Source organism: Bemisia tabaci, chromosome 2 (assembly GCF_918797505.1).
Source record: "Bemisia tabaci chromosome 2, PGI_BMITA_v3".
NCBI classification, from domain to species: domain Eukaryota; kingdom Metazoa; phylum Arthropoda; class Insecta; order Hemiptera; family Aleyrodidae; genus Bemisia; species Bemisia tabaci.
In genome coordinates this window covers 46,723,151-46,780,914 of record NC_092794.1, presented here as the reverse complement: position 1 = coordinate 46,780,914, position 57,764 = coordinate 46,723,151, and the positions used below count along the sequence as shown (strand labels likewise).

At 38.3% G+C, this 57,764-nt stretch overlaps 1 protein-coding gene across 1 annotated transcript; it reads right to left on the bottom strand.

The window, feature by feature from the left end:
• Nucleotides 1-20,647: 20,647 nt before the first annotated feature.
• On the bottom strand, nucleotides 20,648-52,270 carry Hk (potassium voltage-gated channel subfamily A regulatory beta subunit hyperkinetic). The gene is made up of 11 exons (XM_019040233.2): nucleotides 51,872-52,270; nucleotides 44,496-44,807; nucleotides 39,756-39,958; nucleotides 34,771-34,978; nucleotides 32,950-33,077; nucleotides 31,077-31,283; nucleotides 29,648-29,745; nucleotides 28,709-28,765; nucleotides 26,184-26,375; nucleotides 23,933-24,178; nucleotides 20,648-22,833 (listed from the first exon to the last, which is right to left on the bottom strand). Exons 2-10 carry the CDS (start codon nucleotides 44,609-44,611, stop codon nucleotides 24,077-24,079), a joined length of 1,311 nt encoding a protein of 436 aa, XP_018895778.1. The 5' UTR covers nucleotides 44,612-44,807; nucleotides 51,872-52,270; the 3' UTR covers nucleotides 20,648-22,833; nucleotides 23,933-24,076.
• Nucleotides 52,271-57,764: the final 5,494 nt, after the last annotated feature.

Below are 57,764 nucleotides of genomic sequence, written 5' to 3'. Positions count from 1 at the left end.
TACTCCAGAAACTTGATGATTTTGCATTTCAAAAACACGTTAGCCACAGGTGCATCTCATTGCTCACAGCTTCTGCACTGCTGCGGTTGATTGCATCACCGAATTTTACGTAACAAGTCGGTGCAAAAATCAAAAATGCTGACCAGTGAATAAAGAGGAGCTTCTTGCATGAAAATCCCTTTTAATGAGGACACGCGGATTAGAATAACTGTGGCATGCTCAAGGATCATAACTTATAAATCCTCCAAAAGTATAATCAGGGCTTCGATCACTTTCTCTTCTGTGATGTGCTCTCGCTGAGGCAGGTTTTTGCAAAAAGATTCGCAATAATGACCCCATGTGGACTGCGCTGATCTCTTTCGTGAGCATTTCCTATGTTCCATTAGAATTTCATTAATGAGACAAATATTTGAAACATTAAATCAGAAACAGTCCGAAAATGGGAGAAGCGAAATAATTACATATTGTAATTTCCCATGATTTTTTATACAGTACTGTTCCACGTTTGAAAGGCCAAGTTTTGGAGCATGGAACACTATAGTCGCTTAATTGATCATGAGGAAGTGTTCAAGTAGTATTTTTATTTGGCCTCACTCATCTCACTTGATCCGTTTGACCAAAAGAGGCCCCGAGTCAAGTTTCAGCTGATTACAGTGGAAATTGTAAGCTTGAAATAAAATTTCTCAAAACGAAAATCGATTCACAGAGAAACTAGTAGGTAAATGATGAAAAAATTATCATTATTTTCCGCTCTAGCGGCGGAAAAAATGCGATAATGGTTCTTTAGACGTCTGCGGGGCTGAATCTTTTTTTGGGACCGTTCACGTATTATGTAAGCTGTTTGGCCGACTTTTTGACCCTCACCCCCTCCCCTTAGAATTACGTAAGCCTGGTTCCACCCTACCCCCTCCAAATTTTTCACAAAAAAAATTAAAAAAAAGAAATAACTCCAAAAACCTGACAGATTGTTCAAAAAAGTATTTATATTGCATTTCCTATCTCCTTCCTAAGTGGGATGTTTAAAAAATCCCAGGGCCTCTCCTTCCAGAATATTTTACTTGATACTTGAACCCGGCTTCTCTCACACTGAAAAAAATAATATACTGTTTTAGCACCTAGGATGTCACAAATGTGTGTGGTGATCCCAAGATGCTGCCTTTACTGCCCTGGCAGTTAACTTTAATTCCTATGAATGCAAATTCAACTACGTGGGCAATCAAGGTAGTATCTTAGGATCATCAGACATATTTTTGACATCCTAAGTGCTAAAACAGCATACCATTTTTTTCAGTGAGGCGTCCGTCTTCAATGTTTTTTAAAGTTAAATCTTAATTTTATGAGTAATTGCAAAAACATGGCAGTCCAAGAAAGTCAATCGAAGAGTGAGAGATTGGTGCAAGAGCTAGCGTTTGTCCCTCATCTTCAGTACCACCACTTGACCTCTTTCTCAAATCGTTTCTCGGTGACTTCTGCCGCGGCGCTCCTCACTCATTGTCACTATTACGTTTTTATGGTATTTCGCAGTGAGGTTTTGTGATTATCCTGAATAATGCACCGAGAGCAGTGTTTACCACATATCGCAGCCACTAATCATCAAACTCGAGTCACCAGTTTGGCCGCTTGGACCCGGCCCTTCGTTGTTGCCACCGCAAGTTACCTCAACGCACAATCGCCATCATCCTCTATACATTCCGATGATAAACTTGACATAATTTCTTGATTACGTTGTTTCAAAATTTCTGCTCTTTATTTTGTTCATCACAAGCAGAAAGTGACACTATAGCGCATTCTGCAGAAGTGGCAGTGGATCGTATTCGATAGTTGTTCGATGCACCGTTTGGTTCACAAAAATAGAACATTACCTCAAACAAAAATTTTTGGATTTAAGGTAGAAAAGCTGAGAAAGAGGGAATTCTTAAGAATTTCACTTTCATTGCTATGCGGTACTCACAAGAATCAAAAATCAATCACAAAAATCCGTTCCCACTAATACTTCGATTGACTTTTGTTTGGTGTTTGGTGGCTATGTTTACATGTTGAACCAATCGATATCGATACAATCTCAGCGATAAAACGCCTGTTTGATGTATCGAATACAATTCATGACGAGGTCAGACTACAGTTGTAACAGAGACACCTATGAGGTGGTACGAAAAAAAGTAATTTTCATGATATTTTGATGAAGAAACATGCTTTATGAGACATCCAATTCTCGGCCTATCTTGCGGTTCCTTTTTAGGGATCTCTATTACGCAGATTCTAAATTTTATTTCTAAGAATATCCTAACTTTCTAGTAGCACAGTGGGATGAAAATATTGACATAAAATTGTGACATAATATTTACCATATAATTGCAATAATTTTACATCACATAGGTCAATGAATGCCGATTTTTAACAATCAACAAGATAAGCTCTGTGTGTCAGAAAATAGGCAAGTTGCGATGCAATGAGCAATTGCACTTATTTCAAATTTTATTGTAATGTATCATAGAGAAAATTTCAATGAGAAGTGCCCCTTCAATCAGTTGATAGGCAACATATACAACATGCCAACGCAGTACTAGCAATTCTTTTACCATGTAATTGAGGCGTTGGGTGCAGAAAGGGCATTTCTTGGTTTGCGGTGTGTCAGAATCTTCACTGCTAATTTATATTTCAGAGAGGTAACTGTTGGATGAATTTTCTGAAATTTTTCGTTTTTAGAATTGTAAAATCATAAAGAAAATTCGCTAAGAGTTTCAACGAATTCTAGGCATTTGCTTTAATTATAATGGATGATCCGTTAGCAAAGATTCTAAGACATCGCAACCTAGAAATGCTCTCTCTGCACCCAGCGCTTTAATTGTTTGTTTGTTTGTTTCATACTTTTAAGGTGTTTTAGCAAAGCAGGGCCATTAACACCTAGAGCAGAGATTAGAAAGGACATAGAGAAAATAAATTAAATTTGGAGATTAGTCGTTGAAAAAGGGAGGGATTTGACGAGAAAATTTTGAAAGTATGATATTGATGGTATGCATTGTAATCTGTGCTACATGGGCTCTGCAATCGAAAATGAAAAAAGTTTTGAGCTTCAGATCATAACTTTGGCAACGGTGGAGAATGAGGCGGCTTGAGCGACCGCGGTCAGCTGTCCGTTCACAATATTTGAGTGGGTTCTTCTTCGATTAAGCGAGCTAATTTCTCGTTTCGAAACTTATAGTAATCACGACAGCTCTTCTTCAAAACTAATTAGATCTGGAAGGGTCTTCATGAAAAAGCATCAAATTAGATTTCACGTATTTTTGAGGGGCGCCGTGTGTTCTGATCACGAACTAACGAGGCTATGAGTGAAGACCTGTAATAAAATTGATGCAAAGAAAAAAACGACTGGCCTAAAAATCATACCCGAGAGCAAGCAAATTAAGAGCACACTCAGCTCGTATCAATTTTTTCTCATTTGAGGTGGTTTTGAAAGATGATAATATTTAGGGTACTCGTGTGAATGGTGGCAGCGATTTGACGTTCTACATTAACTCTGAAAATTGAAGGTGCGCAGTTAGAAAAAGTAAGCGAAATTTTGTGTTAATATGGGAAGAAGAACACAAAGTAACCTAAATGTGCGTTAATATATTTTGCTTAGTTCTTCTTTGAGTTACTGTCGCGAGTTTTTTTTGTGTGCATGTCACACTGAGTGGTTTTAAAATTTCCAAAGAAACACCTAAATCCGTAGAAACATTTCGCATAACATCAAAACTGCACAAGAAAAATTTACGCAAAAATTCTTCAAATTTCTCCCTGAGACTTTTCGTCTTTCCTTTTCCCTTTCCTTTTTTCTGTTACTTTCTTTATTCCAACTTGTCAATCGTTATAGGCCTCTAGCCGATGCTTGTGTACAATCAGACGCACCATCTCATTTATTTAATATTTTTTTTTATATGCCAGCGGATGGCTGATGCAATGCGACCTAAGAGTTAAAGTTTTCAGGCCACGGAACCTCTTTTTGGCTCCAGGAACCTTACTTGCCGGCAAGGTTGGCCTAGTGGTAAGCGAGTCTGACTCTAGATCAATAAGTCCCGGGTTCGAATCCCAGTGGTGGCGTCTAATTTTCACGGACTTGACGAGTAGATCTGCTGAAACAGATTCTCCTCGGCCCTAATCCCTGAAAATTGGAAAAGCCTAGAGCATGGAAATCCCACGATGTCTACGGATACTGAAAATTGTCTAAAGTTGGTTGAAGGTGCTAGACACGAAGCCATTAAACCAGCAGAGAAAGAGAGAGAGAAAAAAAACCCCTTACTTCGCGTTCACCATCTCAGCTATGACTACATGTATTTTCTTAAGCTTGCACAAGTCATTCCAAGTTATTTTACCAAGTATATTCACATAAATTTTAAAACAATATTGTTTAAATATCGGTTAAAAATTGCTGTCTTAACCGGGAAGGTACCCTCATTGCCGTAAAAATTAGCACTTTACGATATCTGCTGCTTCGATATTCAGAAAATTCATTAATCACCCAGAAAGGAAAGTAAAATCATAAAGACACATAGGATTAATAAAAATTCCAAGAGCTTTGATTTAAATGCACAACAAGGTATTCATTTGAACTTGCATGAGAGGAAATGAGGACACCAAGTCGTAATGACGCATAATTGTCATGCGCGATTTTTATCGACTGTGGGAACCGCATGGGTATCATTTTCGGTGTAATTTTATGCTTAATTGTATCATACAATGTACGGACCTACTATGTGCGCTATATGAACGTCATTGAATAAATGCTAATTTATAAGGCCCTTATATAATATGGAAATTTCAAATACGTGGTTTATTTGCGTTCAATGATGATCATCGAAGAGAATGAGAGACTAAATGAAGTAAAACGGATTGATACTACGTTTAGGTTGGTGTCATAACTTTTCCTGTGGCTGTGGGTTGGAAACATTTTGAAACTTTGCTGCCATTGACTTGTACCCTCAGAATGTTGGCTTCGGTTGTTAAAGCTAATTTAAAAACGGTAGCGCTAAAGCTACGGAATCGATTTCGACCGATTTTCCCGGTGCAATAATAGGAGTGCATTGCTGACCAATCAGATTTTATTGTTCTCTCGTCTGTACCATCATCTCGTTACTTTTCGGCCAACTGCCGTACAGTGCATCGAGTCAATAGGAAAGGTCGGACAAAATTTGAAAACTTCAAACGCTTATAACTCATGTATACAAAACCGTGAGGTTCTAAAGTGGTTTCATTGGTTTTCTAGTGAAATTTTCTTCTAGAAGCACACTTTAAACTTTAAAATGTGATAGAATAAACATCAAAATTTGCAGTTTTATTAAAAATTTCATGTCCGACCTCTCAGATTGACTCGATCCACTGTGTGCCGGAGGTAAACTAAACCTCTAGGGCCGTCCCTTTGATTCATGACTTTTCGCACTAAGTGAGCCGAATGTAGCATTACTGTTTTCTGCAAAGATGTTAAAGGTTGTATTTTTCTAGTATTTTCTTCATTTCTTCGATAATACTTTTTGTAAGTACACCGGTCGCGCCGATTTCAACAGGAATCACTACTGTCATCTTATTTATAAAAAATCATTTTAATAAAAGAAAAAAAAAACATGAGTATATTATTATTCAGTCTATAATTATTGATAGAAATCACTTATTCCACTCTGACTTTCCATGAACGTCGCTAATATTTGTAACCTGACATGGATATTCCATCTCTCCATAGACAGGAAGCCTTGAAGTATGTGCGTGCATTTGGTATCCAGCAGTGAAGACAGCACCCTACAGAAAAGCTGTATTGTATAACTCCTAAGCTGAGAGTGTATGCTCCAGGGCAAGCCGCTTGATGCAAAAGGCAGAGATTGCCGAATCATGAACTTCGATTTAACTCAAGAATATCCATGACTAAAGTGTGAAATCACGTACCTCCGCATTCATTGCGATAGTTTAAATTTCGACTCTCATTTATTATTTATTTTATTTTTTTTTTTTTTTTTTCTTTATTTTTTTTTTTACGAAAATGAGCAAGCGAACTTTGAAGCTTGAATTGTCCGCATGCAGAATGTTCTGCCAGCAAAGAGGGAAAATTAAGGCAGTTTTCAAGAAATTACATTAACTAGCTTTGCGATGAGAAAATCAAGTATGACAGGAAGTTTGCGAAATCGCTAACGAAGAGTACCGAAATTGCTCATTAAAGTCTTTATTTAACATTTGAATGTCTGCTTCAATTGAAAAAGGGCGTATTTTCCGAGCAGCATATCCCAGCACAGATAGCTTCTTTTTTTTCTACAGAAAACATGAAGATTTATCGAAGAAATCAATCTTTTTCATGTTTTCTTAAAACTTGACTTTTGACGGTCAATAAGCCGTTCAGTTCTACACAGAGCAATATTTTACGCAAAAGATTGGTTAATACAGGAAGTAAAACACAAAATAACCTTAATTTTCGGTTGAAAAGTTCAAGAGAATATGCCAGCTAGTTTTCTTGAAGAAATTTAATAAAAAACGAGTGGCGAATACCAACGTCGCATTCGGAGGAATGCTTTTATCCAGTCTCTCTATTATTTTCTGCGCTGAATTCACCGCAAACTGTACCAAATTCAACACGAAAAAATTGGTGTTGGTTTATGTTTCACATCCTATATTAACCAAGATCAACACAAGAACACAAAGATTTTTATAAGTGTCGTCATACATAATGAAAACATTGCGCTCATTCACACCAGTTCGCCTTCAATACGCCGGTATGCAATGTGAGCGGCTCAGGAGCAGTAATCTATCAAATTTTTCACGTTTTCTCGAAACTTTACTTTTTGAGGTTACGCCCTTCTCCAAATAACAGTTCAATGTTGATACTATCTTGCTACTTGGTTCGCCTTCAACATACGCGCCTTCAAAACGCCAGTATGCAATGTAAGCGGCTCAGGAGCAATAATCGATCAAATTTTTCCTGTTTCCTAGAAACTTTACTTTCAGAGGGTACGCCCTTCTTCAAATAAGCAGTTCAATATTGATACTCTCATGCTACTTGGTTCTCGTTAAAAGAGAGGAACAATTTCACGATCCTACAGCAAAACTTGATGGCGCTTAGCCGGTTTTGAATATTTCGATTGTCTCTGGCGCTGAAGATGGCAACATGGATAACCTAGCGGGAAGACCGTATTAGCTACTTAGAGGCTTGCGCCGATTATTTTCAGAACCCGCTTGAGATCTCGAAATCGGTTGCTCATCTAGTTTCACTGGGTTATTGCAGGCAGATGTCTCCTCTTATCGCTACAGATTGCATTGGGCCAAACAAATGATGTGACGACTAATTTGCTTCCCTTTGTTTCTTCTTCTTACCCGCATCATCTCTATTTATGTCCTTCTTTTATTTTGGTCCGTGGCGTCAGCGGGAGGCGCACGTGCTCGAGGACATCCAACGCTATCGAGTAGGCTTCGTTTTTAATTTGCTCCCTTCGCGCGATTGTCTCGGCCGGGGCGTTTGGCTCGAGACCTAAATACTTGCAATTCCAAATCAATGACAACGCTTGCTTTTGTTCCTCATAAATTGGTTCATCATCGTGACTCCCGTATCGCGTCCGATGATGCCACGATACAGTCACCGCGGATGATGATTGTAAACTAACGTCATTTTTAGGGCTGATGCAGGTTCTAGGAGTTGCTTACTGCTGAAACAGTCAGTGCTCCCTTTCCGGAACTAGCTCCGAACTCCGGAACTTTAGAGATTTTCCAGGATTTTTCCCGGAACTTTTGAAATTTTCAAAATGTTTCCGGATCTTTTGAATTTTCCGGAACTTTCTCGGAACATTTCAAAAAATTTAAAAGGAATCCCGGAACTTTTGCGGCTATGGAGTGGAGAATTTTGAACACAAGATGTTTGCATGAATCCGGTATTTACGCATGAAAAGGATCGGCTTCAGGAAAAGAACTGTTCCGGGAGATTTGGTGAAGAGTTTCCATCGTGCATGCATTTTTGCCGGAACCTTTTGGTAAATTTTCCAAATGATGACTTCCGAGAATCCTTATTGCATCTTCCTGGAAACATAGAGTGGATCAGGATAGGGCAACATCTTAAACCCTTTTAAAGGAATCCTGGAACTTTTGACGGCTATGGAGTGGGAGAAATTGGAACAAAAAAGTTCCGAATCCGGAAAATGAGGGAAGAGGCTTCCGGAAAGGAATGGTACCGATATGGTCCGTTTTAGGGCCCATCCTTGCTGAATTCCCTCGACACGAGGATTTTTTGCGCATTGAAGGTCTACATCTTACGAAATGCATCATGATTTGGTTATTTCCGTTTTTTGGGCCTATTACTGGCCTAAACATGGGTTTGCAGGCTGATTATGATAAAAATGCGGGTTTGCGGTAGAAAGCCGAGAAACTCGGTTTACTCGCCAAAGTCAGCCCTTCAGACCCATGTTTAAGCCGGTGTTCGACTCGGAAAGAGACTGGAATTGACCAAATCATGATGCATTCCTTAAAATATAGATTTCGATGAGTAGAAATCGTAGAGACGAGGAAATTCAGCCAGGGTGCCTTAAAACTGCCCTCATTGATATCCCTCCTCCTGCTAAAATACTGAATTCACTGTAAATTCTTGCCTGTAAGTAGATCGATTGCGCGTAAAGGCATCCTTGCAGAGCTGGAAAAATATAGACCTCCTCGAATGAATTTAGTGCATTCAACGATTTGTGTTGTTTTAGCCAAGCCGGCCAGTCTATTTTAGAGTATCTGTATAGCGAGAGTATGGACAGATCGCTTCATGGAGGGCTTAGGGCCCAAAAGTGCAGCCACCCTTCTAACCAACTTTCTAACGCACAAAATTTCACTGCCAGTCTGTAGATTCCAATTCTAACGAGGATGGCTAAGAAAGTACATAAATGAGCGTTCTTCCACAAAAATGAGTAAATTTATGCAAAAACTAAGTCAAATGCTTGCTTTATAAACGATGGTTTGTAACAATTTTATTAATAAATGGCTCTGGATAATTGAAATTCATGGAGTGATTTGTTGCATGGTTCAAATTTAATGATAAAGATAAGCACAAAAAACGCTTCAAAATTTTTTTTCATCCCTTCTGAAAAATTCTGTAGGGGTAGGAAAAGTGGTAGAACTGTCATACCACCGCACACTGACGTTCCAGGTTTGTCATTGTGCGGTGGTATAACTGTCATACCACTTTGCTGACCACATTGGATTTTAGTACATAGAGTACATTTGTATGTATGTATGATTTCAACTTTCTAATTTTAGTAATATCGATTATCACATATATCATTTTTGGGTCAGGTTTAGGAGGGGGGGGGGGGGTTCCAGCGAGTGGAGAACGGCAGTCAAGATGAAAATAAATATAAATAAAAAAAATCAAAATTGAAATTTCAAACATAAGCAAAATTTTTTTTAAATGAATATGAAAAAGGTCAAAATCCAAAAACTTTGTGACTACACAGAATTAGGGTGGAAGGAATGGGGGAAAAGAAGAAAAAGAAAAAGGGGTGTATATTTGAAGTTCCAGGGGAAACTTATTTTTTTGTGGGAGGGGGGGGGGCAGGAAAAAACTAAAGAATATTTGTGGTCAATAAAGAGTGGCATGTGAGGTATCATTTTCTGGGTCATTTTGGTAGTAGATTTAATGTATGAAGTCAGAACAGCCACCCCCCCCCCCTCCACAGTCAAAGATACTGCCCCGAATTCAATATATCTGACTTTGAAAGGCAGGAGGGTGCATTTTGTAAATTTTTACGTGATTAGGCAAGTGAGATATCAATTCTTATGAAATTTTGGTCCAAAATTCCATATAAGGATTCAGAATTTCATATAAGAAGTCATAATAGCCCCCCGGTCAACGAAAAAGCCCCAAATCAAAGATGGCGACTAAATTTGAAAGGCAGAAGGGTGCATTTTTTTTAAAAATTTTACGTTATTGGGCAAGTGAGGTATCAATTCTGATGTAAATTTGGTCGTCGATTTCAAATGTGAAGTCATAAAAGCCCTCCAATCCACAACAGTGCCCCAAATCCAAGATGGCGGCCGAATTTGAAAGACAGCAAGGTGTATTTTTTAAATTTTTACTTGATCAGACACCTGAAATATCAATTCTGATGTACCTTTTTTCGTAAATTTTATATGTAGTCATAAATGCCTCCTGGTCGAAGGGGGTACCCTAAATCCAAGATGGCGGCCAAATCTAAAAGGCAGGAGGGTGCATTTTTTGAAATTATAAGTGATTAGGCAAGTTAGGTATCAATTCCAATGTCACTTTGGTCACCCACATTATATATAAAGTCATAACACCCCCACCAACCAACCCCCCCCCCCCCCGGTCAAAGAGGGTGTCCCAAAAGCCAAGATGGCGGTCAAATTTGAAAGGCAGGAGGGTGTATTTTTTAAATTCTTACGTGATCAGGCATCTGATATCAATATCAGATATCAATTCTGATAAGATTTTTGTTGTGAATTTCATATATGAAGTCATAAAGGCCTCCTTTTCAAAGGGGGTACCCTAAATCCAAGATGGCTGCCAATTTTGAAAGGTAGGAGGGAGCATTTTTTGGATTTTATGTGATTAGACAAGTTAGATTTCAATTCTTATATCACTTTAGTCGCACATTTCAAGCATGCAGTCATAAAAAAACCCCGGTCAAAGAGGGTGCCCCAAATCCAAGATGGCGACTGAATTTGAGAGGTAGTAGCTTCACCCTTCACCCGAGAAATACGCTTAGGACAAGGAAATGTCGGTTCTCGAGTGACATTGGGATCAAAACTTGAAACGGGGAGAAAGATTTCCTCGAGAATGCACAGAAAATTGAGTTATCTACAAAATGCTGTGTGTGCGGTGGTATAACTGTCATACCACTTTATTTCAGCTCAGAAAATCGACCAAAATGAAAAATCAAGTAAAAACTGCAATGCACCTAGTAAATTACGGCTAGTTAGATTAGAGAATCACATTTATCTAAAAAATAACACCTATTTTTCACACACGACTCGAAGAAAAACAATGCGGATCCGACATAACCTAAAATACCGGGTTTTCATGACATACAATACGCTGTAGCCATGTCATTTTGTAAAAATGAATGGTCATACCATTTAGCAATGATAACCAGAGGTATATTGGACCCAATGATTCAGTAGTTGAGTCCGCTCATCACATTGGCAGCGCTGTAAAAATTAAAAACCGAAGTGGTATGACATGTATACCACCGTGCAACAAAGGTTTTAAAGGAAAATATAACGTGTGTTCTGTAAATATTAAGGTGGTTCCGTATCAAACTTAATGATTTCCAAAGCACACGAATTTCTACACAATTTCTTATAGCCTTTTATAATCGACGGCGAAAAAGCAACAGCCAGGCGATAAAGTGTAACGCCCGGCTATAGGAACTATAGCCCGGCTGCATAATTTTTTATAGCTTCGTATAGCCCGGCCGTATGATTTTCTCCGCATTCTACAGCCAGCTATATGATTTTCTGTAGCCTTCTTTAGCCGGCTATAAGAATTCCTATGGTATTTTGAAACGCAGCTCTTATGGCCAATTTTTACCAGGGTAACTGCGCTTTCCAGTGTAACACGGCAGTGATTGTTGTACGACAGTTACGGCAACAAAAATCGACAACGATGAGACGTAACGCATGACGATTATTATGTTGGCATCGCAATTATTGATAGCAAATTATTCCAGGCAAGTGAAGCCCAGATAGTGGACGGAATTAAGCGTAGACAAACCACTAAATTCATTGCGATATAATTGGTCTGCGGGTAGGTGGGTGGCTGGCAGGAGGCGCGGGAGCCAGGAGCCGGCAGTCATCGGTTTGTCCGTATTTCTCAAGAATTAGTATAATATCCAACGGAGACTAATTAAAAAAGCATAAGCTTCGCCTGTAACGTGTTATGCGTCGCAAAACGACCTTGATGCTCCACTATCAGTGCGCACGCCATCCTCAGATAATATCTCCGTTTACTTAACACACGGTCCGTTGTCGCGACAAACGCACTCCTTATACGCATCGAATATTCAGTGCTATGCCGGAGAAAAATGTATGTCGCATGCGAAGAGTCATATCAGGTATTTTGTCAAGCGCCTGGGTATAGAGTCCAATTTTTGCAATTTACTAAATGTTGTGTGTTTTACGACGAGCTCAGTTGGTGCAAATGAAGTGCATTGTGACCATGAGATTTATTATCTCTTGTTGTACCATATTCGTTATTCCGCAATGCGTAGTGTATCTGTCAAGAAGTGGACAACTGGAAACCTCAAACGCTTATAATCCAGTATACAACTGTGAGTTCTAAAGTGTTCATGTTTCTCGTAAATTTCTCTGAGCCACTTTAACTTAACGTGCAGATAACATTATTAAATTGCAGTTTTCAAAATTCATGTCTACAGCTTTCATATCAGCATTTGTCAGCCTGGGTATAGAGTCCAATTTTTGCAATTTACTAAATGTTGTGTGTTTTTACGACGAAGCCTCATGTTTCCAATATTTTGAGAGGAGGGATTCATCAGCCCCCCCCCCCCCCCCTCCCAAGGCCCTCTGTGTTTTCTTCCAGAATGCGCATAGGGTGCCCAATCAGAGGTTGGAGGGATGAGATTGAAGCAGAAATGTTGAGGTGCTAGATGCCCGCATCAGCGGTTGTGGTTCGACAGGGGGCAGTGGAGTTTAGACTTCGTAGAGCGCCAGAAAGTGCTATGGAGCTATTTACATGCATGGGTTTCTCTACTTTGGGGAACTCTACTTTGGAAGAAAAATAATATTTTCTCTCAAAACATTGTAAATGAAGGATCATGCAAGAAAGGACAACCCTCCTTTTCAGCTCCGGACATTGACCTTTTTAATGCAGAGCAAATGATGCAGGCACAAGTTTATAAACTTGAAGATGTTAAGCCTGCATTTAAATACAAGATAGAGGGCAAACACCTGAGGATATGGCCACCAGAAACGACTTATGAAACACGAGAAATATATTTTCGTAAAAAAAATCCAATTTTTTACCTTTGTTTTCGATTTTCTGCAAAAAACCACACTAAATAATATAAGCTGATGCATTGGACCCCTCATTTAGATTTATTTTTCTATATTTTTCCATGTGAGGTTACCCTTCTCCGTATAAATACACGTCCAATTTCAATCAAATAAAGCCAAAAATTAATAACGGACGCAATTGAATTGATAACCACACCATAATTTCAAATGTCTCCTCCCATTTTCTTCAAACGTATCATCCGTTGCCGCAGACAATTTTGAAGGCGTTTTAGAGGTGCTGTATTTGATTACGTTGATTTGATACGAGTTATATTACATTGGCTTCTGTTCTAAACATATTGGTCTTTGAGAGCAAGGACGCTTGTAGGTTTATTAATATTTTTTTACTTTAATTCAGTATTGATATTATAGTTCAAACAGCACATTCAGAATACAAAATTCATGTCCAGTATACTGAACCAATGAAAGTCTATCAAGCGACGACCCTCAGCCGCTCTGAAATCTCCTCCTCGCTTCGGTTCAGAATCAGTCCACAAAACGATTACGAGTGGAAAATTTTAAGAATATGCGCAGCACGTACCTGTTAATTGACAAAGTTTACAAATAAGCGCGGCAAGACTAAAAACTCGAAATTTGGCACTTTACAATTTATCAACCAAGTGCCACGAGATACAGAGTTGTCGAGCGTATTCCATTTCACTTTTTTTCTAGGATCATTTCATTGTTCATTTCATCCTTTCTTCCTGAATTTTTCTCCTGAACAATGAAATGTGCACTGACCTCGGGGAATCAGGGATTTAGATTCATATAACTGAGGTTTCTCTCTCTCATAGACACGATACATTGTTCATATTTCGACGTATGGATTTGTTTATTTCGTTTGCATTTTGAACAGGGAGAAATATGTCGTATTTTTTTAATAATGTATTTGTTTGCCTCTTCCACTGAAGATAATGAAAAGCGGGAAAATACTGCGCTGGAGAAAAAATATTCTCTTGGATCCAAAGTCCTGACTCTTGGATTTTTGCTTGAATCGCGAGCCAAGTTTCTTAATGTAAGCGGTTTTCATTTTGGTCCAAGCAAAAATCCGATTCAATCAAAAGTATGTTTCCTTGTCAATGTTTTTAATAGTCTGGATTCTGGATCCAAGAGACTTGTTTCCCAATGCACAATGTTCATATGTATATTGTTCAGATATTATGATCAAAGGGAGCTAAAAATGTGAAACTCCCGATCCCATTTCACGCTGCTCATCATTTCCGAACGATAAATATTTGATAGTGAGAGTCAATAACAAAAGCGGGTGAACTTTCTTCGTTATGTGATTACAGTAGGAGCTTCAGCGAGGCTGGCTGGCAACGCGGAGGAGGAGCAGACGTCGGAGAGAAGAAAGTGAAAAAAAAGCAACAAAAACAGGCGGGCAAGAGTGGCTCTGTTTGACGTTAGCCTCATTATTTGAGAATTCATTTAGTTACGAGATTACAGTAGCTAGCTTCGAGCTAATTACTCCTGTTTGCCCGGGCTTCTGTGTACTCAACCTATTACTGGACCTAGGAGGAATCCTCTTGGCAAGACGCGATCAGTGTTGCCGGTATTTGTAGAATCCGTCCTTTCTTTTGTCTTAAGTCAGCGGGCTGATTTGTGAAATCGATAGACAAAGCCATAGACAAAGACGAAAAAAGGGATATGGAGGGAACCTATTGGCAAGACGCGATCAGTGTTGCTGGTATTTGTAGAATCCGTCCAGTCTTTTGCCTTATAACAGCGGGCTGATTGTGAAATCGATAGACAAAGCCATAGACAAAGGCGACAAAAGGAATATGGAGGGAACCTATTGGCAAGACGCGATCAGTGTTGCCGGTATCTGTAGAATCCGTCCTTTCTTTTGCCTTGTGTCAGCGGGCTGATTGTTGAAATCGATAGACAAAGCCATAGACAAAGACGACAAAAGGGATATGGAGGGAACCTATTGGCAAGACGCGATCAGTGTTGCTGGTATTTGTAGAATCCGTCCTTCCTTTTGCCTTATACCAGCGGGCTGATTGATGAAATCGATAGACAAAGCCATAGACAAAGACGACAAAAGGGATGTGGAGGGATCCTATCGGTGGAAGCGGGTAGTTGCAATGGACAAAGAAGTTTGATAATAGACTAACTATCGGCAACCCAAGAGAGACCCTTTAGTTGGCCCTTCATTTTCCTCCTTGGTCTATACTCAAAATTACCCACATTTCCGCACTCTCCCTACATATCGACGGTGAAACTACCAGACCACGTATCTCGTTTGCGGTGTTTAAAAATCTCTACTCACATTTTATTTTTTTGATGGAGATCAAATCAGTATCATTCCTTACAATTTTCACAGATTTTTCTCCGCACAAAGAGGAACAATCACAGAAGTTTTCACGAATTGACGTTGAGTAGTTTTCTATTTAAAAAATAAAGTATGACAGGAAGTCTGCGACGCCGCAAACCGAGATACGTGGTTTGGTAGTTTCACCGTCGATATATGCTCTAGCCCTTAGGCACCGGTCTGTAGCAAATTTTCCGGAAAAACGGCAACGGCTGACGCGATGCTGCTAGTTTCCGTTTCCAGTGTTCCTCTGTTTCAGGCCAAGGTGCGGATTCCCGGGCCCAGACGCCAGCGCCACTGCTAACGCGACGACGACGACGCCGACACGACGACGCGATGTCCGCCTAGCACCGCCAAACTGGCGCTACACCTCGCCCGCAATCAATAAAACAATTCAACATAATCAGGAGCCAATTCTACCGAACCTATGCATAGATCTGTATTATCCATACTAATTAACTCCAGGTTTCATCTCTCTCATGACACACTTGCGTCATAACTCACTACTCAAGTAAACTTGCCATCTATACAGGGTGATCCAGAGGTCCCGTCCTATCTCTATCATCCCTTGAGTTCTTAGCTTTTTTCGAGGCGATTCCCTATGATGTGGGGGGGGGGGGGTTGCCAAAAATATTTTCTTATGATCAAGGAGCACTCAAGAAATTTCAAGTCTCTATCTTAATTTGATCAAAAGTTAAAGGGTTGATGCTTGAGACTGGTGGTGCGAGAATTATAGATCACCTTGTGTGTTACAGACAAACAGCAATTGCCGCGCCGGAAATTGGCTTGCAGTTTACGTGTCGTTTTGCGAATTTCAAAAATGCGCAACGACAATGTTAAGGTGATTCGATGGACGCCACATTTTGTGTCAGAACGGCATGCGATATATCGCGTCAATTGGTTCCATTTTTTCAGCTACTCGTCATTTTCCTCGAATTTTCAGATCGCAATTCTGTTGTCAAGAGACTAAAGCACTCGCTTACCAATTTTAACAAAGAAATTCAACGTAATAAAAGCGTGGTTTTTTTTAGAGAGAAAACATCGCATTCAATACTGATATCGAAACTGCACTCTAATGCGAGGTTTTCTCTCTAAAAAAACCACGCCTTTATTACGTTGAATTTCTCTGTTAAAATTGGTAAGTAGTTCTTTGGTCTCCTGACAACAGAATTGCGATCTCAAAATTCGAGAAAAATGACGAGTAGCTGAAAAAATGGAACCAATTGATGCTATATATCGCATGCCGTTCTGACACAAAATATATTGTCCATCGAATCACCTTAATTTTGTTGGTAATGGCCTTCAAAAGAATGATCTCGGTTTCGAACCCCTTCATTTTCTCGTGATACTCAACGATTTATCATGTAGTCAGTTTAGTAGCCTATGAGACACAAAACTAACTGATGTCACTAATTTCACCATACGCTCACGTGAGTGTGCCGGTTGTTAACATGCATTTACGAGGTGAAAATCCTATATTTCAACTTGAGGAGAAATCATTTGAAAACCTCCTGTTTTTCTCTATTTTATTAATTATTTATTTTATTTATATTGCTCTTTTTTGAATATAACTAGTGGCTTGCGTGTTGACGGCGATTGCTGATTGCCTGCAACAGTAATACACTCTCAAAAATATTAAACGGTCCAAAAAATATCAAAGCTTGTGATGCCAACAAAATTAACACAACGTAGCACAGATCACACTATAGTCATTGGTATCACCGTGGGCTTGGCATCGTTTCAGGCAGGTAAGACGAATTGGGTCAAAAATTGCACCGTCTGGAGAGAGATAGGGAGAAGGAAACAAACTTGTGTCCATGAAATGTTACGCGTCCTGTTTTAGTGTATTTTCCGAAGGAAATACACTATTTTTAAATGTTTTTTTCAAGACAGGATGTATGCTCATGTGTCCCATTATTGCTGTAGTGACGTTTGTCGTATTGAAACTAAAGCGCTGGGTGCAGCAATGTATGCAGTGTGCTGTAACTTTTACTGGGTATTTTTCATGATTTTACAATGCTGGAAATGTAAAATTTCAGAAAATTTACTCAGTAGTTTCCTCTCTAAAATAGTATAAAGTAGCAATGGAGATTGTGAAACACAAAAACCGAGAGGTGCTCTTTCTGCACCCAACGCTTCATCTTTCGTTCTTAATTTTACATCAAGAACCCTTTTTTTGTGTGTGTGTGTGTGTGGAAAATGGGCACAAATAAGAAAAATGCGATATTACAAAAATAATAATTGCTTTTATTTTAATAGTTATAATTTTTCATCTAGACGCTAACATGTTGATTACAGTAACTAAATAAAGAAGTAATTCAATTTTTAATTCTAAACGTAAGGCGTGATTTCCTTTTAAAAAAGAAAAAAAAAACATACAAATTTCTTGATTAATCTTCTCGTAACTTAATTTTTAAATTGTAAGTGAACGACTTAATTTTTCTCTTCTACCTATATTCAATGCTACTGATATAAAAAAAAATTAATTTTACAACCTAATAATTCTTGTGATCATTTTCATTGAAAAATTTACATGGTTTTAGTTAAACTGCACGCTCGCAGTATGGTTTACAATTCTATTAAAGCAAAACGTTCTGTTTTTTTTTAATTTTATTTTTTTTAAATTTTTGCAGAAATAGGTAAATGATTATATAGAATAAATGGTTATTGTTTGTATTTAAACTTTAAAGATGAATTGAAATAGGCGATATTTATTATTTTACAATTATAGTCACTGAACGAAACTTTCTTTAAAAAATTAAAGAATTAGAATTTACTGATTTACTACGGAGTGGAAAGACGTTTCATGAAAAAGCTACTCGTATAAATGATACAAATTTGATAAATTTAAATCCTCAACCGAGTTATGCGATTATCTTTCAACAATATGTAAAATGTTATTTAATATTCAACGAGTAAAGAAATATATTTTGGTACAAAAGTCTTATAGCTAGGGATTATAAGTCATTACAGAATCACGAGGATAGAAGAAAAACGAGCTAACAATTTAATTTATCACTTTCAGTAACACTACCGTTATCAACAGCAGAATTTGGTGTTAAAGATAGCTCCTAAATTTCGAACCACAGGCTGATCTCGAGGAGCAGTTCAGAGTGATCGATCTTGTAAATTTCACTTTCAATAATTTCACAGATTCTTACATAGAACATAGAAAGAAGGGTAGTGAATGAGCTCTAGGGTACTTCTGCTTCCTTTACACATAACCTACAAACTTATTAAAGACTAGGCACCAAAATTCAGCGTGGCTTTTGATCTTACCGATCACATATGAAGCTATGTTTTTTTGCTTTATGATATTTTTTTTTAAAAAAAAAAGATGATAAGGCTTACTGAAACGCCGGGTCGTATTCAAAGTTGTTTCGTAAACAGTGCTTTTCCGCTGAAAACGAGTAAAAAATAAGGAAGAAAACATTTTATGATTTCAACATCCTTTAAAGTAGAGAAAAACCTCTTTAAAATTTTCAAGATCTGCAAAATTGCTTCCCTTGAATTTTTTGTTTGTTGTCGAGGCAAAGAATGATGATTTCTTTAAGGATGTATTTTCAGGGTTGTGTTGTTCAATTTCACTCAATTCGTTAAACTTGCCCTTTTCATAGCTCTATATTGAGGCTTACCTTAAACCTCCTCCAAGCACAAATTAAAGCAAATAGAGGTCAGGACCCTCTTCAGGAAAGGAGCTATTTCCAAAATGACTATGAGCACGGCCCTCAACCTCAAAGTTTTGCTTGGTTTTTAATCTTAATCTTGATTTTAGTAATTCAGAAGAATTTCACACTCTCAAATATTTACACTAAAGAGAAAGGGTTGATTCTACTAGTCTGCCAGCAGCTATTTGTCACTTAAAAACAAAAGATACTAAGTGCGTGAACTTAGAAAAAAGAGGAACCTCGGTATCGAAGCGTCACTAAAGGCAGCAGAGCTTTAAAAGATGAATATGTCGAAGGCAAAACCATAGGCATTCGCCGAGACGTTAAAGGAAATGATAGAAAAAAGAAAAAAAAGAAAAAAAAGTATGTAAATATTCGAAATTGACTCTATCCCCGAGGAATCTTTTGGGAAAGCCATGGTATAATATGAAATACCTAGGCAGATAGGATATTTGTACAGTTTAAACATAATACAAAACGAGCATTCGATCAGGAAACACCACGAACAAGCAACATTGGAAACTTGCATCTATGGACACGTGGCAATGATTTCCCCATTCCTCATACGTTTCGGCTGGTTTAGGGGGTCTGGTTTAGAGCCCAGCCCAAGGCTCAAGGCCCGGAGGAGTCAGTTTAAAATTTTTGGTGAGAGTGGCTATTTGGCCATTATTGCATGTTTCCTGGAGATGTTTTTTGGTGAGGGTATAAACTTCCGGGATACTTCAAATACTTGAATAATAAGAGTCACATAGGTATCTAAATTATTTAGAAAGGGACATTTTGTTTGTATCTGTTTTAATTTCAGTTTTGTGAATGGTCCACTTCTATTGAAATTTTTAATCATGCTTTCTATTTATTTAAAAAAGCTAAAAAAATAAATTTGAATAAATAAATTAATGCCAAAAAAAATGAATGCTTGAATTGATTGGCATGACAAGAGCATTCCTTTAATATTTCATTATTCTACTTGCCACGGAAGTTGAGGCATTTAGGGAAAGGTTTGCGCAAATAGCCTTGAATAACCTCCATCAAATATTCACATTTTCCTCAGTATTCTACAAAATGCCTGATCTGTTATTAGCCTACGACACATTCATCTATTTATTTGTATAACCTTCAGTTAAATAGGTTCCTATAATCTCCGAGTATGAGTATTACAGGCTCGTATCGTATGTAATGATTGGAACAGTCCCAACATACATGAAATATATTATGATTACGAAGCCTAATGTAGTGCACACGAACATGTGAATAATTTTATTTATCGCATACATTTTGAGCGGTTTGACAAAATCAGATTTAATCAATCGTGGATACTACCTATTTACTTGAATATGGAATTGCAGAAAACTTGATACAAATAATATTAAACCTGAATTGATATTTGTAAAAATATTAAAGTAATTAATTAAACTATTGAATGTGAATAGCGTTGATAATACTTTACACTTGTCAAAAAACATTTCAAACTTTTCTGAATCGAATTGTTTTCACTAGTCAAATTCAACGTATTTGATTAAATATGGGTTATTCCAGACCATACGACCACTTTTGTCCCCTCGAAAACAGCTAAAAACCTTGCTCTGAAATCATCATATTCATGTAACGCTCCACAACGACCCCCATACCCCCCCATTACCCCCCCCCCCCCCGATTAAAAGTACTGAGACAGAAAGTTCTATTTCTTGTCATATAATTCAGTTCCGAGTTGAAAACATGGACACCCCTTCCCATTTGGAAATTCCTAGAAATGGACGGGTCTTCATTGCATCATCTCAACCCGATCCCCCATCCCCCCAACCGCGATTGGAGTAGAGTTAGTAGAAAAGACTTACAAGCTTTTTAAGGCCCGATCAGCCAATAACAGATTTGTTTCAGAGCTTTATCTTGTATCCGTTATCAAGAAATGAATAGACGAGTAGCCCAGAAAAACTTGACTTATGCGCAGTGACGGTGCGAGAATGATCGATTTTCGATATTTCCCGATTTAAAGCTGTGGAAAAGTATCGATAATTAAGGTGTTTGTTGCAAACACCCTGTGTATCGATCCTTGTCCATAGGTTTAAATGGCAGATCAATCGGTAAATCGCAAACCACGCTACGCCAGTACTGCGTATGAAAGAATCCAAGTTTATTATCATTTAAGTTCTCTAATTATGAAAAGTGATGAGCGGACGATATACTTATTAACGATTAGGAAAGTACGATAAAATCTATATAAAGGAGGAAAAAATTAGTAAATAATAAGTAAGTTAATTTGAATCAAATTTGATTCAGCATGAAACAACACAGCCTTTAAGAATTATTAAATTATTACAAAATAGGTGCTTTACCTCCATTATATTTCAACAAAGCTTTCAGCCCCATTCTAGATGAGACAGATCGATTGTGTATACACAACTTATTTACGATAATTACACCATACGTTCCAACTGCTTTATTGTGGAAATCTAAAAAAATCGTTTAAAAAAAATGAGACGACACGAGAGTGGATACATGACTGGCTACACAGTTAAATAGTTGATTCTTGATCAGTTCCACAGTAATCTATTACCTAAAATAATTTGAAAACTGTAGAAACTAAATTTTTAAACCTTAAAAAAAGATTGCAAATACATTTACTTTCACTTTCGCCTAAACATTTTGTGTATCTATTAGCAGCAGGCAGAACTCAGAGTAGGTAAGGTCATCCCTTCCTGAACCCTTGAAGCTTGTAATAAATTACACGTTTAGTCGTAATTTGTTGTTAATATTTGGGAACACTTAATTATCAACTTTTATGTAAGAAATAAATGTTGGCAAGTTATAAGGAACGTTCATTGAACACTGATGCAAGCTGATTAGATTATCCTTGATCGAGAATGCACCCGATTAAAATTGGAAGTTTTTACTTTTTGCAAATGGGTTGACGTTTGGTGTGTCTGTAATGTGTCTTAAGTCTCAGATGAATATTTCTAATATTTTTTAGCATTTTTCCTAGATCAGAGAGCCGGCAGATTCTCTAAAGCATCAAAAAAAGATGCAGGCAGATTTTCAGTTACCGGAGGATATTAATTATTATATCCTTGTTTCAAATTTCATGGCGAATACAATTTTTACTTTTTTGTAAACTGAAAAATCGACGCACTGAGTAACGTGGTCCAGGCAGTTAGCATTAAATACACCCTAGCTAATGAATTTTATGGACACATCCCCTCGCCTGTGTTAAGGCCTATTAAATTTTTTCGCATTCATACACATACAAATTATCCTCCAATTCCAAACTCACTTCATAGGATGAGATATATGGATGGTCAAAGCCGGAATGCGTATCTCCCTTGCAACCTCCACCCATCGATTATGTTCCCTTTTTTTAACAGGAGGCTAATTCAAATGTTTCCTTAAAATTATTCCCTGTGAGTATAATTTGAATGAATAAACTAAACTCATGAACGATTTTAAAAAGAGGTCAGTTGTCTCTTCATCTTTTCTTTTTAAAAAAATTTAGACTTGCATCGGAGGTACGCATTTTTCGCTAAACCATCGATATATTAATTTTATTTTTAAGGCCTTAATATTTTATTATAATCATCAGAAAGCTTGATGTATTATGGAGGTATATTGATACAATAAACGATTGAACTTAAATCTAGAGATATGGTAAATTTCCTAAAGAAACTGTAAAAATGATGCAGAATATAAGATTTAATGTGAAAAGACGGAGCTGAGTAATTATTGTTAGATGTAATGAATGAAAGTAGATACTGATTCCGAAGGAGATGCTTGTTGCGTGTGTGTATGTGTGTGTGTGAGAAAAAGAGATATAGAAACAGAGAGATAGAGCATTCTTGAACACTGAAACAAAAAATTGAATAAAACGTTAAATGAAGAACACCTTTTGAATGATCTCAAAGTCTTATAAGACTATTGAGAAGTTCTAAACAATGAACTTTTCATTATTTTCAGAAAGATTATAAATGCATTTAATGCCTGGTTTTGCATGGAAAAGTAATTGAAACATTTTTATGATCAAAAGTTCAAAAAATTTAATTAGTCGTTAGTTTTTTCTAAATTGCCTCCAGGTTGCGGCCAGCAAGTTTTTGTGTCCTAGTAAATGTCACAAATTTTCCTGCCACACCTTGAACAGCACAAAAGTGAACGGAGAAAAAGTGAAAAGAGAAAGAAATTGGAAACAATAACTTCATATTATTGAAGATACTGTGCTCTGAAACTTCAGCTGTTGGCGAATTCTAGAGGTGTTAAGAAACTCCTGGTGTGATGCAGCCATATCAACTCTCCGTCGCATTGTTGCGTCGGTATGAAATGAAGGAGTTTCATGGCTCGCAGTCATACACAGCTTGTGCTGCCGCCTCGCTGTGCGCTGGGTAGGGATCAGTCTAACATTTCCTTTAGCTCTATCATTTACGTCTTTGTTTTGCATAGTTTCTGAACTTCTATCTAGTATTGTTTTTTCTCCTTATTTTCTTCTCTTTGCTCTGCAAAATCTCAAAATCTTCAAATTTCTTTCCTAAGTCACCATTAAATTCAAGTTGAATCAAGGGAGAACAGTAGACGGGGTCGGGTGAAAGGGTTAATAGGGTTTTGGAAGGGTAGACAAATTTCTCTCGTTTTTTCTCTCTTTCTCTTTCTCTAACTTTTATATTTCTTTTTAGAGTTTGGTATAATCAGTTTAGTATAGGTATCATGGAAATCATTATCGGTCACAAGTACAATTTAAGTCTATGACAGATCCCACCCAGCACGAAGTCTAACCTGAGTGGGTGGAAGGTTGTATAAATAAAATTTTTGAATGTACATTTCTTGAAGAAAATCTTGAAATCTTGCAAATCTTAAACTAACAATACGATATACTTTTTACTTTTTCCGTCTGTACTTATTTATTCTTCCTTGATGTAAAAATGAAGCGCTAGAAAATGATTTGAATAGTGAGTACCTGATTAGTTTAAACAGGGTCTCCCCCTTTCTCGTACTGTCACTGAATTGTGCAGAAAGGGACACTTTTGTTTTCTTTTTCTTCTTCTTTGGGTGACATGTCACCCAGCCCGCCCAGGCTTGAGCCCGGGGGGCACATTGTTTGTCATCTGAGCGCAAGAGTGGATATCATAGGCGGCCTCACAGGTTTGTTCTCCAGAATTTTATCCAACTCACTCATGATTGTGGCATTTATTTTTGGAACCAACTGCAAATGAAAAAAAATGTATTTAGTATACAAGCTCGTGACTTGTAAATAATCAATCAACATAAGTTTGCAGTAAAAGCACAGCATATTGTTAATAATACCATATCGACCGCCAAAGTGAGAAACCACGTAACTCTATTGCAATGTTTCAAAATCTCCGATCCTATTTTATTTTCCGGAGGGAAACAGTGCAGATATCCAACTTTGCAAAACTTTACAAGAGGAATAGCTCGAAGTTTCACATATCTGGGTATTTAGCAATTTAAACAAACAAGGAGACAGACGGTAGGAACTAATTTAATAGTTTATTGATGACCAAGGTGGGACACCAACTATCTCCGTGGCGATGTTTCAAAATTTTTGTTCCTTTTTTATTATATATTAAAGGGCTACGAGCAAACTTCATAGCTCGAATAATTTATACAGAATATGTTCCGCGAGCAGCGAAGAAAAATCAAGAAAGTTTTCGAAAAATTACATGCATTACAATGCAGGAATGACGTTGACTATTTTTCAACGTCAACGTCATTTCTCTATTTCGACATTCCAGTAATACAGGAATGTCTGCAACTTCTCACCAAAATTATGTTTGGATGCTACGCCAACTCGAGTTGTGGCACTACCACAACCCTGGTAAAAATTGGCGATAAGAGCTGCGTTTCAAAATACCATAGGAATTTTTATAGCCGGCTAAAGAAAGCTACAAAAATTCATATATAGCTGGCTATAGAATGCGGAGAAAATCATACGGCCGGGCTGTACGAGGCGATAAAAATTCATGCAGCCGAGCTATAGTTCCTGTCGCCGGGTTTTACACCTTATCGCCTGGCTGTTGCTTTTTCGCCATCGATTATAAAAGGCTATAAGAAGTTGTGTGGAAATTCGTGTGCTTTGGAAATCATTAAGTTAGATACGGAACCACCTTAATATTTACAAAACACACATTATATTTTCCTTTAATACATATTTTTTTCATCAATTAAAATGAGAATAATCGATACAGGATGTGCAAACATTTCAAAATCATGAGTTGAATAATGCTGACTCCGCCAGATTAAATATTAGAGCCTAACACAAAGCGGAGCGGCGACGCACTGGCGCCTACAAACCTAACAGGGATACTTCACGCATTGCGCAACGCGTGAAGTATCCCTGTTAGGTTTGTAGGCGCCAATGCTCGTTTCGCGCTGGCTGCCCGCCTGCCGCGCCGCAGCGTGCCACGGCGCTTGAAGCAACTATTTCACACCAGCCAGAGGTATTGCACAGTATCATACGAGACTGAAGGCGCTCTAATATATTAGGAATGGCAGGCATCCATCAAAAGTACGGAGCTTTCCTCGCAAAATGATTCTAGATACTGCGGCTCAAAAAGAGAGCAGTAGTCCAAAAACTCACTAAGTCCTAGCATTCGTAATTAGTAACGTTTAGCATACACTTTATCGCCTGGCTGTTGCTTAATCACCATCGGCTATAAAAGGCTATAAGAAATTGTGTAGCCGGCTATAGAAGCTATTAGAAATCTTACAGCCGGCTGTAGGTCTATGGTATTTTGGAACACAGATTCTACTGCCAATTTTTACCAGGGAATTCATTGGAAATGTCCATGTCATCCAACAGAAGTTGGGTATAAAGTTCCACAATTTTAGAGGACAACCCCCTAACACTTTTTTCCGGTTAAAAACTGAAGTTTACTGCAACTTTACTGTAGTGTCTTAAAAATATATGCTCATTTTAATCTAGGATTATTAATTTTAAGGAAACCCCAGGATATGTATTGTGTTTCCTTTGCAAAAATGTTCGGAAAATAATTGAGTACAAATGGACTGATCGAGTGCATATTTTTCAGGACACCTCACTAAAACGTTCCGATGTGCGTAAAAACAAACGTTGTAAGTACAACAATTTTGCATTAAGTGATCCTTTAGAAGGCTCCAATGGAGACAAACCTTGAAACTTTCAAAAGGTTCTGAATATTTTTCAACTTGAATTGTTGCGTGAAGCCTACCTGTAAACTATAGAGGGCGTGATAGAATTGTTGTGGCGTGGAAGCACCGATGAGGAGGCACTGAACACTTTCGTGCTTCAAGGTCCAGGCGATTGTTAGTTGAGTTAAGGAGCATCCCATTCTTGACGCTAGAGTGGAAATTTCTTTCAACTTCTCCCTCTGTTTTTGCATCTCCTCTACTTGAGTCCGCTCCTGCAGTAATATGGCCGATACAGATACATTGTTTTCAGAAGAATATCAGTGAAAGAATTCTAACCTTAAAATTTTTTTTTTTTTTTTTTTTTTTTTTTTTGCTGGTTTAGTGGCTTATATTCCGTTGGAACCTACAGCCATCGATAGACAGTATTTATTGTCCTTAGACATCATGGGATTTAGGCACATCCATGCTCCAGGCTTTCAAATTTTCAGGGATTAAGGCCGAGTGGAATCTGTTTCTGCAGATCCACTCGTCAGTTCCATGAAAATTTGTCGCCACCACCGGGATTCGAACCCGGGACCTATTGGCCTAGAGTCAGACTCGCTGACCACTAGGCCAACCTGGCCGGCAACCTTAAAATTTCTGTCGCGTTACATTTCGCTCTTTCTCTAGCACTTTAGTTCTCACTCACATGCAAAATTCGCAATCCTCCATAATGCAGCTAGAGTATCTGTATGTGGAGAGAGTATGGGTACTGGACCTCATGGATACTTTTAGGATAATAATAAGAGAAAAGAAGAGGAAAAAATGTTGGCGATTCTAGAGGGAAGAGAGTGAGAGGGAGTTGTTATCAGCCATTAAAGCTTAGGACCTGCTGATTTTATCCCCTACTTTGCCATTATGCGGTTCAAATTGAACTTTTTCTTTTCAAATGTAATGCATAAAATTGGTTTTAAACTCGAGTAAATGCGGCTAATCGTGTATTTTGAGTTATGTTCACGGTAATACCTACCAGCAAAATTAACCTCATCATATACAGCATATCAGCTTGTTGCTTCTGCATGCATATTCTCTTTTTTTCTTGTCCTAAGAGCTACATGCAGCCTCAGATGACTGAACCAATCAGAAGTACATAGATACTTTAAAAAAGCCACATTTTCCGCATAAAGGTACTCTAGATGCAGCAAATAAAGTTAAGACATTAAACGGGGGTTGGTGAAAAAGCTACACGATGCAACCAATGGGTCAATCTTTGGTGTCTATGAAGTGCAAGACATTTAAGAATTCTCGGTTATCAAGCCTAACTCGGAATTTCAAATGTACTTTGATCGTAAAGCTTACAATGATAGTCCAACTATGAAAAATGCTAGCAGAAATTCCACCATTCGTGAATGAATAAATAAACAAATGAATACCGATATTTTTAAAATAAATGTTTGAATAATTTAATAAATAATAAGATGGGAGCAAGGATGGGAAAGAGGGAATTTCCACTCAAATTTCAGTTTTGAAAATACCCCTGATACTGTATTTTCCGAAAATTCTGGTCAGTAATTTAAATTGACGAGACAAGACAAGACGAAAACAAAAATGCATAAAGCCGCTACAAAAAATTCTACAAATGTTCAATTCTAGAGTCCCTTTACAAGGAAAGTTAAGACAAGTCGGCTCAAAAATGTCACACATCTGAATAAAGATTGCACAGTTTGAACGTTTTTCGTAATCTTTGATCAACTCATCCCCGGATTCCTCTCCTTTGTTCCTTCTCTCATTCCGTTTGTTCCCTGACGTACCCATATAGTTTCCCGGTCACTTCCAGTTCCAGTTTATAATCTTTGCAACCAATAAAAATGTAACTTTCACTCCGGTCTGCGACACCATGTAGGCCTAAAATACAGGAACCAATCAAAAATGTATCCCTTATGTCTTGACTCTCGGTATAAAGGGACTCTATTTAATTCTATTAACAGAACCGACCATGCCGCAGAATGACAAGCTTTTTGCCACATACTACTAAAACAACAAATACTCCTAAACTACTACTAATATTACTTCTATCGAACATTTAAATTGTATCTATCCCAAACAACCACATTTTCCATAAAATTTTCAGCATCATCATTTGAGATGCCCTTTTTTGCACTCGCATCTATTGTCGTGTTCCTGTTGTGAAAGTGGAGCAAATAACGTGCGTTCATACAGATTGCAGAACTGATGAGGAAGAATATCATGTATTGTTTAGTATCACTGTTAATCTGGTCGTGTGTTGCTCCATTACAGAATTCTCATTTTCTCAAATGTGCCTATCAAACTCAATTGTCGTTCCTCGAGTCTCAACTAAGTTGTGCGTATTAATTTGTTTTGGATACCTTCATAAGTAGGGAAAACGTTGGAATTATGATCTCGGTAATTATAGAATGCATTAGCTGTAAATGATAGAGGTGAATGACTGCTCATTATGGGTGGAATAAAAACCGTATTTCTTTAAAATGGTCTGTGCAATTATCACGGGCAATCAACTTAAGATAATTTTGAAAGATGTACTCATCAACATAGGTTTTCATCTGATTCGATTAAAATGAATGTATGAAATAACTCCATTGCTTACATCCTTATTCATTAATGTCGTTTCATCCTCTACCCAACTGAATGACCCGTATTTTTGCTGAAACAAACATTATGAAATTAAGGTCAGAATTCTACAATTGAAAATCGGGAAGGAGTCACATATTTACGAGATGCTTATAGTGATATTCCTATTTTTCGTTCTGTTCAAATTGTTCGAGAACTGCGTTTTCTTAGACCTACCCTGCGGCTCATCAACTCAAGAGTTTCACTTCAGACCCGGCGCGAACTCGAAAATCTTACGCGATTACATTATTTCAGAATTGTGCGGTCTCAATTTTAAACTTAGTAGATCTCCAGGTAGATTTTGCCATAGAGATCAATAAAATGGATTAATTATTTTGGACTATGGGATGGGAAGAGGAGGCCTTTGTGTTAAAGAAACATCCCTTTGAAGAGATAACAAGATTCTCGCTTGATTGCAGTGAATGTATCTTTACGATGTTGTACTAGTTTTTAATTAGTAAAAATAACATCCATAAGTTTCTTTTTTCATCTAATCTAGTTCACTATTTGCTACCCTAATATTCAATTCTAACATCAATTGAGGTGAATAGAAATATGTATCAACTACAACACGACGCACTCCTACCTACATCAAAACTAGTAGAGGAAGAAACTCAAATCGCCTTCAAAACGTCTTGATACCACACGCGACCAAACCAAGATAAGTTCACCAGATCCGTGACGCGCAATACGTACATGCGCTTTCATCATTCATACTGAATCAAATAATGTCGTAGGACTCCTAAGATTCTCTCCGCCTAAGTGTTGATGTTGAAGTTCACTACATTATCGAAGATCCCTTTGAGGTCTCAAATTTTTACCACATTCCATGTTTCTCTCTTTTCCGACAGGGCAATCATATTAGTTAATGAATAATTTGCTACTTTCTATGATTGTTTCTTAGAAGAAAGCTCACCTTTAAGGACGGTTTGGTAAGGCAACCAACAGTATTTTCCTCTCCTCGACCAGAAATGAGATTCATTGATATAGGTGACCATGCCATAAGACCGACTCCTATAAAACAACATTTGATTATAATCATTATAATCTACCGAGAGATGCAAGAACGTTGGTCTTTAGAATAAATTTATTCCATCGAGGGGAAGAAAATGATTTCTCTCTAACCATGTATTGATCGATCACAGAGACAAGAGACCCTCCACTAGTATCTTGGCCATTGTGGAAGCCTTTACTTTCGGGACTTCAGCATTCTACTGTTAACTTACCTACATGGTTGATGTTCAACAACGTGTTGGCAGTTTCGTTTTACAAACAAGCCGAAAATGGCCGACATTTGGGAAACTTTTTTGGGCCATGACGTCACCCGAAGCTCATCATCGACCATGTAGGTAGGTCAACAGCCAATATTAAGGTGATGACAGTTGCTCCCTAATAACTGTCCATAAGGAATTGTTGAAACCCCGAAAGTAAAAGCTTCCACCTGTCGCTAGGAGGCCAGTGGGGGGTCGCTTGTCTCTGATCGATCATTAAGGGATTCTTTTTTTATTTTCTAACTAACGAAGATTCATAATATCAAAAAAATTAAGAATAAAAAGTCTCTTACACGCTTTCTGGAATTACAGTGAGATAAGGGGGGAGATACATACATATAGAGGTCAAGTGAGAACGAAATAGTCAGAATATTTTTGGCGAACTCCTTGCCGAGACTGATCGAAAGTGGCAAAACCACTGTGCACAACTGTTCGTTTTTTCAAGCCGCACATATTGCCATCACGGTTATTGAAGGCGAACTCGAAAAAATGAAAGACATGCAGTAATTAAAGTAATGAACGTAAGCTCAGAACTTGTGTTACGTGCCAGGAATGATTGTGGAAATAGGAACAACCGAGTTAAGAAATGATTGAGGTACTGGGTCATAATAAAGAATTTATATATTGTGAAATTAAGATTAAAATGGGCCTCTAGACATTTGAAATCATTGAGCAGAGATAAGAGAGGAAAAAAATACTAGTGGTTACAGTGCAGTTTGTCTTGGTATGTATACTTTCTAAAACATCTTGTAGTTTCTTTTTGACGTGGTACCAGGCGTTAAATTTACTTAATGGTAGACAAATGACGTTATCTGCGAATTGTCTCCATCTTAATTTACCTAACTGCTGACAAGTCTTTGCCTTTCTTGGGATTAAATTGTCTTTTCCATCGAGCTAATGATTTTTTTTTTTTTTTTTTTTTTTTTTTTTTTTTTTTTTTGTAAGATTTGGAAAATATTGACATGCATGGTGGTGTTTTACGATGGATTCACAATACTAATAAGAAAGGTACGACTCATTTTTTTCCTTCAACGCAAAGTATTGCACAAGCTGTACACGGAGAAATGCGAATACCTATTTTATTGTAGAGCTCAGGCAAATAAAGCTCAGCTTTCTCTCTGCAGAAAATGTGATATTCCGTTTGTTCGATAATTGGCGTGATGCAGTTGAACTGCCGGCAGTTAGTGTACGCCTCCATGATTTCGACAGGACTCCATCTGGAGGTGCCCCAATACATAACCCAGCCTTGACTTATGACGTGTGTCATCGCTCTCACGATCTCTGAAAATGAGATAAGACGAATTTAGGTCAACAACATACCTGCAAAAATCTTCAACCTATTCACTCATGGTACATTTAGTTTAATGACTAAATGTCAGCTCGTACTTTTATCAAATGGTCTTTTAGTCAATGGTTGTTATTTGAGTACCTTTATAGGGAGAGTATGGACAACTCAGAAATTTGGAGGTTAGGTTTGATCAGGTCATGTACCTCTTGGGGCTCAAAAGGGCAATCAACCTATGAACTCGAATTATCCATAGGTACTAATTTTTACAAAAGTAAACTGTGCAAAAATCATAAAAACACGAATAAAACTTTGATTTCGCATACATTTTCTCAGTTTCAAAGTCTAAATCCCTTAAAACGCTTCTTTACAATGCGCTGTTGGCCATATTCATTAATCTTTCAAGTGCATTGGTTGGCAGCGGCACTTTTCTAGTGATTTTCGTTTTACACGTTGTCGCCCTTTTGGTCCCTAAGAGCTACATAAATCGAGCTGTCTATACTCTCCCTATAAAGGTTCTCTAGTTGTCATAACAAAGGCCACAATAACAGAAGAGATGACTCTATTGATTGTGAATTTAAGTTTATTCAGGAAGGGCAAACTAATTGATTGGACGAGACGCACCGTCAAAAAAATGACCTAATTTCGCTTATCAGTTTCTTTTGTCATCTCATGTACTAACGATGTAACACTTATTGGGGGCTCGAAAGATATTCCTTTCATTGATTGTTAAAAGGGGAGTGGCTAACTTTGCACTGACTGGCATATCATTAAAAAGGAAATTAAAAAAAGAAACTTTTCAATTGAATTGAATGTTCCTGACACTAGGACATCAGCTGTGTTTGACTTTTCGAAAAGCGCAGAGCGAGCATTTGTCGGTAATAAAGGAATGTTCCCTCCAGTGGCAAGGCGTGAATGATCGATTATCGATATTTCCCCATTTGAAGCTGTGGTATAGAATCGATTATTAAGGTGTTCGTCACGAACACCCTATCGACCCTTTTCCATTGCTTTAAATGGTAGATCAATCGATTTATCGTAATGCACCCCATGCCACTTGGGTTCTCTTGCAACCACTAGAAAATTCAGTCACGAACTCAACCAACAAACCTTCTTTCGTCGCGCACAGTTCAGTAATTTCGATCAATCACTTCAATTTGTTCAGACAATCCCTCTCTTCAAAATGAATATCGATGGCTAGAGTACAAAATCACATACGTCCAATGCAATGTTTCAAAATTTTCGCCCTTACTTTATTTTTTGGAGGAGAGACAAGGCATTTTTATGATTTGGAATTCGTGCAAAATATTCTGTCGACCGAGAGACAATTCAAAGAGGTTTTCAAGAAAAAAAGTTGCCCAGTTCTCCAAAGAAAAGGGGAAGTATGACAAGGAGTTTGAAACGCCACAAACGGAGCTACGTAGTTCCGCTTTTTAGCCATCGATATCTAATGCGCAATTTTTGATGATAATAATTAATTATTCCAAAATGATTTATCGCCCTACTAATTCGATATCTAATAAGTAAAGTCAAAAATTCATACAAAAAAGAGTGGTTTATGTGCTGGATAAGAGTTAACAGCTGTGTTTCAGCCTACCCTTCCTAATTTCTCGCTTTAAAAAACATTGTGATAATTGTCATGCCAAGTAAAAGTTGAATTACCTTCGGTTGGGCACATTGGATCGCATTTGTGTACTATAACTATGTCGATGTAACTAAGTTTTAGTCTAGCTAGGGAAGCTTGAACGGATGATATAATATGCTTTCTGGACAGGCCTCGTTCTTCTGACCTACGATCAGAGAAAATATGCGTTTTTAATTCCTCGGTAATAAAGTTGAATACTCATAAAAGATAGAGACAGTGATGGAACGATAAAGAAATAATTCATATGAAATTACCTGTGAAATTGTCTAAATTATCCAAATAAGCGCATAATTTGAATGGAAAGCTCATCTTAATACTATAGGCTGTGGTATTGAATGCGATAAATCTTATGATTATTAATACTGATATTGTGATGATTATTAATATTGTTATAAGTAGAAAGTTGCGGTTTGGACAGATCTTATTATTTTCAGCTAAACTACAAGAAACAAGCATCAAAACACAATTTTGTGACCAGCGCAACTGACCCATTATTAACGTCATTCCTAATAACATCATTGTTAATAACATTCCTAATGTCTTAAAACATCTTGTGCCAATGAAATCAGGGCCGGATTAAGGGAGTGGCCACATGGGCCGCGGCCCATGGTGGCAAAATGTAGGGAGCGGCAAATTTTGCAATCTTTTTGAATGTACTTAGGTATCAAAAAAAGAAAGAAAAAAATCGGATTCAAAGAATAAATTACAAACGAAAAAAAGCGACAAAATCTCTCATTTCCTGAGAGTAAAAGTATAGTAATTTCTAATTTTGTCGTCTTTCGATGATACAAGAGACAACACCTTCAAATAGTCGAGTTGAGAGAGAAACCAAACACGCAATTTAACCTGGAATGGAGCGGGGCGGCGGCGGTCGGCATGAAACGCATAGCGCCTACAAGACTACACGCATTGCGTCAAACATACTGCGGTCAGCAGCAGTCGTCGCGCGTCGGCTTGAAACGTCTAGCGCCTACAAGACTGCATGAATACTTCACGCATTGCGCCAACACAGTGCGTTCGACGCGGCGGTGGAAGTTGAAATTTTTAATCACATTTATGTTTGTTCTTTCATAATTTTTTCGTTCGTTTTTTATAAATGGAAGGCCTTGTCCATACAGGAATGGGTTTACGGAACTGAACTGTTGTTAGTGTTGACAGGGCTTTCACAAAAACCGTGCCCACCACGACGAGTAAACGCGTCTCATACACCCCTCCCCCACCGGCACGTTCATTTGATGGTTTTTATAGATCGTATTCGACACATCACTCAGGTGAGATTACATTGATATCGATTGGATCAATATGTAACCACAGCCTCAAAATTCAATTTAGAAATCTGAGGTAACGGGTCTTATGTGATCGAATTTTTATTCTCTCGAGTACCAAATGGCAATGAAAAATGAAATCGTAAGGAATTTTCTCATTTTCAGCTTTTCCACATTAAATCCTAAAATTTTTGTTCGAAGTTATGTTCTATTGTTTTGAACCAAACGATACATCGAACTACTGTCAAATACGATCTGTTGATGTTTCAAAACAAATGAGAAGGGGGCGGAAAAATACAGGCGGCCCATGGGCGGCAAGTAGGTAAATCCGGCCTTGAATGAAATTGTCCACTCAAATTCTGAGACACAGTTTTGGACATCGGACATTTTTGCACGAGCCGACTCAATTTACCAGGATAGGTACTCAGTGTGATTTGTGTATTTATGCGCTAACATGACGGACATTTTTACTTGCGTTTACCTTTTCAATTTCAGTAGGTCCTAACTTCTTTGATAAGGATGAAGAAGAAGGCTTACAAGTTAAGCTTCCGGGGAAGAAAAAAAGGAACTTACTTTGCATTCCAGTATATCTTGGTAGCTACAACGTATGTATGCCTTTTCCAGTTCTTTTTCTGCAAAATATTTCCGAGTTCAATTTCTGCTCTGGTTCCACTGTGTGCCTCAGATATGTCGAACAAGTTGACTCCGGCGTCATAGGCTGCCACAACTACAGATTCTGCTTGCTCTTCAGACACATTGCCACCAAAAGTTACCCAAGTTCCTGTTAACATAAATTCTCACATGAAAACTGAGTGCCTTCGAAGTTCTCCTGTTCACACTTATTTTTTAAATGAAGAACTACTCGACGTCAAATCTTTTAAAAGTTCTGAGATTTTTCTTCTCTACGCGAAACAAATTCTGCGAAAACCTCAAGTAGTGATGTTGGTTTGTTCTCTTTCAGAAAAATAATATAGGAGCGGAGATTTTTAAACACCGCTAAAGAGGAACGTGGTTTGGGAGTTTCACCATTACTATTCTAACTATCTCGTGAGCCCTGTGTTCCATATAACTCTACGCTCTCCGGGGCTCATGCGGAAATATAGATACGCCGCACAGTGGATCGAATCAATCAAAGGGGTCGGACATGAAATTTGTTACTAAAACTGAAAATTTTGATGTTTATTTCGCCACATCTTAAATTTTAAGGGGTGCATCCAAAGGAAAATTTCACGAGGAGACCGATGGAACCACTTTTAGAACCTCAAAATTTTGTATAAACGGTTTTATAAGCGTTTAAAGTTTCCAAATTTTGTCCGACCTCCCGAATTGACTCGATCCACTGTGCGCCAAAGGAGCGACGTTATGAATGAGCTGTCTTAATACGAGGGGCATTCGTAAAGTAAGTATATATCTTTATTTTCTCAAAAACTAATGAAGATAAATTAAATCGGTAAACATTGTTTTTACCGCCATACTCTCAGCTTTTCAAAAAGCCTTCGTTTTTTAAATTTGGTTTACCGGTTCGCGAGTGACGTCATTTTTCCCGCGCCCATCTCTCGTCACTGCGTGTCCAAAAATATTCGAGTGCGGCGGAGCTCCTCAGACGAGTACATGCTACGGTGTTTTGGGACGCTCAAGGAATATTACTGATCGATTTCTTTGAGAGAGGAAAAACGATCGAAGCCGCAAGATATTGTGAAGTTTTGAAAAAAAATTAAGTCAGCGATCAAGCGAAAACGGCCCGGTCTTTTGTCTCGTCAAGTGTTGTTCCTTCAAGACAACGCTAGGCCTCATGTGGCTCATGTGACTCAAGACTTGTTCGCCTCATTCAAGTGGGACCTTTTTCTTCATCCACGGTACTCTTCCTCCAAGCGATTTTCATCTTTTTCTTGCGTTAAAGAAGAGCTTGGGTGGCCAAAAGTTCTCCACCGACGCAGAGTTGCAAGAAGCTGTAAAAAAATGGTTCCAACGACAGGATGTGCAATTTTTTGAAGACGGAATTCGCAAACTGCAAACATATGGTATCAGAAATGTGTTCAATTAGGTGGAGATTATGTCGAAAAGTAAGGTAAGACAATTCAAAGCCTGAAAGTTTCACATACTTAACCAATTAACTGTGTTACAACCTTCTTCACGGTGATAACATGTACTCGTCTGAGGAGCACCGCCACCGCCGCGCTCGAATATTTTGGGCACGCAGTGACGAGAGATGGGCGCGGGAAAAATGACGTCACTCGCGAACCGGTAAACCAAATTTAAAAAACGAAGGCTTTTTGAAAAGCTGAGAGTATGGCGGTAAAAACAATGTTTACCGATTTAATTTATCTTCATTAGTTTCGGAGAAAATAAAGATATATACTTACTTTACGAAGCCCTCATATCGAATTGACGTTTCTAAAATCTTGCAAGAACCCCATTATGCGGGAGATATGTTGCGCGAGGCCCTCCTCTCTGAGACTTTAACGATTTGATTGCTCCGAATCAAAGGGACGTGATAGAACAATGAGGCAACTCCGAGATGAGTTCAATTAATCCTATAGTGTCGGTGTCGTGGAAAGCGTACAGGAGATTTGGGATAGATGGATGAGGGAGAGACAACCCGTCCGGAAAAGGCAGGTTCCAGGGAATCGGGAATTCGGGAGACCAATGTGAAGGCATTTGGGGAGCATTATCTCTTTTGCTACATTAACTCCCGGCTCCCCAAATTAGCGGTTCCCGGCTGGTTAATCTCGGTTTTGCACCAAGGAAAATCCCTTCTCCTGCTCGCTGGGCCCCTTCCAGCCCCCCCCCCCCCCCCCTGCTCACCGCTGTCAAACCTCTTTTTCACTCCGGAGCCACCGCAAAGCTGCCATTTCGCAGTAATACGCCTTTATCAAAAATTCAACCGCTCCCATGGTTTTTTCATCTCCGTGCGGGCTATGAAATGCGGTCAGGATTAGTTAATCTGTTTTAAAAGGTAACTACTTTGAATTGCGCGGTATTTTTCATTTTGTACTTTCAGCATCTTAATTCCTCACTAAAAAACGAAAGAGTGGGAGGTGGGATGAAGGGGTGAGGAAGGTAGAGGGAGGGATAGAGACGTGAGAAAGGGAGAGGGAAGGATGGACGGCTACAAAAGGGAGGCGTGAAGGGAGACGGGTGAGAGACCGTGGGTAGGGTGTTTACACAGACCTTTGAGCTTAAAGCTGTACCATAGCAATCACTATTTATTAAGCTAATAATCAATTCAACACCCTAATTAGAGGGTGCAAGGAGAATCCTTAAATTAACTTACCTATGATTAAAATTTAACTTTATTTTATGTTTAAAATTTTAGGCAGCCTCATCATTTACAATTTCTGCTTATTTGATTTGTTATGTAGGTATAGAATTTACATTGAATTGTCTATTTTTGAAGTTGCTGATGCACAATCGATCAGTGCTAATTCCTCCACAATGTTTATCTTTAAACGCAGTTGAACCCTTAGCCCTTCGACTATTTTTGTCCTTTTCTCTACACTCGAGAGATCTAAATCAAATTTTATTCTGGGAGATTTTGAAAAAAACAAATCAACACATATAATAAAATGTAAGCGGGAATCTTGCCAAGTCTAATGCTGGTTATTTTGATCTGCAAACAACACAAATCGGTTACGATTGAATGCTTGACGTGTTTTCAACTCAATGGCAAAAGCTGATGTCATGTTTATTTTAACAGCTGTATGCGTAGAACTCTACCTCCGTCACTGATTTCGACTAAAATACTTGATTTTGAAATAAAAAGGTACAAAGAGAAAGGAAGAAGGAAAACATTCGGGGTAAGCAGTGTAAAATTAAGGGTTGGATTCGTTTTGTGAGTTCGTCGACATTACCGGAGGGGCATTATCTCAAGAGGAGATTCTAAACCACCTATTAATCAAAAGCTTTCAGAAGCAGGCCCGCACAGCCTTACCCGTGAGAGGAAAAGAGTAAAGATGAAAAGGTTAACCTACATAACCGTTAGCAAACGAGGAAGAGGGGATGAACGAATAACTTTGGAATACTTCCGTGGTAAGGAAAAATGCCGTATGAACCTTCAGGCGTTGTCATATTTCCTTTGATAAAACACGAATTTTCTGGTACATTCATGTATATATTGCTTTCGATTTTTCAGATAATTTTGTTCGCTATTTCACCTGAAGTTCCTGAAAATTTTAAGGGAAAATATTCATAGCTTTCCTCAAAAACAAACATTTTATCGAAGGAAAATTGGCAACTCTTGAATGTTCATACGACGTTCTTCCTTATAGCATGGCAGCATAGGAGTGAGCTAGCTGTAGAAATCGAAAAGTAGCTTTCCGCTCTTTAATTGACATGAAAATGCTTTGTTTGGAGGGCATGTTGGGATAATTTGCTCTACAAAGGAATGGTACCTATTTAATTCGTTCCTGATGGCTTTTTTGTGGTTTCATCAATCTTTTTCAAATCAACCACGAACTTTTGGTAGACTTTCGATACTATGAATTATTTTTGAGGTATTTCTCCGTCTTCTTTTTTATAAAGACCCCCTCTTTTTTTTTCCTCCCAAAGGAGCTTATTCCGTATTTTTTTTTAGTAGACAATGCACGTAACTCTCGGAAATATTTCCTTTTTTTAATTTTAATACCCATAAAACACGAGTTCAAATTTGCGTGCTCTGAGCTCACATTTGAGCGCGGATTACCGAAATATCTAAGACGGCATACTAAAAAATATCCCTCTTGCCGCGCCCAAGATCTCGATTGCTTATGACGGGTGCAGGGGTGCACGGACTTCATATTGCGATCGCGATCGGTATCGTGGCCGCGACGATAGAGATATTTTTGGACACCAAATAGTTTTCTCGGTGATGCGTCTTCGAAAGGGTGCTCAATATGAAGCATGTTCTTCGCAGGTTAATGTCGTCCAAAACAATACGGGACATTTCCTCTGAACTAATTCTGCCGTGATAGCGATGAGAGCCGTATAAGTGCAAAAATGAAGTTCTGAGAAAACGGGCTCAGAAGTTTCTGACCGGAACATTTTATTGAAAGAAGCCTCCATTCTTTGTCAAATTGCCACTAATCGTCATGAAGACTCCTAGAAATAGAATGTATGATTAAAAATCGACTGATTTTATTTCCATTACATAAAAAGGGTATTTTTCATTTTCATGCTAGATTATTGTTTGGCAAGACAGCCGTAAATGCTATCTTCTGCATGCTTTCGTGGTTGCGTTTTGAACGCACATCAAACACATTTTCAGGTTAGAAATTGGCAGAAGAGGGCGGCACCTTACTTGAAAGCACTGTTTTCATTGTCTCTCGTGCACCTGCAGCTGTCTTGAAAAAAACTATGTCATTTTTTGTGCACTTACGGCTTTCTCATACGTCTTGTTTTCATTAAATTAGGATGAATTTCGCTGTTTTAGCTGTCTCAGTAATTTCATCTCTGAGAGTTTAGACGAATTTTGAAGAAAACTCGATTTCTAAAATTTTGCACTTACGGCTCTCTTCGCTATCACGGCAGAGTAGTACTCTCAATTTATTTTATTTCATGATAATTTTATTTTATAGACTTACCTAAACCGACGCTCGATACTCTGAGACCACTCTTGCCTAGATTTCGATAGCGTAACCCGGGTGTAACGACCGAGGTCTGCCTGGATACGGACGTAGGTGTGGTGTATCCCTGGAGCCCTCCTGACGTCAGCTGGAGGCACAGTTGCTCGGCGGTGCTTTGGAACTCTTCCATGCAATCCAAACTCGCGATGGGTGCACGGCATCTGCAGGGAAATAAATTATCATGAGAAATTTATCTGCTCAAATTGAGGCAGTCATCGGAACAATAGCAAAGGTATGCGTTTGATTCGTTTGTATTTCAGTATGCTCTAGAGTTCTACAGCGGGCAAACCTGCTTCATTTAATCGACTATCTCAAAACAAAAATAAAAGACTTAAATTGAATATAAGGCAGAAAACGGGGGGAAAAAAATATTTTAGTCAAAATGATTTTGGTGAATGGAAAATGTTTTTGACGTATAGTATTCAGTTCCTAAAAAGAGCTTCTTAACCTAAAATTTGAAACTTTGTAATCCTTTAATAGTTTAATATGAGCGTGGTGTATTTAAAACTTTTCAGTTGAGCTCTTCTCAAAACAAATAAGATTCGCGCCTATATTTAAGGTGTAAGATGGGGGAAAATAAGGGAAAATAAAAGATGCGCATAACCCTACTTACATACCATCTTCCCGCACTTACAATTGGAGGCAATTTTAATTTTTTTCCGAGTCGGGGTGTTTTCGAAGCAAGCCAGTCAGAAATATGAGAGAATGCGTATGCAAATGTACACTATGATAAAAAAGTTTTGGTGATAATTATAGAGCTCTCCTTTTCATAAAGCATGTGGCATGATAACTACAGTTCTCGCACGCAGAATATCTGTAATAGTTTCTTTACTATTCCGTGAGAAGCATAAGAGATTATTTGAGTGAAAAACTTCCATCTTCCTCCTCTCTACGGTTTAAAATGCAACTAAATCACACATCCATCAACATTGTAGCACTAGGAGAAAAGTTCATCTACGGCAGAAGATTTTATGATTGCCACTAAGAAAGAAAAGGTGGCTCAGAAGCGTTACGAAAAACAGACTATTTTTTTTTCAACAGTAAAAAAGCCCTTGTATTATGTACTTAATAATAAAATTTTAGGTTAATTAATCGGTTTGTGAAGATATTAAACGCTTCATCAATGAAATATAGCACTTTCCTCAAACAAAGCATACCGCTGTCCTGATAAAAGTATTATTTCCATTCGATAGGATCGAATAAAAAGCAAGAAAATACTTCCGTCATGAGAATAGCAGTCATTGTTTTCAGCAAGATAGGTCTTATGATGAGGGCATCATAAAATTGCGCTTCACGGTTTACGAGAGAAAGTTGCCACATATCCATGCGTTTCCTTTTTTTTTTCAAGAAGGGTGGAACGTTTCTTCATTGCTGATTTAAAGTACATGATCGGTATTTCATTTTTGATATTTTTAGAGATATGATCGAAAAGATCTTTTGAATAGTGGCACAACAAAATGAAGACATCCGAGGTGAAATCTCGTTTTTCTTATAATCCCTTAGAACGAGATCTTTATTTCGGTGTCTTTATTCGAGCACGACTAAAACAAGCAGTGAACTCCAACACAATGTGTTGATAAGGCGCGTCATTAACTCGCACATATCAACCCCTTTAGTTTTCATTTACAGAGATTTCAAAAAAGGCAAGCAGCACAACAGGAGAATTCACGATCCAACACTGCAAGGTCAACGACGCACCTTGACGAGACCGTGTATTGTGAATCTAGAAAGCTATTCGAACAAATTTAAGTTTTTTGATCCGCCTCAAGCAAAATCTTATCAGATTCTTGAGGAAAAGTGCTACGGAAAAATTTAAGCGAAGAAAGGAAAAATTCTGTCGAATTCCTAGAAGATAAAGTCGATTTAAAGGTATTTTGGGGTTAAAATACCCAAATCACCGGTATTATAAATCCCGTTATATTATTGAAAAGAAATTGACTCGATATAAATGCAATTGTATTAAATATGTCTTGATTTTGTTATTTTAAACATCTTTTCATGCAAAGAAGCTCAACCATGTCCATGCTTTATTCATTCATGAATTGAAAGTAAGCAATCCACATCCCGAAAATCTACCGATTTGCCGTAAAAAATCGCAGAAACTTGATATACCAGGTCGATGTACCCACTCTTTGAATTTACCAATCAATTTAGTGAGTGCACGTAGGTATGTGAAAGTCAAAATGCTATAGTCATTTTGGGTGCATTCATTTTTCATGAAACAATTGTAAGTAATTTCAATCCCGAAAAACCATAAATTTTCCGTATAAAATCGAAAAAAATCAAAATATGTCGACTCCCTGACGTGAAAATTGAATTCTACGTGTGAAAATACTTATGTATCGATATGCTGAACAGAATGCCCGCCTCTCCTCGTAATGTACAAACCGTTCCTATACTCATCTTAAAATTGTTCTCAGAGCTTTGTGTTATTATCAGCTTCCATTTAAACCCCGGTTTGATGGCCGAATCGGCTGCCCAAAAAGCAAGCCATTTTTGAAGGGCTCTATGAGAAATTCGTGATATTATCAGCTCTCAGGAAATCACCTCATGGGTAAAATTGCTGATATAAATCGAGTGCTTAAAATAATCGTATTCAAGAAACTAAGGCATTAAACTATGGAGTCAATTTCGTTTTAATAATATAACGGGATTTACTTGTCTTCAGGTCAAAACTCATACAAGGAAGCCCCTTGCAAGAGGCTAATTTTTTGTAATTTCACTCAATTTTTTCTCCTTTTTATAATTGAATTGCTTGTCACATTCTGAGGTCAATCATATTAAATTGTAATTTATACATTTCTTTTTTTCCCCCTTCATTTTATTTTTTGTTTGGAGAAGTTTTGTTGATTTCTTCGGATTTCGAATACTGTAACTTCTCTTCTATTTGGCCGATTTTTATGAATGAGACCTCTTTTAATTCGTGTTTTAACGGAAAGTAAGGAAAAAATTGCTAAAAACTCGCGAAACAATTTTTTTTGAAAATTGGACGAATCCTAGCGTGACAGTGAAATGGTTAATGAAGCGTAAGTAATTTTGCGAGGGGCTGAGGATCCCGGCATCGCTTGGCAACCGTCATTAGCTATTGTTCGTCGAGACGCCGACGACGCAGTGAGCAGGAGCGTGGGAAAGAGAGGGGTAAGTGGATTCCTGTATGAGCCACGTTTAGCTAATGGTCTATTGAGTCTCGAGGCTCATCACAGATTGCACTTACACAGATTGCACTATCAGAGCACGGGTACCAACTTTTGGAAATTATAACCGAGGTTACAGATCTGTCAAAGCAACGTTTTGAACAAAACGGAGGAGTTAAATTCTCATTTCGAGAGTGCCGACCTGCTCAGCCATCCTCGAATCAATTCGCTTGATTCTGCTTATATATGCATAATTTAAATCAGCGCGTCGCATTCTTAGGCTTTTTTTGAAAAAACCAAGTAACGTAGACTCTTGGTATTCACTGCACATAAACTAATGAGCCCCAGAATGAGAAACAACTTTAAATCATAATTATTGATGGATAAATAAACTTTTTACACGCTTTGGAAAATCTCAGAAGTTCGCGGTAGTCACTTTTCGGTAAGGAACTAAGGGACTCGGTTATTGTATCGAGCAGGGTTCGAAACGATCGCAAAGGCGGTATACTACGTATACGCGCCAATAGGCAACTAAACTAACTCCGAGGCTATGTTTGCAGCATCGCGTGAAATTGAAGGCGTCTAGAGTCGAAAACCGTTTTTAATGCAGGTTATCTCTTGTGAAAACGTGTTCATCTCGGTTCATTCTGTTGATTTTAGGTCAACTAGGCAGCTAACCTAACTGCGTGACGAGGCATTGAGCATCAGCAGAAAAAGGAGGCGCTTCAAATTGAAACAATTTTGAAATTGACCTCCGTCGTTTCAAATACGTAAACAAACCATACACGGAGAATATGCATGCTCCTAAGGGCAGATTTCTGTATAATCTAATTAGAATACGTCTCAACCCGAGTTTGAAGGTGGACGTGATGGGACATGGACTTATTTTGAGTTAAACGTTGGAGTAAGAAGTCATCCAAATTATCCGATTGAGCTATCGGGGCAAATAAATTTAACCCGCATTTGTAAGAGGTACAGCGAAAAGAATAATATGGTAGAATACTAGAATACCACTAGATAACATACTAGAGTTCTAAATATCAAAAATTTGTTTGGTGGTTCCTAGATGCTGGCTTGACATCGCCCTCTCAGTTAAATTTAAATCCAGATAATGCAACTTAAATTGCAGGGGCAGCATCAAATACTGATTGAGCGTGCCATTTTACAATGATACCACTATTCGACCACGTGGGCACCCGTGTTACTTACACTACGAATTGAAGGCAAACTGAAATTATGTCAGAGTAACCTCCTCCCGTTTGATAAAAAGATCGTATTTGTTTGTGCACCAAGTGACCGTGTCACTTTGATGTAAAAATGACCAAACTAGACACTATCTCCACGAGATTAATTTCGTGGGGGAATTAAATATACTAACAATCAAGTTCCATTCTACATGATCTTGATATACTCAAAGCCCATTCTACCTTTCTTACACCATTTTTGTCAAAGATAACAATCTCATAAAGACAATTTCAGCTTTAAAGTAGTAAAAGTTGACAGGAGGACAACTTTGTGGCCCTAATGACCGACTGTTTCATCCCGCAAGAAGTGCTCAACTCACCTATAAATTGTTGGAAGCGTCTGATTAAAGCCAGCGATGGCGACATCTTCGTCAGCGGCGGTAGTATTATTGTTGGAGTCATTACTGGTGTTTGTTATCAGTACCACTTTTGACATACTACCGGTGCAGGATTACTTCGATAGGTCCATCCGATACCACGATCACACAGTACTAAAAACACCGCACCCCGGGGGCTTTTGACCGGCAAAACACGAGCGGAGCAAAACAATAATTACGCTTGGAGGAACCCTCATCTCCGATTGTCATTCTCGTTTGAATCAAGATAAGTATGAGTGGAGGTACGCCATTACGCTGAAAACAAAGTGACCGAGTTGTAGACATACATCGAGCATTTTTGTCGTGCTAGGGGTGAAAACCGTATGAACCCTCACGCATTTGCCGAGTTTCCTTTGGTGAAATACCAGGAAGCCTTTGAATATTAATTTCTCCTCTAATTTCAGACTTACTAAGACGTATAGGTGCAATTTAAATGAGAAAAAAACACTTAGAAGTGGCCCGAACTGTTTGTAACAAGGTGGAAAAATGGTGCTGGGCCCACATCATTTCGCGGTGGAAACAGAGCCAAGAAGTTCCAAAAATTATAATCAGAGTTAAAACAAATTATTTTTGACTCTAATTATAGTTTTTGGGACTTCTTGGCTTTGTTTTACCCACGAAATGGTGTGGACCCAGCACCATTTCTCCGCCTTGTTGCAATTTAATATGGATATCTGAAAATTTCAATAAAAATATTCAACACCTTCCTCAAAAGTAAAGATTTTATCGGAAGAATTTGGCAACGTTCGAGTGATCATTCGACGTTCCTCCATGGCATGGCAGATTTCACTAACTCCGACTAGTATATCCTACACTTTTCGATTTTCTTTAACTTTAGGGAAAGTAACTTATCACGGGGGAAAAAGTGTTAGGGGTTATCCCCTAAAATTATGGTATGGCCCCAATGGACCAGTTGCGCTAGTACCAGAACCGTGTTTTGATGCTTGATTCTCGTAGACTAGCTAAAACTTATAAGATCTGTCCGAAACAGCAACTTTCTACGTTCAACATTAAGCGAGATATCACCCTTTGAAAAGTAGGGTTTTTGACGTCATCCATACCGCGGTTCTGCATATCATGGTATGCACTGCCTAGGTGGATGACGTCATAAATCAAGTTTTTCAAGGCGTGATATCAAATTTACGTAGAACGTAGAAAGTTGCTGTTTAAACAGATCTTATTAGTTTTAGCTCAACTGCAACCATCAAGCATCAAAACACGATTCTGTGACCAGCGCAACTGACCCATTTAGATGATATGAACATTTACAAATATTCGGGGTAGTACCGCAACATTTGCGTTAGTAACCTAATTTATTGCGGGGTATACCACAAGTAATTGGAAATTTCCAAGTCATCCAACAACCCCTACCTCTTTTTTTCCGTGTAAAATAAGTGTCAGACATCTCTGAATATGATTAAAAAGAATCCTTAATCTGCCGCAGATACAAGAAAAAATAGCCTGAGAAAAAGTCACTTTGAAGAGCATTAACAGAGTTGCGTTAAAAAAAGGAGGAGAACTCCGGGGGACAGGTTCTGAGCACTCAAGAGTCGCAGGGTTATGCAGGTACTGCAGTGCTGCTGAATAGGGTGGAGTGCTGATGGGGGACTACGATACGCTGCGCCGCGCCGTTCCGGCAACTTCTCGACTTCTTCCACATCCGGAGCGATTGGAAAAGAGGAAAGATGAAAACGGAAGCTAGCAGTTTTCAAGCATGTTGTAAATCCGCAACTAATAATTGATAAGATGGGGCCCCCTGTCTTTGCCAAGTGAGCGAGCTTTTGAATATTTTAAGAGTTCATAACATGGTCAAAAGGCTGAAACGACAGGCAAAGCTCCTACCCGAGTCCGTTTTAGGGCCTGAAGGATATGATTTTGCATTGGAGCTGAATAAACAACGTTAAGATTAGAAACTTGAACAACTTTCCATGGAGATGGTGAAGTTAGGAAAATGCAAATCTTTTCTTGCAACACTGCAGGCCTACTCCACCGTGCTAAGTGAAAACGCCGTATGAACCTTTGGGCGTTGCCAAATTTCAATTTCTAAACCCCGAATTTCCTGGTAAAATTATATATATTTTTCTTCAAATTTTTCAGATAATGTTGATCACAATTTCACTTAAAGCTCCTGAAAATCTCAAGGAAAAATATTCATTACTTTCCTTGAAAATGAACGTTTCATTGAAGGGAATTTGGGAACTCTCGAATGTTTATACGACGTTCATTTTTAGCAGGGCAGTACTGATGTGCGTATTTTTTTCTCCTTCTTCAATTTTCTTTGTTATATTCAATTTTTTTCATAATAAAAAAGAAATACTCTGTGTCATCTCTGGAAAAATTCTCTGATTTTTCTTCTTGAAGTGAATAGTACTCTAAAATAATTTCAAGCAATAGCGTAGTTTGTTCTTAAATAAAATCGGAGCGGAGATTTTGAAACACCGCAGGCGCGGTTTGCATTTTCTCAGTTTCCCAGTATTAGACGTGTTCGATTAGTGGATATTACTTATTTAAAACGAAAATTAACAGTAAAATGACCTAGTTCTGATTTTATGAGAAAACAAATAACCAGTTACTTTACATACACTGGAAAAAAAAGAGAAAAAAAAGAGAGAGAAAAAAAAAAACACATTGGATGTAAAGTCCAGACTCTTGAAAACATTGACAAGAAAAAAAACTCTCGATTCAATCGGATTTTTGCTTGAATCAAAACGAAATCCACTTAAATTAAGAGGCTTGGTTCTTGATTTAAGCTAGATTCTGATTGAATCAAGAGTACTTTTTCTTGTCGATGTTTTTACGAGTCTGGACTCTAGATCCAATGTGTTTTTTTTTTTTCCAGTGTACTGCGTATTGAATCGCGTCCTGCATAAAGTTCATCTGAATCACAAGACAGGAATTCTATTCAAATGTAGAATCAGGTTGACCTATCTAGGTATTTTGAGAAAAAAAGTTCGCTCATAGGATCCGTAAGTTCGGTATTCTAGTCCGTCGCACGATTTGGTTCAGGTTAGCCATACTCTCGGATCTAAGAACCGTGTGGTTTTACGAACCCTATGGTACGCCCACCGTTAAAATTGTAGTACCAACAGTTCATATGACCTATCACCTATCTACGTTTCTCACAGTGTACAACGAAAACTTATAGTGGCTTGACCTACTTCTGATTTTACATGAGAAAAGTAAACCGGTTACTTTGCGTACTGAGAATTGCCTCATAAGTCATTACCTACTCTGCGGCAACGTTTATCAAAATCACATGACAGGAGTCCTATTCAAATTTAAAATCAGTTTTATGTAGGCATACAGGCCTCCCCTACTGAACAGGGGGTTTTCCCCGTTACTACGGTCACTCGCTTCTCCGGGTGTAATATTTATTAGATTTATTTAGAGCTGTTGATATAATTTAGTCCTGAGGCCATTAACTCTATCCGCACATTCAATTTAATGAGTCGCTTTGTCATTTTTCGTGATTAAATTCGCATTGCTAAAATTAGAGAAGTCTGTGTGCTCCGCAGCTTTCAGTTCAACCGTGTTTCTCATAAAGTATTCCCGATCAACTGACCATGGGGAATAAATTTTTTCTCCTCCAACTGGCGATTTGTATCCACGGACTTTTGCGGAAGACCCCTTTCCTCTTTTCCTCTAAAAGTTTTATGAACTTCCTCTTTCGCCGGGCACAATTTGTCGTTTCCTAGACGAGGGAACATAACTCTTTTCCAATGTTGCAAGATTGACTTGGAAATTTCAATTTTTAACAAGAACACAACTGAGCAATTCTGTCTTAAATTTTCTCCATTTTCACGTGCAATTAAAAGATAACTCGGTGAAATTTTAGCGAAAGGTGCCCACCAGTTTACTGGTCAAAATATAATTTAAGAGGGAAAATTTTGCAACGCTGTAACGGAGTTACGCTCTTTCGTTTGGGTAAGACGAATTATTACTTTTCACGCTCATTCCTACAACTTTGCGAGTTTTCGTTCCCCGTTTGAAATACATTTTTCTGACGCAAGGATACCCCCTGGCAAAAGAATTTCTTTTCGTGTAACACACTTAAACTTTCCGTGCGCTGGACCTCATCAGCTGCTCTGTTGCATTTCTTGGCAACTTCCAGCGGCGTTTTCTCCCAACGATGGATATTTGGAATTCAAAATTTGTGCAAAAGTTTCGCGAAAACTTGGGGTGAATAGAAGAAGAGATAGAGTTTTGAACAACGATAAGATTGTATGGTGTGGACGCAATTTTCTATTATTCTATATATGGTCCTCTACCTCTAGGTTTCGTATTAAAGCTACAGCGCACTGGAAAAAAAAACACATTGGATCTAGAGTCCAGACTCTTAAAAATCAGAATCTAGCTTAAATCCAGAACCAAGCCTCTTAATTGAAACGGATTTCGTTTTGATTCAAGGAAAAATCCGATTGAATCAAGAGTATTTTTTCTTGTCAATGTTTTTCAGAGTTTGGACTCTATAGATCCAATGTGTTGTTTTTTTTTTCCCCAGTGTGGTGACTAATGCGATGGCGTACACTCCGCAAGCAGGGTTATTTGGTTTTGGGGTCAACCACACAACATGAAGTAGCTAAAAATGCTATCTCTAATTCAAACGGATAAAAATATCGCTCCAAGAGTTTTCGTTCCATCATTTGAAGAATTTCCCTACTCAGCTCTTTTCACTGCAGTTGTCCACGTCAAAGAACATTCCCCGTTTTGAAGTTATTTTGTCCTCCTGCAATGTAGTATTTACAGGTTCTGGCCAGGTTTTTTTTACTTTTCCCTCTTTCCAGTAATGTATTAATCGCACGTTTAGGTTACTTTATGTCCCACTTTCCACATTAACACAAAATTTCGCTTACTTTTACTTCCCGTGCGAGAACGCAAATTTTTTGTTGCTTCTTTTTGTCAGAAAAAAAAGAAGGGGAGGGGACAATATAGAGTTATCTCTACAAGAATATTCGATGCCGGGTTTTCTTCATCGGAAAATGATGTATTTTATAAACAGGTAACTTCACTGGATCTGTAAGAAGGGCAGACGTCGAAGAAACAATCGCGTGCACCATACCGCGTTTGGCCCCGGCTGCGGATATCACAGTATTTCCCGTTGCAGTTGAAGTGACTCGGGCTGTCAGGTATATTCGTCCTCCTTCTACCCCTTCTCTACCACCCCAGTCTCATCAATAATTTATACTTTGAGCCTTCCCAAAGCATGGGAGGTCTATGCTGCCACGAGTTATATCGAATATTAGACTGTGCAAGGTCGTTCACTGCAACATGCAGTCAGTTAGGACACCAGGGAGACAGCTTTTTTACATTGACGAGTAAAATAATTAGATGACATAGAAAATTATGCACGGCGTCTCTTCCTAAATAGAACTTGAATGCTCTTGTATCACGGATTTTTTGTTGAGAAATATTCTCTAAATTTTAGTCTTGTTTCAATTATGAGCATTATTGTTCTCAGGCTCCTTAGTTTTCTGTCAAATGAAAGAAAAATTTGCACAATTTACCTCTAGACAAGTAATGAATTAGAGCATACCTATTGCTTTTTCCTCAAAATTTCGCTCGGGAAAGGAATTGCACATTGGGAAGTCGGAAAATCGACTTCGAACAAGATTTAAGGGGCTCGGAGGACAAGGCGCATAAGTGCAGTTTTTGCCATTTCGTGAAATACGTGTTCGAAGTTTCGAAATTACATGGAGCCTCATGGCGGAAAGAAAGTTCAGATTGACTTTTTAGTGCTTAAAAAGTAGAATTCGGAGCAAATTTTTCACAGAATATGCAATGAGACTAGTTTTACTTGAAATCATCGATGTCTCAATTTTTTCAATAACTGCGCTTATGCGCGTTGTGCTCCAAGCCCCTCATTTGAGCGGTTACAGTTAACAGTAGTTAAATGGCGAAATTCAAATGACTTCATTTATACACTCTTACTACCATTTGACCCGTGTTCAAAATACATGTTAACATCTAATTTGGAGGTTGATTTCCAAACTTTATGTTGTGTGAATCTTAGGTAATTTACGTAAGATTTTGAAAAGATTCCATGTGCTGTTTTCATCCGATTTAGACCTTATTTAGTGGCCCGTTTTAGAAACACCTGATATTGCTGACCAGATTTTGAATAAGCTCTCTTCAACTGGCAAATCCATGGCAACCTCAAAGGTCAAAAGGCCCAAGGGCTCCTTTCCTTAACCCTTTGGGCCAAGAGCTTAGAGAATTAATTAATACATATTGACTCAATAACAGTGGATCTCTGAAAATGCGTGCTTGCACAGAGGTTCCAATGAAGAAGAATGTTGGTTTGAATAGTTATGAAAACTGAGATATTGATTATTATGACTAGAACTGGTCCTAAATTATTACGTAAGAAATCGATCGGTGTGATTAAATTTTTCGTTTTACAACACACGTATAAACTTTTCTCGGTTGAAAAAACCCCGTCTGGTTACAAACCCGATTTTTTTATTCAAAATCACAAAAATGCGACGTTTAGTATGCGCATGCACCAGACCCTTCAACTGCATTGTTCCGACATTTTTGCTCCTATTGTTTATTTTAGAGGATAAATGAACAAACTTCATTACTTGACTGAATGCACAGATTATTTTTTACACGATAAGCAAAAAAAAAAAAAAAAAAAAAATAAGACGAGAGGTTTTAAAAATTACGCTCATTACATTTTGATATTTCAAAAGTAAAGTCTGCAAGAGGAAATTGCAACAGCGCATGTGGAGATATGCATTTTATTTGACGACGGTGGCACGGTTTTGTGGTTGTGTCGATCAGAGCAAATTAACTTGCAATTTCCCGCAAGATTTGAACTGATATGACCATGCAGTGCCAAAATAATGAGTTGCCAATTTGCTTGCCTTACCTCCCTCATATTTCGTCTTCTATTACTTAGATACGTTAAAATTAAACTGGAATAGCTTTGCATGTCAGCAACTTCAGCCTAATTAGTTATATCATTTGAAACTTGCCAAAGAGAAGGAACAAAAGCTATTAGAAATTTTGAGAGGAGGAAAATTCAGTGTCTTCAGAGATTTTTTCTGAAGTGATAGTATGTATGTATAACACTGTGTATAAATATTACTGTGTACTTATTAGTTCTCTTTTCCCCAAATTATGACTTTTTCTCTTCTTTTTTCACTACTTTGAGTACATCATCATGAATCTTCATCAGAACATTCTTTTCGCGCCTTTGGGAGCACCATGCAGTTTTCGGCTGGGGTTTTTTGTACGATAAATAGGCCACCATTCTAATGTCATGACAATTTCCAAACGATCATAGTGGTCGAGATGCAACTTATCGGGTGACTTACAGAGTTTCTGCGTTATCCAATTATAAAAATAAGAAAAACACAGTCCGACGAATAGATTAAGACAACAGAAACCTAAGAACCGAACCGTAACGTATACGTATACCAAAGAACGGTCAACATCCAAAAGTTTGGTTAGAGAAATAACCTCACAACACAACGACTCCGCTAGTAGAACGAGGGCAGTATAAAAGTAGACTACTGAGTAGAGGAGGGACGGATCCGCGGAGGTTAGGTTCGTCAGCAGCTTCCGATGCTACTTAAGAGCCAAGGTTACGATTTTCAACCAACGGTAACGATTGAAGTTTTCCATACTTCAGAACGGAACGGCGCGTTAACCCTAACCGCGATAAAAAAAACCCGGCGGCATACGAGTTAAATCGAAGTTACTTGTGCCGGGCGCCTAAGTTAACTGAAGTTCCGCATCGTGTGCATGGTATGAGTTCGTGACGGGGGCGAAAAGGGGGGGAGGGGCAAAAGCTCGGAGACGGGGAGGGAGGATAGAGGCTGTGAAAGGGAGGGGAGGGGCAGGGTTGCTGCCCCGCCGTCACTAACTTTCCTACCCCACTGTGAAATACGTTACGCTTTACCAGCCATTAAGCAAACAAGCCAGTCGAAAGCGTGCACTTCTCCTGTGCTTTCTTCCACCTGCCACCAATTTTGCGGAGGGGGTGGAGAGGGGGTGGGAGTCATGCAAAACGGAAAAAGGGAAGGTGGGGTAAGTGAATGAAAGCGAAGAATCGCTGAAACCGCCAAGAGTTCACGCGACACAGATTGACCGAGGAAAATCTTTATTTAATGGGATATCATTTTGGACTGTCTAATAGCTGAACGTCTATACTCGTTCGTTATTCATAATGTTGCACATGTTCCGGAAAGCTCAGCTCTGAACTTTGTGAAAAATTTTCAGGCATGGGATATAGGATAGGATGCGTGCGTACAAATAGTACTAAATGAATTTAACGCACTGAAAAAAGGTAGCTTATTTATTTTGGTTTGGACCTCCAATAGATAGAAAATAATTAGAAATAATTTATAAAAATCCATCACCATATTCAGTTATGTATTTAATTATGAAGGAGCATAACATTTTCTTGTTAGTGCAGCTGCTAGAAGTTTACCTGGTCAGATAACAGGCCTAGTATATGAATAATGGAGTTTGCTTAGTCTCGCTTGTTTCTAACCGCACGTAAATACTTTAAAAAAAAAAAAAAAAAAAAAAAAAAAAAAGGCTTAAATCCTCTAAAAACTGTTGCCATCTATCTATATCTAAAAAAGAGCCTTGAATAGCTTGCAGTTTTGTTTTCCTGTATCCGGTAAAAAAATGTTAATAATGATGGAAAACCCTATTTTAAATTTTATTATGCTACAAATTATTCAGTGTTTCTTAAAGCAAAGAATCATGCAGTAGGACGATTTTGAGGACACTGTAACCGAGCTGGTTCCATCATATTAAATCCGATCAAAACAGCACAGGGAGCCTATCAAAACTTGAGATCGGTCTCTTTTAACTGTTATCTGAGTTTTGCTCTTAGTGCGCCTTCAAACTGTTGTGATACTGTAGCACTGCGGTGTTAAAATAGTTACTTGTGCGTCAATTGAAGGCGTGTTGCCATTCGTTGAGAGTTTACTGAACTTCGATCCCTTATCGACAGCGTGTTCTTTGTTTTGAAACTTTTTGTTTACAGCAAAACAGCAGCAAATTAAGGGAAAAGCGCTTTTGAGAGTTGAAAGTCATGCGCAGGAAGCTGCCAGATTATTTTTTTCAGAGTTTATCTGTCACCGTGAGAAGCTAAAGACCTCAAATACCCGAATTTTTGTGAGAACTAGATCCTACAAGAACATCTCGTAAAAACCTTTGATTGATTAATTTTTCGGCTTCTTTGCCAAAGTTCACTGTATACTACATGTACATATTCTTCATAAAGGAAAAACATATAATAGTAAAATAAAAAACTCGCTCTTCTCGAAAATGTAGGGCAAGCATTGAGTGCGCTCATGCGCTGGGTTGTCTCCTCCTACTTTGCCAATTTGCTTGGTACTGGATTTGGAAATAATTTCAATAAAAGAATGTAAACAGTGTTTTAATACAAAATAAGAAAAAATTCATTCAGTATCTGTCCTTAAACATAAAAGATACCAAAAATGTTGCATTAGTCTCTGAGAAAAATTTTGATTCCTCCTCTTTTTCCTTTTTCTCTCTTTCGTCTCCTTCTGTTCCTGCTTTTTCTTCCCCTCTTTCATTCACTTCTTGTTTCCTTTTCCTTCATCCTTTTTAAATTTTCCTCACTGATACATTTTAGGAGTTCAAAGCTAATAAACATAAGTCAATTTGTTTCTAACTCTAAGCAAACTAATCCTGAAATTGATTTATCTTTTCTTTTTCTCTTTTGCCTTGTTTTTTTCTCTCTCTCTTTTTCCTGCTAATTCTAATCATACTTAATCTTTCCAAATTCTTAAATTTCTAAAGTCAATATTGTGTTGAGGCACCTTTTGAAAAGAAATTGCTTTATCAGCCGTTGGTAACCAACCATAACCCTTTCTCAAACCTCTTAATTTCGACTGTAGGCCAGTTTTCTTGAATGCTGTCCAGGTATAGGCATACTACTTGCCGTTGCCCTTTTCATCCTATCTGAATCTCATCAGCACCTACTGCCAACTGCCCACAGGCAACTAAACGAGCTGTAAAGCTGAGCTGGTTGCTACAAGAGAAAATTGAAGGCGTTTCAAAGCGTAATTGATTTTTCCTTGACGTGGGGAGTGGCTTCGTTATTCTAGAGAGAGAAAAAAGTTCGCTGTAGAGTATTGGTTTTTTTTTTTCAGTTTAAAATCTCATGCTATTATAGGTTTATAAAGAATGATTAAAACGTGTATTCCACATTTTTTGGGTATTATTGGAAGGGGAAAGAAGTGAACGTCTGAAGAATGGAAGAACATGTAAGGGGTCTGTGCCTCGAGGAATCCTTTGGTTTCCTATCCTTGTGCTTATTGTTAGCTTATGTAACTCCTTCTGTCGGGAGCCTTGGCATCCTATGCGGGTGGGTGACCGCATCATGAGTGGTTTTGGTTAACTGAGCATGTGCACTGGTCAGTTTTTAAACTGCACTGAGTCCGGGCTTGGAGTCTTCTAACTGAGACAATTGTGGGAATGGAATGTATCCCTACTGTTGTACGTAACCGTGATTTGAAATTCGTCCAAAAACAGAATGAGGCTGAATCGATTCTCCTCGCCTCTCACGCCCGGCGCTTCGTCGTTGCACAGTTTTTCGTTCCACGAAAAGTCGCAATTTTTTAAATTTTCCTTCAGTGGTGCTTCGAATGAAGACACACTACTCTTAGCATTTTCTACCGTCCGATGGAAGACTCTTTACTAAATTGATTTTTCGCACTGTCTTAGTCCAGCCGCTTAAACCTTTGACCTTTGCTTCAGGCTGTCAATATGAACTTGAATTGCCTCCTCCTGGACGGACGCCGTATGGCCCTCACAAGTTGCCAATTTTTTTTTAAAAAAAATAGAATTTTCAGAGAAACTTGTGGACATTTTAATTTTTTTTTTTCTTTGGGGGGGGGGAGAGAGAATTTCATTTGCAATTCAATCGTATGGATCAGAATTTAAAATGAACTGTTTTAACTCTGACTTTCATGGAAAACGAAATTCAGTTTGTACGATTATCAATACATTATTCCAAAACAAGCGTCTATATCTGGCTGATTTTAGGACCAATAACGTACGTGTCATTCGTTTTTCTATGGAGATTCTAGTGCTTTTATGATTGAACCATAAATTGTCCTCATTGCGGAATGCAGTCTATCATATCTCTCTCGCAAACAAAGTTGGGATTTGAGGACGTGGGGATTTTTCATTTATTAAAACTTTAAAAATTCTGCCCCCATTTTATTTTTTTAAAGAGAAGCGATTCAATATTTAGAAATTTATGAAGAAACTCTGCTGGCAGAGAAGCAAAATCAAGAGAGTTTTCAAAAAATCACACAGACTAATATTCCTAAGAAAAATACATTATGACTGGAAGTCTGCAACGTTGTAAACGTAGATGTGTGGTTTCATACTTCCTCCATCGTTTTAAATTTGTGTGCCATCCCTGATCGCTATGTTGTATCCATTTACTCCATTTGGACTGCATTTTGCAATTGGGAACAATAAATTCTGTCTCTTCTGGAAAAACACTTATGTGCATAGGGAATCTAATGGCACATACGTTCTTTTTAAGCCGGGCTAGAATTTATAGTGCCAAATTGCAAAATGTAGTCCATTTATACTACATTCAACGTTACCTCGTCGCTTTTAACTGTTGAGCAAAACTGATCAACTGTCAGCTCATATCTATTCGATAGGAAATTGAAAGGGTCATAATTCAAAAGGAGCCTTAAGTGAATACGAAGAGACGGGCGGGCGGTTAAAAGCGACCAGCAGCGCAGAACGAAACCACCTGAGCAAAAAGTTGAAAAGGTGACACTGGAAACTGTACGAGGCGAGGGTGAGAAAAATCGTGAGGGAGCGCCTTCAAGCTCCGTGCTGCAACGAGAGCACAGCTCCTCAACCGAATGAGACTGAGTTTCCATCCCGCCCGCCCCCACGCGTAACATTACCACAGCCGCAAGAGCGGGGTGGGGATGCATCTCCCGGACCCCCCGGCCCCCCCGTCCCCCCGGGTTCCCCCCGGTCCCCCGCGTTGCATGAGTTTTGCAGTGTGGCGCAATGCTGTCCCGAAAGAATGTAGGTCGGGGATGCCAGCCCTCGTATCGATTCCTCAGCTGCTGCTGCGCTGCGCCCGTGCGCTGCACTTCCCTCGCGCTGTGAACGAGGGGGGGGGGGGGTGCCGTGCCCGCCATGCTGTGCCCGATGCACAGTGCATTGTACGCGCCGGATTGTGCTGCACTTTCCGGCGATGGAGAATTTGTATGCTAATTTTCTATCGCTTCATCTGAAAATGCTTTAAGCGCTGATTTCGCAGTATTTTTTATAATTTTTTTCTGATATGGGAAATTGGAGAAAAATGGATTTAAAATTGAGAAAATGTGCCGCCTAGTGACGTCATCTGGCGGTATTTTCCACGTTAACACACGTATTTTAGCACATTAGATCATTTTGTCATATATTTTCCATTAATGGAGAATTTGCATGCACATTTTTTACTGCATCATCTGAAAGTGCTAAAAGAACTGATTTTGCAGTATTTTTTATAATTTTTTTCTGATATGGGAAATAGTATGAAAATATATTTAAAAGTGAGAAAATGCACCGCCTAGTGACGTCATCTAGTGGCAGATCATTTTGTCATATCTTCTCCAATAATTGTTCAATTTATGAACTACGGATAGATCCTCGCGTTCAGTTCACTCAGTAGTTTCCACTTAAACAAGAAATTCATCGAATTTCAGCTAATTCCTGCTAATTCTCTAATGAGAATTTCAACAAAAAAAGTTTATTGCATCAAATGAAAGTGCTCAAAGCTATTTTTTATAATTTATTTCGACTTGGGAAATTTTAGAAAAATTTAATTTAAAAAAAAATCCTTCTTTGGATTGCAACCCCGCCGATCTAGTCAAACAAGTTGGCCCAATGCACCCACGAAAACTCGCCCTCAGTAGATCAGGTCATTCTGTCATAACTCCTCCGACGATTGTTCGATTCAAAAACAGCATAAGTTCTCATATTCATTTCACTTAGTGGTTTTCAATTATAACGGACATTTATCTCTCAGACGCCTGCCGATTTTCCATTCTCGTAATATTGGAAAAATTCGTCTTAGTTTACCGTGCGTCAGCCAAGTGAGATGAAAATGTAGCTTAAAAAATTGCTCCTCCGATATAATCGTTTTCCTAAGGACGATCAACGATAGAAAATATATTTTTCGAAATCGTTCAGTAAATTTTA

Coding starts and splice junctions, on each gene's coding strand:
- Hk (XM_019040233.2), bottom strand. CDS start 44,611: ATGTCAAAAGTGGTACTGATAACAAACACCAGTAATGACTCCAACAAT. Junction 26,376..28,708: donor CGACATTAATGAATAAGGAT/GTAAGCAATGGA, acceptor ATATTACTGCAG/GAGCGGACTCAAGTAGAGGA. Junction 24,179..26,183: donor ACGCCCTCTATAGTTTACAG/GTAGGCTTCACG, acceptor TTTCATTTGCAG/TTGGTTCCAAAAATAAATGC.